The sequence below is a fragment of the Oncorhynchus masou genome, chromosome 12 (genome assembly GCF_036934945.1).
Source record: "Oncorhynchus masou masou isolate Uvic2021 chromosome 12, UVic_Omas_1.1, whole genome shotgun sequence".
Classification (NCBI taxonomy): Eukaryota; Metazoa; Chordata; class Actinopteri; order Salmoniformes; family Salmonidae; genus Oncorhynchus; species Oncorhynchus masou.
In genome coordinates, this window is record NC_088223.1 from 82,332,544 (window position 1) to 82,401,975 (window position 69,432).

Here is a 69,432-nt window from a genome sequence, read left to right on the forward strand (position 1 = left end):
TGTAGCGAGGCAGCCCACAGGCCAACAGAGGACCTCAGTGTGCTACTCTACGGCAGCCAGACCCACCTGCAGGCAAGACCCCATTAGGTCCTCCTCGGGCCATTCTTGTGTTCAACAAATCAACTGGAGTCAAAATATAATTGATGTCTAGACATCTATGGGCGTATCTCAATAATCATATGGTTTCCTCTACTTGCTTTTCCTACATTTTCTTAGTAGGCAAAGTCCAATAGAAATATAAAGCTGTGCTGGCAGCCTCCAGTGTCATCTGTCTATGGATATATAGGTCAGCCTCAGCTGAGGGGCAGCACAAGCGAGAATATTACTTTGTTGCTTGGGTTGGGTGTTCCTTATGCGTGCTGCTAAATTGGGTTGGGGGACCGAGTGAAGCAGCGGTCTAAGGCACTGCATCGCGGTGCTCGAGGCATCACTACAGACCTGGGTTTGATCCCAAGCTGTATCACAACCGGCCGTGATCGGGAGTCCCATAGGGCGGCGCACAATTGGCCTAGTGTCATGAGGGTTTGGTCAGGGTAGGCCGTCATTGTAAATAAGAATTTGTTCTTAACTGACTTGCCTAGTTAAATAAAGGTTAAAATCACTCCTGAATCACTTGTGATAACACTTCATTTGGGAATTTCATTTTACCACAGTATTGACGAGAACATGATTTCAGTACGGTGCTAAAACAAAGTCATGAATGTGACATATAACTTGGCTATCCTTTAACAAATATGCCATTCATTTTAGACTCAGAAGGTATTGAATCAGACATTCAGCTCTTTATTGAATCCTCCCCCATAAAAAGTCCAAGGCACAGAGGCTATGGAGAGTGAAGGGAGGGACGGGTGGAGAGAGAGCCTTAGGGATTGCCTCTGTGCCACTTCCATTTGGCAGTGGACACAATTGAGAAAGAGTAGCAATCTGAGAGTAACAGTCTTTCCTTGTTGCGATGGGAAATCTCAGGCCAAACAGGATGCATCTCTTAGAAGGGGAGAGGTAGTCCCATATTTCTCCCTCCCTACTTGGTGCTGTCCAGCAGGGATACATGCACCTGGGACCTCTGGAGCAGAAGCTGTGTGTGGTGGGCCCTTCCCCATCCAAGACCCCGGCTCCGAAAGCTCCTTCTCAGCCCCAGGGATGCTCCAGGCTCCTGAGAACTAGCCCCCAACTGCCCACATCATTTTATTTATTTATTAACCTTTAACTAGGCAAGTCAGTTAAGAACAAATTCTTATTTACAATGACAGCCTAGGAACAGTGGGTTAAATGCCTTGTTCAGGGGCAGAACAACAGATTTGACCTTGTCAGCTCAGGGATTCAATCTAGCAAACTTTCAGTTACTGGCCCAATGCTCTAACCACTAGGCTACATTCCGCTACCGGCTACCTGCCAGCTACCTATCATCCACAAGAGGTTCAAGTAGCCAGGCCAAAGCATGGATACACACACACACACTTTTGTAAATCTAGCATTGGCCTCATGTTGGCATCAGAGACATGTATTCCCATTAAACATGCAATGAAACTACAAAGCAAGGATCCGGGAATGTTTTCTTAAACAAATATGCCACATGATACTTCCCCGGGTTAAATCAGCCCTGGTTATAACCTGGGGGGAATTAGAGCAATGTATTAGTCTCCCTCATATAAAACCAATCTTCCTCATTTGGCCACTCGTGTCATGACCTGTATGTAATACAGTGGATTACAATTAATTTATCATCATCCTTTCACATACACCCACACAAACTCAAGAAACTGGGGCAAAATACTATGTGAAGATGTTTTACATTTTTTTTAAATAAAACCCACTGGAAACTGCACTTTATTGGAAAAATCAACCAAAAGTCTGCATACATCAATTTATTTATATTTAATATAAACAAAAATATACTCTGCAAGGACAATGCAGTAAATATTTGATGAATAGAATAACCTTCAGGTTCTGACCATCCTGCACATATCCTTTCCATCATGGGATAGGCTCCCTTCTATATACACACACACAAAGCACCGATCAACAGTGTTCCATTTCTCCCTGCTTAACTGGACCCTTCTGCCCACTTACCAGACATGGGATCAAATACTAATTTCACACTTTCTGTGCTTGATTGAGCTCGTCTGGCTTAATGGACCAATTGAATCATCCCAAAACTGCTAACACAGCATATCTGGCACTCTAGACAGGCTAAAGCAAACAAAGTATTTAAAAGATGTCCAATAGTAGTTGAACCCAGGTCTGCCACTTACACAGAGCTGACCTCCCAGTGACACAATCACAGCTTTTCCCCCTGCCTCCTGTGAAGATCACCTCCCTCTTTCCCCCTATCCCAGTGCTGGTCTATGTAAAGATGGCCCCGAGCCTGAAGGAAACACTGCACATTCAGGTTGGAAAGGCAGCCTTGTAAAATAAACGACATGCCAAGCGTAAAGCATAAATGCGGATCCACCTCAATGCAATGCCGCCGAATCACAAATGTAGTGCTTTGCTAGTGCGTGAAAATGTTCCCTTGCAAAAAAAGAAAAAAGACCCTAGCTCACAGAATTGACTGTATTGAATGAATACCCTTGTTTGACGTCCATATCACCCCTTACACATGGAGGGTTGTAACTTTGAGCCACAAAGAACTGTGCTTGACATTATGCCAGTTCAGTGATTAGAGCTAAACTGTCTGTTGACAGTCAGTTACATTTTTTTCATCTTTATATTAACTATTTTTTACTCTGTCACTCTCAAACTCCAATCATACAATCAATCATAACCATGTATAAACCTGAATACCTCCCACAAGGAAGAGTTCAATGACATTATTATCATCCCCCCACCCACCCACCCCATTTCCTCCATGGGTAATTATAAATAAATACTAACAATACACAAGGAATGTCTACTGCAAATGTAATATAACTTTTTTTAAAGAAAGAATATTGAAATCATGGTATAAAACAGGTTAGCGTTACTAATCAGTGATGGTTAAATTAGATAATGCACGATTGATGATCAGATCAAGCAATTTTTCCACTCGTCCCACTTGAATCCACATCCTCACCCCAATAACATCAAGCTGTGTGTGATAACCCACTATTTTTTATACATAACAGCAAAGTCAAATTATCTCCCTTTCCACACCCATGTTTATCTTTTACAGAAGACAAATGGGATGAGTGATCCCTGTAGAGGGGTCACACACTTTTTCTCATAAGACAAATTACAAAATGGGATCCTTGTCCTACGTATACTTGACACGTCTTGGACATGGCTTCCTCCCCTTGATTCCTTCAAGTCCTTTCTTATTTGGGCTGATATTCTCAACGATGAGTAAAAACAGAATTTTACTTGAAAGTGAAAGTTTAGCTGCTTCTTGGTTTGCCTTCAGAGGACAAAAGCCTCCCTTTCAGGTTACATGAACTGCATCTGCAGAGAGAAAGAAAGGCCATGCTGAATAGTCACTAAGACGCGTTATCATTCAAAGCATTTGTTTTAGAAATTGATTATGCCAAACATTCATACTCCTTGCTTTCCTTGATAACAAATCAAACTTTCACAAACATAGGCCAGAATACAATAAAAAAATGATTTGATTGTTTTTTTTTTGTTGTTTTTTTACACAGGTGTTCTCAGCTGTGTGTTTGATTTGCACAGCAGTGTCCATAATGGAGGGAATTGACACTGATTCAGGAATCCCCAGTCCCGTATCATGACCTGTTGAGCGATCCCCCGGCATACAACAGGATTGACTATTCTTTAATCCAAAACACCCTCCATCCAGGACATACTGCTGGCCAAATCCAACACACCTGAAATTGCAGTGCAGAACAATCTATTGAATTCCGGCCTCATTTAGATTTAATTTGATGCAAATGTGATGTATGCAAACAAAAAATGTAAATTGCAGCATGATAAACAAACATATAGGGCTCCAGTCCACTCTGGAGAAAATAATCAACATATTTAGCAGTCTACATTTGACTTAACTGTGTAAAAAAATGTAAAAAAAACAGTGGCATTTAACAGTCAACTTCCACAACATAATTTATGCAAATGTCGATTTGATATTTGATGCAAACCAAATGGGGCTGTGTTTTAAAATAAATGTCTCAAAGGTTAGTCAAGTGATAGATATGGTTTAATAACAGTACTACTTTCATTACACTGTCAAAATATCACATGGACCAATGTACTTTTTGAAAAGTGTTGTTTCGCAGTCTCGGTCAGACTTCTGTGCAGACATGCAAGGCATCTTACAGGTGGTTGAGTGACTATAAAGGGAATGACTAAGCCAGTGTTAGTTGTTGAAGCACAAATAAATCAACAAACTCACTGTGTACACGGCAAGCGGAGCAAAAGTTTGCCGATATGAGCATGCAGCACACACGCCAAGACGCACACAGGACATGTACCTAAAGATGTACTACAAGAAATCCTTGAGAGAGAGCTGTGCAAAAGGGTCCTTTCCTGGCGCTCTGAGAGGACTCTGACTGGAGGGACTAGAAGCTGCCGAGGACTAGTTCAGAGAGAATGACAGGGTCAGGGGAATGGAGGAACAGCTAAAGAGGGAAAAAGAAACGGGAGGAGGGGAAAACCTAGCTACAGATATGAAGGGAGTAGAATGGAGAGAACAAGGTCAGGTCCAGAGTGTAGTTGCCTAACATGTTCAGTGTGGAGGTAAAACCTTACAACTCTTGACATGAGGACAGCAGATCAGAGTATCGTGTCAGAAAAGATACCCTGCTTCCCCAAAATATATTCTCCTAAGGTTGCTACCATTCTGATTTAGAGCCTACTGACGGGATGAAACAGGCATGAGGGTGTACATATCCATAGAGACTTACAGTAGTGAGTGCATGCATATATTTTCACATCATCACTGAAATGGCATGAGGGTGAATGTGGAAGCGCATTCTGAATAGAAGTCCCAAAACACAGAATTCCAATTGCCCTCCGGAATAGAATTCTTTATGCCACATTACATCATTTAACAGTGATATATGGAATGCCTATGTGTGTATTCCAATACCACTTTTATGGAGAATGGGTTGTGGTGCTGGATGCTTCCTGCTGACAGATTTGTCCATACATACAACAGGCAGACCACCTCAGTGGGAGTTAATTTGGCCACAGAATCATACTTAGATTTTATTTTATTTATTTAACCTTTATTTTACAAGGCAAGTCAGTTAAGAACAAATTCTTATTTTCAATGACGGTAGCAGAGATCAAATCCAATTTTGGAATTTAAATAAACTTGCCGAATTTAAATGGAATTGACCCCATTCTGATAGATACTAGTTCAAGGACGTGGACAATTTAGCCAGGCACCTCTCCTCAGAAAGCAAGAAGAGTTGGGATCTGCTCCAGGGTGAAATTTCTCCTATGTACAGATCTATGATCAGCTTCCCCTCACCCATTCCTAGCCATAGCCATTAGTTGGGTAAATTCTAAACTGAACCAAGATCAGTGTCTAGAGGGCCACTTCACCCTACTCCTTGGCATCCGTTCAGATGAAAGCTCCTGGGGAAGGGAGTAGAATGGAGAGCACCTGTACCTGTGCTCCTGGGGCCGGGCCAAAGGGGTTGGCCGGCCTCACAACCGGTTGGCTGTACATCATGGTGGGTTGGTTTATCATGGCCATGGAACCCATCTGGGGAGGCTGAAGAAAGAGAAACAAACAAACAAAATTAAAATTGTGAAAATCAAAACGACATCCTGCTGAAGAAATGGAAATCCTTCTGACATAACTGCTTGTGTTATTCCAGTGAGACATGACGGGTTATGTAGTAGTACGATGTCTCAGTCTCAAGTGCAGTGGAATTTGAACAGAACAAAATCATTGCTTAAGTTCCTCGGCTGATTTGACTCTGGTGACTAATTAACTGTAGTTCAAATATACAGTAGCTCCTTAATGAGACAAGCATTGGGCAGTAAAAGTTAACCACTACAGCTGAATCAGACCATCTTGTGATGCATGGCATTGTCAATCATTACAAGACATCTGTCACTTTTCCATTTGATTCGTCATGAACCCTTTGGCTCATCTATGGATGTAGAAATTAACGAGACCATAGTTTACACTATACTGTGCAATACACTGCCACAAATTGGTCCGGGTGTTACATGCTTCAAAAGCCAAACAAACACCGATTAAAAACATAAAAAGGTATTCCCCATAGAAATAAAATGAAAAAAAAAATGGCTTAGGAACCTCTATCCCTGGCAATTTGACTGGTAAATCATGGGTACACTCACAATGGCTACCTGGTATTGAAATGCAATTATTTCCATGGTAATGTAGGAATGTTCATTCAAATGATGTGGCTCATGCAATGGAATATTTTTTGCAATATCAGTTGAGTTGAATCAACAAATCACAACACATTTTGATGGGTACACTTCCTGTTTTACTTCCTGATTTGCACCTACGGCCGTTATTCCAGAATTGCCTTGAATGGGGACGCCCGTTCTATTTATTCTATGGTATACATGCGGTGAAGAAGTCAATCAAACCCGACCAAAACAATGGAACTGCAATGGAAACGGTGGGGGAAAGATCCCAAATCTCCTCGTTGCCCCCCCCAGCAAAATTGGCTTAGTTAGTGTAAAATACACACATAAAAAATAACCTGTTGAGGTAAAAATCTAAGTATAATGCTTGTAAGGATGTCAACCCCAATATATGCTCATGTGATCTTAGTCATTTTTAACTGTAATGCAGTTAATTGGTTGATTACCACCACCAATTTCCAAGTGCTAGCTTTGCCACCAGCATATACAAATGGGAGTTAGCATTGAGCAGTCACTTCTTCTAAACCCGAAAAAGGGACAACTTATAAATGTTTTGCAGCGTAAACAGCCAAATGTATATCCAAATCAGACTGTAGTAACCACATTGTGGGCCTGTTACAATACATCAATCATAACAGACACCACCCACAACATCACCGCCACTGACAAGAACACCAGCTCTCTCACCACCAACTCATCAACACATCACTAGAGTAGGGCTCTGATGGTCATGGAATTTTGTCAGTTGTTTGTTCCACAAAAATATATATTTTTTAAACAAAACGTTTTGACAGTTTTATTTTCATGATGGTCTTCATCCATAATCGTCGGTTACATGATTATATATTAATTGTGCCAGCCCTACACTGGAAGTCAACTAAATCTGTGCTACTGCAGTATTATGCTGGTGAAATAGTACATTTTAATTATTGTAAGGACTTGGCCTTTCAGCTTCTTTAAAAGCACAGGAATGGTCACCTTTGCATTGGAAAGGCCTGTATTCATAAAGTGTCTATAAGAAGGAGTGCTGATACAGGTTCAGGCCCCCTCGGTCCATTCATTATAATCTAAAAAGGCTAAACTGATCCTACTATGATACGCTTTATGAACCCTGAACCTGGAGTGAACCAGTGTTAAAGGATTTCTTTTTTTTGCAGAAGTCAACCTAGCAAACAACAATTGTCATTGGTTCAAAGAAAGGGGAATGATAATTTCTTTCTGACAAACAGAAGGCTTAGAGATGTAAACAACATCAATTAATGTACTGAATGGTATGGTGCAACATTCTCAGAACGTGTAAAAAATAATGTTAGATATATAGTACCAGTCAAAAGTTGATACACCTACTCATTCCAGGGTTTTCTTTATTTGTACTATTTTCTACATTGTTGTATAATAGTGAAGACATCAAAACTATGAAATAACACATGTGGAATCATGTAGTAACCAAAAAAAGTGTTAAACAAATAAAAATATATTTCATATTTGAGATTCTTCAAAGTAGCCACCTTTTTCCTTGATGACAGCTTTGCACACTCTTGGCATTCTCTTAACCAGCTTCATAAGGTAATCACCTGGAATACATTTCAATTAACAGGTGTGCCTTTTTGTGGAATTTCTTTCCTTCTTAATGCATTTGAGCCAATCAGTTAGGGGTGGTATGTATACAGAAGACATCCCTATTTGGTAAAACACCAAGTCCATATTATGGCAAGAACAGCTCAAATAAGCAAAGAGAAACAGCAGTCTATCATTACTTTAAGACATGAAGGTCAGTCAATCCAGAACATTTCAAGAACTTTTAGTTCCTTCAAGTGCAGTCTCAAAAACCATCAAACGCTATGATGAAACTGCCTCTCATAAGGACCGCCACAGGAATGGAAGACCCAGAGTTACATTTGCTGCAGAGGATAAGTTCATTAGAGTTAACTGTAACTCAGAAATTGCAGCCCAAATATATGCTTCAGAGTTCAAGTAACAGACACAGCTCAACATCAACTGTTCAGAGGAGACTGCGTGAATCAGGCCTTCATGGTCGAATTGCGGCAAAGAAACCACTTCTAAAGGACATCAATAATAAGAAGAGACTTGCTTGGGCCAAGAAACACGAGCAATGGACATAAGACCGGTGGAAATCTGTCCTTTGGTCTAATGAGTCCAAATTTGAGATTTTTGGTTCCAACCGCTGTCTTTGTGAGACGCAGAGTAGGTGAACGGATGATCTCCGCATGTGTGTTTCCCATCATGAAGCATGGATGAGGATGTGTGATGGTGCTTTTCTGGTGACACTGTCTTGACTTATTTAGAATTCAAGGCACACTTAACTAGTATGGCTACCACAGCATTATGCAGCGATAAGCTCAAACCAAATGGAATGGCGTAGTGGGACTGTCATTTGTTTTTCACCTCCAGGCTGTGTAAGGGTTATTTGACCAAGAAGGAGTGCTGCATCAGATGACCAGGCCTCCACAATCAACTGACCTCAACCCAATTGAGATGGTTTGGGATGGGTTGAAGGCAGAGTGAAGGAAAAGCAGCCAACAAGTTCTCAGCATATGTGGGAACTCCTTCAAGACTGTTGGAAAAGCATTCCAGGTGAAGCTGGTTGAGAGAATGCCAAAGGTTTGCAAAGTTGTCATCAAGTCAATGGGTGGCTACTTTGAAGAATCTCAAATATAAAATACATTTGGATTTGTTGAACACTTTTTTGGTTACTGCATGATTTCATGTGATATTTCATAGTGTTGATGTTGTCACTATTCTTCTACAATGCAGACAAAAGTAAAAAAATAAATAATTTTAAATCCTTGAATGAGTAGGTGTCCAAACTTTTGACTGGTACTGTATATATAAAAAGGGTTCCGAGGCATGGCTTCATGAGATTGAAAAGATAAACCCCCCCAAACTACTTACCATTCCATATGCCATCATTCCCGTCGGCGTCGTTGCAGGGAAGGCCATGACAGATGGTGCCTGAAATGACACAAGCAAAGATGATCACTCAATGAACCAGGACACTTTAACAGAAAGTTAGTCATCTTATATGCTAAGTCTCTTTGGATAAAAGCGTCTCCTAAGTGGCAGTGCCTATATAAAGTCTAGGCCCCCTCCATAAAAATGTATTAACTAAAATGGTTGTCGCACAAGATTATCCCCTTGGTTTACGCAAGCCTAAATTAGTTCCAAAGTCTAATTTGGCTTAACGAAGTTAAGTTAAATTATATGGAATCACTCTGTATGTAATAATAGGTGTTGACATGACTTTTTGAATGACTAAGACAGACAGAACATTTTCTGTAGTTGCGGATCAGACCTGCACAACAATCAGGAGGAATTTTGGACCATTACCCTTTACAAAACTGTTTCAGTTCAACAATATTCTTGGGATGTCTGGTGTGAACTGCTCTCGAGGTCATGCCACAGCATCTCAAATCGGGTTGAGGTCAGAACTGACTGGGCCACTCCAGAAGGCGTATTTTCATCTGTTGAAGCCATTCCGTTGTTGATTTACTTCAGTGTTTTGGGTCGTTGTCCTGTTGCATCACCCAACTTCTGTTGAGCTTCAATTGGCGGACAGATCGCCTAACATTCTCCTGCAAAATGTGATAATCTTGAGAATTCATTTTTTCCGTTGATGATAGCAAGCAGTCCAGGCCCTGAGGCAGCAAAGCAGCCCCAAACCATGATGCTCCCTCCACCATACTTTACAGTAGGGATGAGGTTGTTGGTGTACTGTGCCTTTTTTCTCTCCACGTAGTGTTGTGTGTTCCTTTCAAACAACTCAACTGTAGTTTCAACTGTCCACATTATATTTTTGCCAGTAGCGCTGTGGAACCTTTGCAAACTTCAGACGTGCAGCAAGGCTTTTTTTGGACAGCAGTGGCTTCTTCCATGGTGTCTTCCCATTAATACCATTCTTGTTTAGTGTTCTACGTATCATAGACTCGTCAAAATAGATGTTAGCATGTTGCAGAGATTTCTGTAAGTCTTTAGCTGACATTCTAGGATTCTTCTTAACCTCATTGAGCATTCTGCGCTATGGTCTTGCAGTCATCTTTGCAGGATGGCCACTCCTAGGGAGAGTAGCAACAGTGCTGAACTTTCTCCATTTATGGACAATTTGTCTTACCGTGGACTGGTGAACATCAAGGCTTTTAGAGATACTTTTGTAACCTTTTCCAGCTTTATGCATGTCAACAATTCTTAATCTTAGGTCTTCTGAGATCTCTTTTGTTTGAGGCATGGTTCACATCAGGCAATGCTCTTGTGAATTGCAAACTCACATTTTGTGAGTTTTTTTTGTTTTTTTTAATAGGGCAAGGCAGCTCTAACCAACATCTCCAATATCGTCACATTGATTTTGAATCCAGGTTAGCTGACTCCTGACTCCAATTAGCTTTGGAGAAGTCATTAGCTTAGGGGTTCACATACTTTTTCCAACCTAAACTGTGAATGTTTAAATTATGTATTCGGGCAAGAAAAATACAATCATTTGTGTGTTATTATGTTTGTCTATTGTTGTGACTTACATGAAGATCAGATCAAATTTGCTAACACATTTATGCAGAAATCCAGGTAATTCCAAAGGGTTCACATACTTTTTCTTGCCACTGTGCACACACATGAATGGTCCCTCAGTCAAGTATTGAATTTCAAGCACAGATTAAATGACAAAAACCAGGGAAAGCATAAATGACAAAAACCTTTTTGAAACCATAAAGAAGGGCAATGGTTGGTAGATGAGTAACAATAACAAATCAGACATGGAATATATCTTTAAGCATGGTCAAGTTAATAATTATGCTGTGGATTATGTATTAAACCACCCAGTCACAAAGATACAGTTGTCCTTCTGAACTGAGCTGCGGGACAGGAATGAAACTGCTCAGTGATGTCACCATGAGGCCATTGGTGATTTTAAAACAGCTACAGAGTTCAATGGCTGTGATGGAAGAAAACAGAGGCTGGATCAACAACACTTTAGTAACTCCACAATAACAACCTAAATGACAGAGCGAATATAAATAAATATACAGAATACAAATATTCCAAAATATGCATACGTTCGCAACAAGGCACCAAAGTAATGCTGAAAAAAAAACAAAAGCAAAGGAATAACATTTTTAGCCTAAATGCAAAGCCTTATATTTGGGACAAATCCAACACAACATCAGAGTAACTGCCTCCTTATTTTCAAGCATGGTGGTGGCTGCATCACAGGGAGAGGATTTCACCTTTCAGCAGGACAGTAACCTACAACACAAAGCCAAATTTACACTGGAGCTGCTTACCAAGACAGTAAATGTTCCTGCTTGAAAATCTATGTCAAGACTTGAAAAATCTTTTAAAAGAATAATGGGCAAATATTGCACAATACTGGTGTGCAAAGTTCTTATGAGACTCACCCTAGGAGATTTACAGCTGTAATCACTGCCAAATGTGTTTCTAACACCTAATGAAGGTATATTAGTCATTTATTTTTCATTCACCTTCTTATATTAAGAGTTGTGTATGTTGTGTAGATCGTGGACAAAAACATGGCAATTACATCCATTTTAATCTCACTTTGTAACACAAAATGTGAAGAAATCCAGGCGGAGTGTCAACTTTCTACAGGCACTGTAACTTAGCGTAAATAAATCATTTCATATTCATGTTTAGTTCATGAATCACTTTTACAGAATAACAGGTGCAAACTTAGTAAATTTGGTCCTCTCCAGAAACAACCCACCTGAACAATGTTGTCTTTGTTCAGCTCTCTGACAAGCTACAATTGTCCAATTCACATGCAACACGTCATACTCAATGCCTGCCTGCTTCCACTTTGGCAAGACTAATGGAACATCTGGGAACCATTTGTTGCATGCTTGTCCTTATTTCCCCTCGTTTACCCTTACAGTGTATGTTAGGGCTAACCAGAAGAGCTGTGTGGGAATCTTAAGCACAGAGAGAGCGAGAGAGCCCTGAAGCAAGAAGCTGTTACTTGCAGGTGCAGAGCTGCTCTGCTGAAAAAGACAGAGGGGGGCTTTTATAGAGGAACTGCAAGACTATCACACAGCCCCCACAGTAGTAAGTAACAAACCCGGATTTGTTTCAACATCACAGGCATTCAGTTGCGTGAAGAAGGCACACTTGTGAAGGAAATATTTAAATCAGCAATCAAGCCATTGAAAAGGGTCAGAATTATGGATGTACAAAGAATAAATGTTGGGGTAATTACAGTCGGCACTTGTTTCGAACACCCAAAAGTCATTTTTCAACTACTCCCTTTGATCACAAATGCTTTGCATAAAAGCATACTCAGCAGGCAATATTTCGGTCATTGCAGAAATTTGCTTGAATAGTAAAATATGGGAGGATCACCAGATACTATTTAGAACAATCAAATGGAAAGCAGTCATTTTCAACAAAAGGAGGTGATGTGCGGAACATTGACTGTTGGTGATGCTATCAGAGTTAAGCAAGGTAGAACCTTATACAAATCAGGGGGTGATAACCAAATCGGGATAGGGTATGTCTCGCTAGCCAGCTTTGACATTGTGGTAGATAGGCTTCCAGTCACCATGCTGTTTTGCACCCTGTTCAGAAGAAACAACCACGAGGGGAGAATGAGGAAAAGCCTTACGGCAAAGTAATATCTGGTGAAAACGTTTTAAAAAAGAAAGGAAAAAAAAGTGTGAGTTATCAGCCATGCAGTTACCTAAGATCATACCCCAGTTTCTCTTTTCAAACCAGACTTGTCCGTATCAATAGACAAATATACCATGGTCTTTCAGTATATTTCCATAAGTGTTCACTTGATAATAGCTGAAACGTTCTTTTGAATGTTAACCACTCACAAAACATCATTTTTTGGGGAAACCCTTCACTTGAGTCATTAGGCTTAGATGACCAAGTCTTAATAATGATGTTTGAAAGTGTCGTGAACAGGTGAGATCAGCTTACAGAAACTGAGTTTAATAACGAACTGAGTTGGGGTGGTCTAGTGGTTAACACCATTGCCCTCAACACATAGGAGAAGGGCACACAGTGGCTAAAAATGTGTTCTTATTGTAGAAATTCAGATATATCCTAAATATTTTCTCACGGCTCACATGTCATGTTATAACTGTCATGATGTCACAACAGTCATGTAATTATTATACAGACAGTACGTGACCCTCGTGACGCAGGCACTGAGCAAGGTGTGACCAGAAATTCAATAACTAAATACGACAAAGGATTGTTTTTTTTCTACAGTAGGTCTAAGACTGTCCATGGACACTTGTACCATTCTAATGGTCTACAGACATGTTGTCAGACCTAGTATAAACCAGCCTCTGGAGAACAAAGGGCTGCAATAAGGAGGAGAGAAAAGCCAGGACAGGTCATGCTGTGGGTTCTGTGCTAGACTGAGGTCAACAGGTCAGAAGAAGCCCATAGTGCAGACCACAGCGGTCAGAGAGAACACGTGGCTGGGTGAATGTGTGGGGTTAATACCAGGCATGCCAGCTTTGGTCAAAGAGCAGGAAATAGTACAACCATTGAGACTTACGTATTGTGGGAAATGAATGCCGTTCTGCATTTTATCCCCAGGAGAACATTTATACAATGCAAAAGACATTTGAGACACAGATTAGAAAATACTTTTCCCACATTGTTACATTACAGCCATATTCTAAAATTGATTACATTATCACCCCCTCCCCACCCACCCACCCACACAATACCCCATTATGACAAAGCAAAAACAGGTTTAGAATTTTTGGCAAATTTGGAGCAGGTTTTCATCAAGGATCTCTCTGTACTTTGTTCAATTAATCTTTCCCTCGATCCTGACTAGTCTCCCAGTCCCAGCCGTTGAAAAACATCCAAAGCATGATGCTACCGCCACCATGCTTCACCGTAGGGATGGTGCCAGGTTTCATCCAGACATGACGCTTCGAAATTCAGGCCAAAGAGTTCAATCTTGGTTTCATCAGTCAAGAGAAGCTTGTTGCTCATGGTCTGAGAGTGCCTTTTACTGAAGAGTGGTTTCCGCCTGGCCACTCTACCATAAGGCCTTATTGGTGGAGTGCTGCAGAAATGGTTGTCCTTCTGGAAGTTCCTCCCATCTTCACAGAGGAACTCTGAAGCACTGTAATAGTGACCATTGGGTTATTGGTCACCTCCCTGATTAAGGCCCTTCTCCCCTGATTGCTCAGTTTGGCCGGGCGGCCAGCTCTGGGACGAGTCTTGGTGGTTCCAAACTTCTTCCATTTAATAGTGGAGGCCACAGAGTTCTTGGGGACCTTTAAAGCTGCAGAAATGTTTTGGTACCCTTCCCCAGATCTGTGCCTCGACACAATCCTGTCTGTCTCAGAGATCTACGGACAATTCCTTCGACCTCAAGTCTTCGCTTTGTCATTTTGGGGTATTGTGTGCAGATTGATTAAATATTAATTTAATACATTTTAGAACAAGGCTTTAGCGTAATAAAATGCAGAAAAAGTCAAGGGGTCTGAATACTTTCGAATGCACTATATTTAAAAACATGTAGTGTGCATCTATCTATCAGTTACACATACAGTGGGGCAAAAAAGTATTTAGTCAGCCACCAATTGTGCAAATTCTCCCACTTAAAAAGATGAGGCCTGTAATTTTCATCATAGGTACACTTCAACGATGACAGACAAAATGAGAGAAAAAAAATCCAGAAAATCACATTTTAGGATTTTTAATGAATTTATTTTAAAATTTTGGTGGAAAATAAGTATTTGGTCACCTACAAACAAGCAAGATTTCTGGCTCTCACAGACCTGTAACTTCTTCTTTAAGAGGCTTCTCTGTCCTCCACTCGTTACCTGTATTAATGGCACCTGTTTGAACTTGTTATCAGTATAAAAGACACCTGTCCACAACCTCAAACAGTCACACTCCAAACTCCACTATGGCCAAGACCAAAGAGCTGTCAAAGGACACCAGAAACAAAATTGTAGACCTGCACCAGGCTGAGAAGACTGAATCTGCAATAGGTAAGCAGCTTGGTTTGAAGAAATCAACTGTGGGAGCAATTATTAGGAAATGGAAGACATACAAGACCACTGATAATCTCCCTCGATCTGGGGATCCACGCAAGATCTCACCCCGTGGGGTCAAAATTATCACAAGAACGGTGAGCAAAAATCCCAGAACCACACGGGGGGACCTAGTGAATGACCTGCAGAGAGCTGGGACCAAAGTAACACACTACGCCGCCAGGGACTCAAATCCTGCAGTGCCAGACGTACTGGCTTAAGCAGGGTGACACATGTCCAGGCCCGTCTGAAGTTTGCTAGAGAGCATTTGGATGATCCAGAAGAATATTGGGAGAATGTCATATGGTCAGATGAAACCAAAATATAATCTTTTGGTAAAAACTCAACTCGTCGTGTTTGGAGGACAAAGAATGCTGAGTTGTATACAAAGAACACCATACCTACTGTGAAGCATGGGTGTGGAAACGTACTTTGGGGCTGTTTTTCTGCAAAGGGACCAGGACGACTGATCCGTGTAAAGGAAAGAATGAATGGGGCCATGTATTGTGAGATTCTGAGTGAAAACCTCATTCCATCAGCAAGGGCATTGAAGATGAAACATGGCTGGGTCTTTCAGCATGACAATGATCCCAAACACACCGCCCGGGCAATGAAGGAGTGGTTTCGTTAAGAAGCATTTCAAGGTCCTGGAGTGGCCTAGCCAGTCTCCAGATCTCAAACCCATAGACAATCTTTGGAGGGAGTTGAAAGTCTGTGTTGCCCAGCAACAGCCCCAAAACATCACTGCTCTAGAGGAGATCTGCATGGAGGAATGGGCCAAAATATCAGCAACAGTGTGTGAAAACCTTGTGAAGACTTACAGAAAATGTTTGACCTCTGTCATTGCCAACAAAGGGTATATAACTTTTGTTATTGACCAAATACTTATTTTCCACCATGATTTGCAAATAAATTCATTAAAAATCCTACAATGTGATTTTCTGGATTTTTGATGAAAATTACAGGCCTCTCATCTTTTTAAGTGGGAGAACTTGCACAATTGGTGGCTGACTAAATACATTTGCCCCACTGTACATGTCAGTACATACATACAAGTAGCAGTACGATTAATATTGATCCATGCATTACAATTTTGTGATCAGAACTTTGGATACTATAGTAAAGAAAGACTTATTCCAAGCAAACTTACCATGGTGGCAGGGTTCCATGTGGTAGAGGGAGCACTCTTTGGTTGCCAATTGTATCCACCTGTCAACTTTTTCTCACCAGGCTGACTCCAATGAATATCACTACATAGGAAATGGAAATGGTAATTATTTTCATTCAACCGCAATATATCAGTATGGTAAAAAAATATAATTAGTCATTCCAGTTCAGTTATCATTGCATTCTTACTTTTTTGCCACACCATTGCAAATTCCCAAATCTAAAAAGGAGAAAGAATACATTGTTAGTTGAGCGAATAGTGCCGCTGACTTGACCATCTTAGAGCCAAGTCTAAGTGAAAGAGGCTTCTAAACAGCTTTTACCCCCAAGATAAGACTCCTGAACATCTAATCAAATGGCTACCCAGACTACTTGCATTGCCCCCCTTTTACACTGCTGCTACTCTCTGTTATTATCTAAGCATAAGTCACTTTAATAATTCTACCCACATGTATATATTACCTCAATTACCTCAACTGACTGGTGCCCCCGCACATCGACTCTGTACCGTTACCCCCGTATATAGCCTCACTATTTCACTGCTGCTCTTTAATTATTTGATACTTTATTTCATTTATTTATTTATTTAAGTATTTCACTGTAAGGTGAAACAGGTGTAACCTGTTGTATTTGGTGCATGTGACAAATAAAATGTGATCATTACAGTATGGTGGGTGTAAGACCTAAGGAGCATGTTGATGATACATACTGCCCACAAGGTTGGCCAAGGACGAGTCCAGGTCATCCGACACCAGTTTCCCAAGCTGCTGCCCGTTTGGGATTAGCCCCTGGCTGGGCGAGGAGGCCACTGTGGGTTTGAGGACACCACCTAAAACATTATTCATAAAAAAGGAAGAAGGGTGGGAGAGGGAGGGGGTAAAAGACAAATCCACAGACGAAACAGGAAATATGATGTGGTTCATGTGAGTGGTGGGAAGCAGATGTCGCACGTGAAAATGACAATAAGTTTGCTGGCGCAGTCCACGGCTGAGGAGTGTGTCATCAACTCACCCAGTCATGTGCCATGAAACAGCCAAGGCCCAAAGTGTGTGTTCACCCAATGGACAAGTGAGAGAAACAAAACAATGGTGAGATTGTGAGTGAAGCACTGCAAAACCCACACATTAGATGCATGTACACCACTGGTCAAAAGTTTTAGAACACCTACTCATTCAACGTTTTTTCCTTTATTTTTTACTATTTTCTACCTTATAGAGTAATAGTGAAGACATCAAAACAATGAAATAACACACATGGAATCATTTAGTAACCAAAAAAAAGTGTATCTAAAATGTATTTTAGATTCTTCAAATAGCCACTCTTTGCCTTGATGGCAGCTTTGCAAATTCTTGGCATTCTCTCAACCAGCTTCATGAGGTAGTCACCTGGAATGCATTTCAATTAACAGGTGTGCCTTGTTAAAAGTTCATTTGTGGAATTTCTTTCCTTCATAATGCGTTTGAGCCAATCAGTTGTGTTGTGACAAGTGAAAGACAAAGGTCAGTCAATACAAAACATTTCAAGAACTTTGAAAGCTTCTTCAAGTGCAGTCTCAAAAACCATCAAGCGCTATGATGAAACTGGCTCTCATGAGGACCGCCAAAGGAATGGAAGACCCAGAGTTACCTCTGCTGCAGGGGATAAGTTCATTAGAGTTTCCAGCCTCAGAAATGGCAGCCCACATAAATACTTCAGAGTTCAAGTAACAGACACATCTCAACATAAACTGTTCTGAGGAGTCTGTGTGAATCAGGCCTTCATGGTCAAATTTCTGCAAAGAAACCACTACTAAAGTACTAAAAGTTCCAACTGCTGTGTGTCTTTGTGAGACGCAGTGTGGGTGAATGGATGATCTCCACATGTGTATTTCCCACCGTAAAGCATGGAGGAGGAGGTGTTATTGTGTGGGGGTGCTTTGCTGGTGACACTGTCTGATTTTAGAATTCAAATTCTAAATAATATTTTAGAATTTGTAGCGATAAGCCATCCCATCTGGTTTGGGCTTAGTGCGCCTGTCATTTGTTTTTCAGCAGGACAATGACCCAACACACCTCCAGGCTGTTTAAGGACTATTTTACCAAGAAGGAGAGTGATGGAGTGCTGCATCAGATGAACTGGCCTCCACAATCCCCCAACCTCAACCCAATTGAGATGGTTTGGGATGATTGGACCGCAGAGTGAAGGAAAAGCAGCCAACAAGTGCTCAGCATGTGGGAACTCCTTCAAGACGGTTGGAAAAGCATTCCAGGTGAATCTGGTTGAGAGAATGTCAAGAGTTTGCAAAGCTGTCAAGGCAAATGGTGGCCATTTGAAGAATCTCAAATATAAGATACTTTGATTTATTTAACACTTTTGGTTACTACATGATTCCATATGTTGTATTTCATAGTTTTGATGTCTTCACTATTATTCTACAATGTAGAAAATAGTACAAATAAAGAAAAACCTTTGAATGAGTAGGTGTTCTAAAACTTTTCACCGGTAGTGTATGTGTACATTCTCCACTATACGCTTTATTGAGCACCAAAAGGCACTTTGCTGACAAATGCACCTTTCTGTGATGTACTTACGACTTCGTAGGCATAACTACTCAGGGGCAGAAGGCTTTGTTGAGAGAAGTTGAAATAGTGCCAATACTCATTTCCTAAGCTCTTCCATTTCATGCAAGATTAGACAATGTGATGGAGAAGTGTTACATTGCAGTGAGAAGATGAGGACAGCACTACCCTGACTCTTTGGGTTCTGTTCATGACAAACTGTATGGCTAAAGGAGCTCGGAGGCACCGGAGCAGACCTTGCCAGTTATGAAACCCGCCATGTGTCGAATGACAGACAGGTAATTGAAAACAGTGCATGTGAATCCCTGAGGGAAGGCTGCACTTTCCCATGCAAAATAGCAACAAAAAAAATAAACATGAATGCTACTTTTGGAACATTTCAAAGCAAATCATTCATGACCATATCTCATGGAGGTACATTTTCTCAATCATTGATCAAGCACTCACTGCAAGTATTTTGAATTCCTTTCCAAAACATCCAAGCCCAGCAATGGCCCATGAGGTGAGATGCCCCCAGTCACGAGGAGAGTTGGGCCCAGTGGGCAGCAGTGTGGAAGTGATCTAATTGCTGATCCTAGATCTGTGCCGAAGGGTAACTTCTATGTGGCGCTTGTGCATGTGAAGAGAGGGATGGGGAATTGGGAGAGATCGGGGAATGTATGATCCTTACCAGCAGAGTCAACATTGTTGGCGGAGGCTGAGTTATTGCCAAACACAGAGTCAAAGTTGACGTTAAGGCCTCTGGCGGTCTGGGGCTGCGTGGTGGAAGACACTGAGAATCCTGGTTAAGAGGAAGCAAGAGTGTTGATATTAGCTGAGGCATTAATCGAGCTATAAAGCTTTCTGATGCAAAACGGAAGCCTTTATTTCGCTTGTTAACTTAAGTATGATGGTGCCGTCATCTTTGCAGACAGCCTTCTTGTCAATTTAAATATATTCTGTACACCCAATAAGTTTTTTTCAGGCCAGAGAGTAGACAGGGGGCAGTAGGAATGGCAAGCCACAGGTACCTACCTCCAAATAGACCAGCAACAGCAGAGGGCTCAGACTGGAAGAGAGGAGTGGTAGGGTATGATGCTGGCCCACAGAAAGAGTCTGACACAACCAGTGGCAAGCAGGAGGGGAGAAAGACAAAGAGATGGGATTTTAGAAACAAGATTAGAAATAATGAAAAACACAACAAATGAAATGTAGTATAGCTCCAGAAAAGTAAGCAAGAAGATCAAGTCAAATAATATATATCTAGCTCAGCAGTTTGAGAAAAAGGAAGAGAAATATATATTTTTTAAAGCCACCTCAAACAAAACGCAAAATACTAAAATGTTAGCACTAAAGGCAAACAGCAATCAGGGAAGCAACTAGACTAGAGCAAACATGAACCCGGTGTAAGTTCAGGGTCCTATGCTTCCAGGATTGTTCAGAAAACAGGTCAGTCAGGTTCCCGGTCATAGTACCTGAGATAAACTGCTCTATCCGCACTGTGTGCTCATGATCAGATGCAATGGAAGAGCTCGAAACAATAAAGGGATTGTAATGATCTGGAAAATGAAAAATAAAATTCAAATTCAAATCAACAATGTGGATTGTTAACACTTAAAAAAAAAAGGAGACAGTAGTTGTGAAGTGACATGCGATGAACACACATAGGTAAGGAAACGTGGCGAATGTAAATATTTTAAGGCCCATGCTATAAATAACCTAAATCAGTCAGTGGCATGCCACGGCACACAGTCAAACAAAAACAAATATACAGCAACATCAAGGTTTTGCGTCAGCTTAAAAAGAAAAGCATCATAAACTTAAAACCTTGTAGCTGTGGTCATTAATGGGAGATGCTATCACCGTTCCTTGTTTTTTTTAATACCAAGGATCTACAACGACCAAGATAAGCACCCGATTCCTGAAAAACCTTTAGTAGCATCAGTACATCTAAATACCACATCATATACCGCATGTAAACACAAATTGTACCCACACACACACACACAATGTGAACAGCCCCAGACATTCACTGTTGAATTCTATATTCCCCTTCAGAATACTGGAGTTCTGAAGCAAGCACTTTTGACTCTGCATCAACTCAAGGGGCAATCTGCAGTGCTACATCCATTGTTGGCCTTCAAACATGATATGTACCCACTGAGTCTTGAAGAATATACCTTAGAAATACCTCATGAGCTTAGTTTAATTTCATACCGCATCAGAACACAAAATAAGCGTGTTTTATTTACTCCAATGTTTGTAAACAAAGTAAATGTAAACACCCACTGTATAGCCTCAAAACATGGTTAAAACAATAATGTTGATATCATGGATGGTCAGTCCTTGCATCCATAGCTCTGTCTATTAATTTGAGAGTGGTTTAATTTCTCCAGCCACATCTCTCAGCTTTTTACGAAAAAAAAGGGGGTGGGGATTAAGCTTTTGTGTTATTGTTTCAATTGCTGATTGCCGCTTTAGTATCACTCTCGAGGCGCACACACACACGACAAGTAATGGTGCAAAGTCCGGTCTGGAGCATTAATTCACGAGTTCTGCTGGCAACTTCAAACTAGCAGTGCCAAAAGCCCTGGTCTGCACTAGAAAGCCCCAAAAATTGACGGACGTATTGGGCTATAGAATTTGTTTATTATGATTAAGTTCGATCCCCACAGTGAATGATTTATAAGTTCGCTACAAATGGAGATATTTAATTAAATAGTGATCCATTCTGATCACTGCGTTTGTTGTCACACAGACCACGTGCCGAAACAGACCAATCACAGGCCGGTAGGCTATGAGGAGGCTCGCGCCCTCATGCCATAGACCAGGGGTGTCAAAGTCAAATGGACGGAGGGCCAAATAAAAAATTTAGCTACAAGCCGAGGGCCGGACTGTTCGAATGTTCATTGAAAAATTTTTAAATGACGCATATAGTCTAGTGAACCTAATTGAACCTACTGAAAACCTAACAAATATATTCCAATATGATCAGATAAATAAAGCAATATTTTCTTATGGCTCTGTCAGTAATCTTTAATTTTCAACAGACACAAAAGACAAATTTCCTTTATATAAAAATCCCCATAACATGAACATTAAATGAAAGAAACCGGTATTCAAGGCACCATCAGTAGCCTATATTTTCTATTTTTGGGCTAAATTTACTTCAAAGAAAAAAACAATAATAGCAATATCATCCACTCAACTGAAATATTTTTAAAATATAATTGGATTGAAATACAATAAAATAAAGTGCAAAAATCTATTAATCAAAAACAACACTTTGTTTAAGGAGAAGTAACATGCAGTGAAAACAAATATTAAACTTTAACTTTTAAACTTGAACTGAGTAAAAACTCTAAATATGTGATTGCACAGTAATGTTCACTTGTTTGAGGTTGAGGGTGATACTTGGTGGTGTCCCATCTTTTCCACAAGTTCATCAATGTTCGGGGTAAGGCTCTGAGCTGAGGAAATCCTCAGAATTGAGTGGAGGTGTTCAGCAGTAAGTCGACTTCTGTGTGATGTTTTGTTCAGGTTCATCAAAGAAAAAAGTTGTTCACACAGGTATGTGCTGCCAAACATAGACAACGTTTGAGCAGCCTGGATGCGCAGCTTTCCTCTTGCATCTTTCCCGTATCTTCGCCACCAGTCCGCTCCTGTGTCCACACATCGCAGGTGCTCCGTCGGTTGTCAAACCCACGAGTTTTTCCCAAGGCAGCTCCATCTCATTTACACATCTTGACACCTCTTCATACAAATCATGCCCCGTAGTTGTGCCATGCATAGGACGTAAAGCCAAAAACTCCTCTGTCACGCTTAGGCTGGAGTCCACTCCGCGGATGAAAATTGACAACTGGGCAATGTCAGAAATGTCGGTGCTCTCATCCACAGCCAAGGAATATGCAATGAAATCTTTTCCCTTTTTCACAAGCTGCTCTTTTAGATTGATGGACAACTGGTCTACTCTCTCGGCAATGGTGTTTCTGCTCAGACTCACATTTAAAAAGAGTTGCCTTTTTTCTGGGCAAACTTCGTCACAAACTTTAATCATGCAGTTTTTGATGAAATCCCCTCCGTAAATGGCCGGGCTGATTTAGCGATCTCTTCTGCCAAAATAAAACTGGCCTTGACAGCAGCCTGGCCTTGTGATTTGGCTTTTTTGAACAGAGCCTGTCGAGATTTGAGGCCTCGTTTTAATTCCTCTGCCTTTTGTAGCCTTTGTTCCATGTCCATATTCTTGTTTTTGTCCGCGTGTTTCGTTTCATAATGTCGTCTCAGATTATACTCTTTCAGTACCGCCACACTTTCTCCACACAGAAGACACACAGGTTTTCCAGCTACCTCCGTGAACATATACTCCGACTCCCACCTTGTTTGAAACCCCGGTTCTCAGTGTCCACCTTCCGTTTTGCCATTTTTGATGGGTATCTGAAAGTTAATTTTACTGTGATGCTGACGACCAGCCAATAAATATTGAAATGAAGCAGCCACTGCTCGGTGCGTCACCGTTGCATTGTGGGAAATGTAGTATTGGTGCGTGTAAAAGATCTGCGGGCTGCCGGCTTGCTGCGGTCTGCGGGCCGGTTCTAATAATAAATCAAGATCATCCCAGGGGCCGTAAAAAACCTTTCATGGGCCGGATGTGGCCCGCGGGCCTTGACTCTGACATATGTGCCATAGACACTAAGGTTAACCCGCTCAGGCACGATGAAAACGACTACATCGACCATGATCCTTTGCTAGTTACAGGCACTTTCACCATGATTTTAACTTTTTTTTTTGGTGCCATTCAGTAATATGGCGCGCTTCAAATGTAAATAGTTTCCGGCTTCATGCGCCATCGGGAGTTTTCCATAGGAGTACGTGGCTGATGTCAGAGCTATCACCATCTAATGGTTTTATGTCTATGGAATGGTGCATTCAGGCTGAATATGACAATGGGAGACATTTCTGACAACACCATAACAGACAAAGAAAACTTAACACTAAAAAAATGTAAATGTTGTCTACCAGCAAACATTTCATGAGTGGATGTCCTAGAACTAACACCATCGAAAGACACAACAGGCAGATGAACCACATCGACAACAGGATGTGTAAGGAAAGGGTTAAAGTTTGGAATGGAGTCTTCGACAGCTTCTGTATAAGTGAAAGGATCTACACAGGCAAAGGGGACAGAACAAAAAGCAGTTAGAAGAGGACGGCGAGTCAAGGGAAAGCATGCAGAAACACAACAGCGGGTGTGGCTGAACATAAACCCCATGCCCCAGACAAAACTCTCCATAAACTGTGATAGTATCACAAATACTCCAAGTAGCATTGCAAGGAACAAATATTGAAGTAGACTTGGAAACAAGCAGCCTTATGTTGTCATCTAGAGTTACAATAATCTTTGCCAAGCTATAACAAACAATATTTTACGTAAAGCAGGTTATTTCATCACATGCATCTAGTGGTTATACCAAAGGCCATACTGAATTTTAACATGACATTTAAGTAATTTAGCAGAAAAACAGCGACTTAGTTAGGGAATTCATCTGAAAATAGCCATGGGGAAAACCACATCTCAGGCATAATAAGTACATTTGTCCTCAATAAAATAGCTATCAGCAAAGTCAATGCTAGTGGAAAAGAAGAAGAAACATGGACACCATTTGATAATGTTCACTTCTAGACATGACACAAACCAAGACAGCCTTAATCCATGTACCCTACACTTTACCGTCCTTGTTGGAAATATTCAATTGGAACAAATGCAGCACATTTGCTTTAAAAACGTTTTTGAAAAGTATACTTTTATCAAGTCAAAAGTTGTGTACAATTATAAATAACAAGAATACAAAAATAAATAATTCTCGCTTCAAGTTGATTAACCTGAAACTTTGCAGGACTGACAAAAGTAACAGTGGATTCATACAGTGACTACAATTCATACAGTGACTACAAGAACCCGAACAGTATATTTGTAAGTGAAAAGGAAAACACAGTTCAGTAGGTTTATCTAATAATTTCAACCTTATCATTATTTACTTTCCATTGACACATGACCCTGAATTCCAAAGCACACACAACATTACAAGGCACTCCAGATAAAGGTGCCTCTTAATTTGGCACCTGCATCACGAGGTTTAAATACAAATGCCATGAATGGTGAACAACAGGTGTCATAGCAAATCAGAAAAGGTCAGTTACTAACTTTAATGATATGAATAAATAAGGTTACAGTCATGATACAGATCGTTATTTTAGAGTTGCTGACAAACTGGCAAACTACTAAACTGATAATAAGATTTCAGGAGCTGTTTCATTAGACTTCAGTGCAGCTTTTGACTTGCCAGACAAACACTACACCAGACCCACTGATGTTAGTTTCTTCTCCGAAATGAGTCTCGATCTGAGTACCTCCCATACGATTTCTAGAATGGAAATACGTTCTAGACCATCTGATTGGTCCTAGAAACCGATGGATTGAGTCAGACAGCACACACGTGGGTAATACAACGTTTTGAAAATTTGTCATTGGCTTTGATACGCTGATTGGTTAGAGATGATCCAATCGCTGATTACTTTGTCTTATACAACACCCCTCATTTTGACATCACCACAACCAACTTCAAAGATGGCAGTCTCAGACTGAGGTATGTCTTTTTAAAAGAATGTAACTAGGAAGTTAGTTAAGAACAAATTCTTATTTACAATGAAGGCATACCCCAGCCAAACCCTAACGAAGCTGGGCCAATTGTGCACTGCCCTATGGGACTCCCAATTACAGCCGGTTATGATACAGCCTGGAATTAAACCAGGGTCTGTAGTGACGCTTCACACACTGAGATGCAGTGGCTTAGACTGCTGTGCCACTCGGGAGCCCTAAAAGCAAATGATTTAGTGGAATAATTCAGTTGAGTCATCAGGCAAGCTTATGACATTATTGATCATAGTCTGCTGCTGAAAAAACCCTGTGTTATGGCTTTACATCCTCTGACATATCATGGATTGAGTGTTACCTATCCAACAAAACACAGGCTGTTCTTTAATGGAATCCTCTAACGTACACCAGGTAGAGTAAGGCGTACCTCAAGATCTTGGCCCCTTACTTTTTTCAATTTTTACTAATGACCTACCATTAGCCTTGAGTAAAGCCAGTGTGTCTATGTACACTGATGACTCAACATTACACGTCAGGTCAGCTACCACAGAAAGTAATAACTGCAACACTTTAAGAGCTGCAGTCAGTTTTAGAATGGCATCCTAAATATATAAAAAAAACTATTGTATTTGGGACAAATCATTCACTAAACCCAAAACCTAAACTAAATCTCGCCATGAATAATGTGGAAATTGAGCAAGTTGAGAAGACTAAACTGATTGGTGTAAACCAGGAATGTAAACAGTCATGGTCAAAACACATTGATGCGACGGTAGCTAATATGGGGAGAGGTCTGTCCATAATAAAGCATTGCTCTGCTTTCTTGACATGACAATTAACAAAGCAAGTCCTACAGGCTCTAGTTTATCACACCTGGACTACTGCCCAGTCACATGGTCAAGTGCCACAAATAAGGACATAGGCAAATTACAGTTGGCCCAGAACAAAGCAGTACGACTGGTCCTTAAATGAAAACAGAGAGCTAATATCAATAACATGCATGTCAATCTCTCCTGGCTCAAAGTAGAGAGATTGATAGCATCACTGCTAGTCTTTGTGAGAGGTATTGACATGTTGAAAGCACCAAACGGTCTGTTAAAACTAACACAGCCAAACATGCCCCGCAGTAAAATCATATTTAAAAAACATATAAAACACCTCACGGAACAACGCAGACTGTGAAGAGACACGTATACCCACACACTAATATTTTAATACTGTACATTTTATGTTGATGTTTTTTTTATATAGGAATTATGTCTTACATTAAGTATTGTTTTATTTATGATGTAGGCTGTTGTTTTGTTATATTCCTTTTTGAATCACAGGAAGTATAGCAGCTAATGGGGATCCTAATGAATACCTAACTGTGATTTGATTGTTGATCAACTTTACCTGATTTTATCAGTGGTCTTAACATCCAATTTCACCGATAGCTTTCAGGAGTTAGGTCAAATACACTAGGTACTGTATATCCACCACCAGCAAGCTTATCGAGTTAATAAGCTGTTTGAGAATGCTACGGGTTGTATCCACTATGACCTGTGCCCATCCCAGTTTACCCAGAGGAATCTGAATGAAAAAGAGTGTGTGTGAGAGAATCAGGCGTGTAAAACAGGCAACCGGCGGTGTGACGGGAGCTCTCACCTCCCCATGTGTTGGCTGTTGGTAGGCCAGTGGAGAGTAGCAGTGCCTGCTGCTGAAATGCAGGCTGCAAGTCCAGAAGGTCACTCGCCGCCTTGGAAGTGCTTGAGGGGGGAGGAGGAAGGGAAGTTAAAGTCTCCCAAAAGCAAAACCCAACTCTCCCATAGCCTACTCAAAATGTTTTCATAACGCTCCAGGTAGAAGTTTCACCTAGCAAAGGGTAAGGGGGGAACATTCTACCTACTCCTTACTCCCACCCTTTACCTACAAAAAAATAAATAAGTCAAAAGCACTTCATGCACACTGAAGGCAAACTTGGCAGGCTTGATTAAGCAGCCAAGAGGGAGAAACAGTGGAGTCTCTGAAAGTCACATGCAATCAATACCCTCTGTACAGCCATGGAGGTAAACAGCTACCCCTGAGCTTCATGCCTTCAAACGGGGGAATGCACCCTTGCCATCCACCTTTAAATTAGCACTACGATTTATTCATTATTCTTCTTATTTTGTAATGCTCACATTTATGTACAATATTATTTTTAGAAGGACATTGTAGAGCTGGTGTCACGTTCTGACCTTTATTTCTTTTGTTTTGTCTTTATTTAGTATGGTCAGGGCGTGAGTTGGGTGGGCAGTCTATGTTTGTTTGTTCTATATTTTGGGTATTTCTATGTTTCGGCCTAGTATGGTTCTCAATCAGAGGCAGGTGTCATTAGTTGTCTCTGATTGAGAATCATACTTAGGGAGCCTGGGTTTGACTGTGTGTTTGTGGGTGATTGTTCCTGTCTCTGTACCAGATAGGACTGTTTGGGGTTTTCACATTTCTTGTTTTTGTAAGTTTGTTCATGTTAAGTGAATTATTAAAACATGAATCAAAATAACCACGCTGCGCTTTGGTCCGCCTCTCCGTCAATGGAAGAAATCCCTTACAGCTGGGTGATATGGACAGAAAATCATACCCGATAAATGTCGTGAATTGATGCGATAATGATAAATAAAAAGTCTATAACATTAATGTGCACCAGTTGTTGTTTTATTATTATCCTGTAAACTACTACTATGGTTGTAGCCATCAATTGTCCCATTAACAATCACCCATATTAGCAAACTTATTTCATTTCAAACTTCACATTTCTCTATTTTATGCTATTTATCGCAATGAACAATTTCAGCATAATGTCTGCGATGTGATCGATACGGTCGGTGTCCATTGATCATCTTTAGTACACTGACATGTGTGCAGCTAGGGCACTACAGAATAGTTCCACCAGCATCAAATTCATCAGGTGGGCAAAGGCATAGGGAAGAGTGGGTAAGAATAGATGGGTAGGCTGATTAATAGCAATGGAGTCTTTGGCTCTATGGATACATGGCATTGACGGTCTCGTCTGGCTTCAACAACCCCAACGCTATTATTAATACTCCCTCAAATATCTGAAACAACTGGATGGGTAAGCAAATGTAAACATAGTTTGCATCTCAAATGGCACCCTATTCCCCATTTAGTGCACTACTTTTCACCAAGGTTCATAGGGCTCTGGTCCAAGGTAGTGCACTATAAAGGGCACAACCCTAAACTCAACAAGGAGCTATGAACCGTGCCTGGGCACTATACATGTAACCTAGCATTTTGGCAAAGTCAGTGGGGGAGTGATAAGGGTAAGGCCTCGGAGAGAATGGGTGCTCTAACCAGTTTGTGGAGCTGGGTGTGGAGAAAAGGTCGATGGCCGGTGCTGTGTTGATGGTCCGCCCGTCAGTGGACACAGGGGAGGCAGCCGTGGTGGCATAGGAAGAATGACCGTTCTGGAGTTCCTTCAGACGCTGCTCCTAGGTGGAACGGTCAAAAGTCAACAAAAACAAGCACCCGGGCCTACCTACAGTACACTGGCCAGATAACATTTTCTGAGAGCATGTATTTTGACTTAATTTTTAACCAAGGTGGTGGGGACTCCGTGGCCTGATGACCTCAGGAGAGCAACTTATTAGCTAAAAAAAGATCCCTTCTTTGGATGACTTTAGGCTTGATGCTTGGTTGGATACCATAGCATTAATTTAGATTAAAACGAGAACAAAAACCTCATTGAAGACTTGATCGCTGTGGTGTGAATACTGCTCAATAAAATGTTAGACCAACTTAACGGCAGCTTATCCACTCCAAAACAAAATAAAGAAACTCCCTCGACATTGCCTTTCCCCCCCAAAGGCACAAAATCGTTTAATTTTTGTTCATTATCACTGAATGTTCTACAGATGCTGCTGACCAGTCAGCACAGATTAAACCCAGTAGGGCAATAAGCCGAGAGGATAGTTGAAGAGGGAGAGCGAGAGAGATCAGACAATCAGAGATAGAGAGAGGAGCACAATGGAAGGAAAATGTACCTTCAGCGCTTTTAGGCGAGCCTGCTCTTCCTCCAGTGCTGCCTGCTTTTCCCTCTCGTCCACTTTGGTGAAAGATATGCCCGTGTTGGCTAGAGAAGAGACAGCGTTGGAGAGAGTGCTAGCCCTGGATAGACAGAGACATAGGAAGAGAGAGACAGTGGTCAGTTAGTGGGGGCTATGGTAAAACTGTTTACTGATCATTGTCAAAAATGCTGTGTTCTACAAGCTCAGAGAAAGAAAGTGGCACATATTTTTACAACTGCACTTTGATAGATACAGGCTACAATAGTAATAGGAGGTTGGAATAAAATAGAAAGGATTCTGCTTGACAGGGATAGTTTATAACACACCTTTCCCACTAAACAGAGAACCTGAATGAGCACTGATGGTACGTGCATACTATTATAGTACATTGAAAGACACAAAAAGGAAACTAAATCAAATGCGCCTGGCATTAGCCACAGACAAGTAGGTCTTTATTAACAATATAGGACTTTCATAAATTGAGGGTATAAACACTGCAACTGTGGCATTCGTCAATATTTTCTCAGAAACAACTGGCAAAACACACAGAAAATAATACTTCGGACTGCAGTACAAAAACATATTTTTGAGATTGCTGCCCACCAACAAACACTTCAGCTCCAGCTCACACCCACTTGCTAAATTTGGTACCTGAGCAAAACAGGCTTTGTCTGACTGGACTGTATTGAATAGGCAGTGAGTAAATGGAAGGGAAAATAACAGTACCTGCTGGCTGCTGTGGAATCTTTCACCTTCTTCCCTTCTAAAGAAGCCAAATGCTGCTCTAAGGCATCCAAGAGGCTACTGGGGGCCTATTAAAATGGAAATAAATAGTGAGTTCAAAGGTTGGGGGGAAAAATGCAATCACAAAGGTGGAATAGCAGACGGAACACAAACAGTAAGCATGCCTAGTTATTTCACAATGCACACAAAGAAAACAAACTACCCTTGCAAAACACTTAAAAAGAGTGGGATACAGATACTTACACAAACTGTAATCTGAAGATGGAATGTTAAGGAAAAATACAGAATACAAAGGTGGCAATTATCAGCGATGATAAAGATCAGCGATGATAAAGATTTGGGAGAAAGGTACTATCGAAAGGCATTATTTAAAATCCAAAACAGTCCTAATGAAATACAAATCACAAAATGAATGCCCTTGCAAAATACCGTTTGTCTTGCTAAAGCACCATCTGAACATGGTGATAAGAAAAGTAAAAACATAATACCATTTTATTTTAAAACTGGATACGCAAGCGAGAGATGTAGCTAACCCCATACAACATGTGGCCCTTCTTGAAAGGTGACATGGAACAGTATAATAGCATACAGTGTTTATAATTTGCCATTTTCAATGTATACAAAGTGGAAGTATATTTTTCCTTTTATTCCTTTCATCTCGGGTCTAGCCTACTCTGTATATGCCTTGACAATGTTAACACCTTTATGTACTGTATGCCGTACAAGGTCAGGTGAGAGGGAGTCCCTGTTTGAATGCAAATAAAGTGCACCCTTCCTTCCTCGATCACAGATCTAGAAGTGATTGGAAAGATGAGGGCAAGGTTATCAACCTACTGCTTCCATCAATCCAACCAAATCAGATCTGTGATTTGATTACTTGAAGGAAAGAAGCATTTTGAAAGTATTTGGGCAGGGCCTGAGTCTGGCATTTCCTTTAGTAAGGGGCCACATGCAGTGTGCGCCCAAGAAAGCAATGTATGATAGCTAGGGCTGTGCAGAGGTAACCATTTGGAAGGTCTGAAACTGCAAGAGGTGGCAGGGTGGTGAGAGAGGCCGGCAGCCAGCACACTGAGGAGCGTTGAAATAAAGTCAAGCTGAGGGGTTCAGCAGGACTCCATCTCAGACCCGCTGCACTTTCGGGCCACAGAGATACGAAAGCGATAGATAGCATCAGGTCTTACCTGGGAGAGGTCTGGGATGTCCCCTCGATCTATCCCTACTTGCTGCAAGGAAGGGGGGAGGAGGGTCAAGATAACATAGAGGTAAAAGTGAATATAGGGGTAAAAACATCTGATCACACAGAAGTTAGCAAGGTTGGATCTTACCGCCGCTACTTTAAGGAATTCAGAGATTCTTGTCATTCTAGTGAGGAACTTCTTGTAGATGTCAAGGCCCTCTTTGCATTGAGTTTTCTTCATGTCAAAGTACTTCTCTGTGAAGTGAAAAGAGTAACATGACAATGAAGCACTGGAACTTAAATGTCATCAAATAAGGATAAACTATCAAACTGTATCAAATTAATCAAACTGCCTTTGCAAATTAATGGGGGAGGTGTTGAATATTCATATTACACTTTTCTCCAATCAGAAAATCATCCCTTAAAATGTAGATGTCTGCAGGAAGTATACAAACTCTCCAGAGGGGTGCATGAATCCTAAACATGTCTCACTAGCTGGTAAACGTTCCACTGATGTTTGCACATATCCAATTTGCCCCCCCCCCCCCCCCAGGCCTGCTCAGTCCCCCAAAAAGGAACAAGGCTCTCAACTGAGTGAGAGAGGCATCCATCCTCATAGCAGAGAATACAGCCTTGACCTGTATGTAATGACCAGCAATTTATCATAGTCTAGGAACCAAGTGCAATTCTCTAACTCCAGTCTAATGTCCAACTTTTTGGAGAAATAGAATGTTAGTGTTCTGGAATTTCTATTTCCAACGTTATTGACATAATTTTAATTTACAACTTGTGCACTGAACTACATGTGCACTGAACTACATGTGCACACAGATATGCAGAGTAGTCGAATAGACTGTGTGCAAGACCAGTCTCCCCACCAGCATTGGGGCGCAATTTCATTTTAACACAGTCCCTTCAGGAAACTAATTTAGAATTAATTGGAAACTAGATTTCTTCCCCAAAGTGTTTCAGACATTGTCGGAATTTCAAAAGGCAATTCAACCAACCCACAGACCTTGTGATCTTGCAAACCCAGTTCACTAAAACAAAGCAGAGCAGTAGTAGAACACTGTTGTTTATTGGCCCTCGTTAAGTCAACCTGATAACATGGGGCAGGCTGATAGTGAGTTGTGTAAAATAATTTGAGGCCAGAGATACAGTATCAACCCAGAACGACAGGGTGCAAAGGTGTCTCTGCATCAGCGCTGCTCCATGGTTACGATGATATGGCAATAATGACTGGCAGGCCAGAGCCTCTTGAGAGCCAGAAGGCAGAAGTACTTACCCAACAGGTTAATAATGCCTTCGTTGTAGGCCGCAAACAGTCGAATGGCATCTTTGAACAGAAGCATGAAGGCCGCGTTTATCACTCCGTTGGTGAGCTCATTTGCATTGACCTGGAGACAGAGGGGGGGGATCCAAAGCAGACCAATTGAATTGACAGACGACCCATCAAACATTCTCATTGGTCTGACTCAGCGGTAACTCCTAACCACACGACAGAGCTACTCATTCACCGGCAGTTACTGTTATATTCGAGAGCTGGAGCGTTTATTCAGGCCATAGCAGTACAACAAGTTACAAGGAACTTACATTGAAATCAAGTAGTGCATCCATCTGGTTTTGGATAATGGGTAGGGTCTTCAGTAACTTCTCTGTGTTCATGGTTCTCATAACGCCATCCGCCCTTGGGGAAAGAAAATATTCCAATCATTAGGAGCCCAATACTATTGATGTTGGACTGTCATCAATGTCATGAAGCATGCAACCTAAAATAATGAATTTGAATTAGGCTTAGTGAACGACACTTCACTTACTCAGATGCCCAATCCCAAATCAACCCCTACACCATATGCACTTCATGCAGGAGTAAGCAATATACACAAAAATATATCCAAAACACACTTCCCAGGAGTCGACTGTACATTGTATATACAATATATAGACTAGGTAGATCTGGGCCGGATGCTATAAGAAAACATTTGAACAGAGAATTAAAGTCCTTACCCTCGTTTTACTTTGGTGAAGTCAAAAGCGACCTGTCGATACGATACAGCCTTCTCGTTCAGGTAGCGACTATACCTCCTTATGAACGTCGACATGTCATAGCCTGAAAAAGACAATAGGGGAATAAATGTTTTAGCATCAGCTGCATCTTGATGGTGATACACATCTCACTGTCGAACTGCCACATAATAACCTTTTCAAACAACTAGCCTATACTCTTAACTGTTTATTTGGGGAACGAAGCGATACAGAGGCAAATTCTTTCCATTTATTTTGGAAATGAAGACGACTTCAGAATTTATTGGTGGATATACGGGTAACTGATAAAATAAAATAAATACTAACAAAGTGTCTTAATAGGACATTGGGCCACCACGAGCCGCCAGAACAGCTTCAATGCACCTTGGTACAGGTTCTATAAGTGTCGAACTCTACCGGAGGGATGCAATACCATTCTTCACGAGAAATTCCATCATTTGGTGTTTTGTTGGTGGAAAACGCCGTCTCAGGCGCCACTCCAGAATCTCCCATCAATGTTCAATTGGGTTGAGATCCGGTGACTGAGACGGTCATGGCATATAGTTTATCGTTTTTATGCTCATCAAACCATTCAGTGACCACTCGTGCCCTGTGGATGGGGGCATTGTCATCCATTGTAGCAAAAAGGAAAGTAAAACTGCTTTTTTTTTTTATATGGTCTGTCCCGTATTTTCTTCTACTGTCAAAGACAGCCCAATAGGCTGTCCTTGACAGCTCACCATCTTGTAGATTTCTGTCATGAGTGCTATACTCCCCAACCAAGTCATCATCCTTAAACAAACTGACAGCTCCCTATTACCATAATTTATCAGTAACACAATCTGACAAAAGGAATGTGGGTTATTATGATTAGGGACGCTTACTCTTCCATTATACTCCCACTGGTCTGGGCTGCCAGGCATCTTGTTAACATTTATTTTTATTTAAACTTTATTTAACTAGGCAAGTCAGTTAAGAACAAACTCTTATTTACAATGTCGGCCTACCGGGGAACAGTGGGTTAAATGCCTTGTTCAGGGGCAGAAGAGCAGATTTTTACGCTCTAACCACTAGGCTACCTGCCACCCCATGGGACATATTTACATTGAGTAAATCAATTCTGCTGTGCTTGATGTGAGCGGAGAGTCTGCCATGACACCTTAACCATTCCATTGGGAATAGAGTGGAGGGGAAAAGGGCAGGACCGTCTAAAAGAACATTTCTCCTCTCAGTCTTGCTAGTCTCAATATTACATACACGTGTAGTAGGCAAAAGTTACGGAACGTTGCAGTTCTAGAATAGAGCTGACGTGATTCCTTATTCTATTTCAAATGTATTTTCTAGAAGAAGCATTCCTATCTGAATGTTCAATGACATTGTTCCCTGCTGAACGCAGCCCTGTTGATTGACCTGAGAGAATAGACCTTAGGATACTGTATGAGCTCAAATGCTCCAGTGAAGGTGATACTAAACCTGTGATGCAGAGTGCTGCAGAGCTGACTTCACTCACCTTGTAGGCCACTTTTGTCCAAAAAGTTACTGAGGTTAAAAAGTGTATTCCTTGAAGCCAGGTACTGTATAAATCTCTGCAACACAGAAACATGTGTAAAAACTCTCTGCAATACAAAAGGAACTCCTAGATTGCCAATAATTGCATTCACCAACAGCAATTGAAAATGCATAGCAATGTTACATACAGTTGAAGTTGGAAGATTTACATACACCTTAGCCAAATACATTTAAACTCAGTTTTTCACAATTCCTGACCTTTAATCCTAGTAAAATTCCCTGTCTTAGGTCAGTTAGGATCACCACTTTATTTTAAGAATGTAAAATGTCATAATAATAGGAGTGTGTGATTTATTCCAGCTTTTATTTCTTTCATCACATTCCCAGTGGGTCAGAAATTTACATACACTCAATTAGTATTTGGTAGCATTGCCTTAAAATGGTTTAACTTGGGTCAAACGTTTTGAGTAGCCTTCCACAAGCTTCCCACAATAAGTTGGGTGAATTTTGGCCCATTCCTCCTGACAGAGCTGGTGTAACGGAGTAGGGTTTGTAGGCCTCCTTGCTCGGCACACGCTTTTTCAGTTCTGCCCACAAATTTTCTATGGGATTGAGGTCAGGGCTTTGTGATGGCCACTCCAATACCTTGACTTTGTTGTCCTTAAGCCATTTTGCCACAACTTTGGAAGTATGCTTGGGGTCATTGTCCATTTAGAAGACCAATTTGCGACCAAGCTTTTACTTCCTGACTGATGTCTTGATATGTTGTTTCAATATATCTACATAATTTTCCCTTCCTCTTGATGCCTTCTATTTTGTGAAGTGCACCAGTCCCTCCTGCAGCAAAGCACCCCCACAACATGATGCTGCCACCCCCGTGCTTCATGGTTGGGATGGTGTTCTTCGGCTTGCAAGAATCCCCCTTTTCCCTCCAAACATAACAATGGTCATTATGACCATACAGTTCTATTTTTGTTTCATCAGACCAGAGGACATTTCTCCAAAAAGTACGATCTTTGTCCCCATGTGCAGTTGAAAACCGTAGTCTGGCTTTATGGCGGTTTTGGAGCAGTGGATTCTTTCTTGCTGAGCGGCCTTTCAGGTCGATATAGGACTCGTTTTACTGTGGATATAGGTACTTTTGTACCTGTTTCCTCCAGCATCTTCACAAGGTCCTTTGCTGTTGTTCTGGGATTGATTTGCACTTTTCGCACCAAAGTACATTCATCTCTAGGAGACAGAATGCGTCTACTTCTTGAGTGTTATGGCGGCTGAGTGGTCCCATGGTGTTTATACTTGCGTACTACTGTTTGTACAGATGAACGTGGTATCTTCAGACGTTTGGAAATTGCTCCCAAGGATGAACCAGACTTTTGGAGGTCTACAACTATTTAATTCCAGCATTTAATTTTTTTTTACTATTTTCTACATTGCAGAATCATAGTGAATACATCAAAACTATGAAATAAAACATATAGAATCATGTAGTAACCAAGAGTGTTAAACAACTCAAAATGTATCTTATATTTGATATTCTTCAATTGCAAAGTTTAACCATTATAGTGTGAAATACAGTTTTACTGGCGATGGTTACTTTTTAAAGTAATAATTCCCTAAATCTTAGTGAAAAGATAGACAAGACAGATGTGTGCTGTGTTTTATTCTGAAGCCTGAAGGTTGATTTGATTTTTTTTAAAGCAGCTGTGTGTACTGTTCACGTGAACAGGGCATGTGAAATCCCAACAAATCAATCCTGGATGCTCACGTTGACAAAAAGGCAGTGACAGCCATGGCTAGTGGGAGGAGCTGAAGAACTGGAAAAGCCTCCAGCTTCATTTAAGTCCCATGTTTGGGAGCATTTTGGCTTCCCTGTCAAATATGATGGAGGAAGAAAGGTGGTGGACAACACCATTACGGTGTGTAGGTATTGTGCCACAAGAAAGCTGTATGATCATTGAGCATGGCCACACATTTAAAGCATCATCACCTTGGTGTGTCAGTGACAGGAGCCATCTCAGACAAGAGACAACTTCTCACCGCGACATTTAAGCAGCCCTTTGCTGCAGAATCAGACTGGACTAAAGCCATCACCAAATCTATTGGGATGTTTATCGCTGCAGACATGAGGCCATACTCTGTTGTGGAAAACAAGGGTTTAAAAATATGGTGAAAGTGCTTGAGCCACCCACTTCAGTATGAAGATCGTGTCAGATATTTATGAACAGGAAAATATCAAAATTGTCTACAATTTATCCAAGGAATCCTCTGTTGCCCAGACGGGTGGACCTCCAGGGCAACGGAAAGCTATGTGACTGTGACTGTTCACTACACCACAGAGGAGTGGACCTCTAGGGTAACAGAAAGCTACGTGACTGACTGCTCACTACACCACAGAGGAGTGGACCTCCAGGGTAACAGAAAGCTACGTGACTGTGACTACACCACAGAGGAGTGGATCTCCAGGGTAACAGAAAGCTACGTGACTGTGACTGCTCACTACACCACAGAGGAGTGGACCTCCAGGGTAACAGAAAGCTACGTGACTGTGACTGCTCACTACACCACAGAGGAGTGGGGGATGCGAAGTCCAGTGCTACAGACACGTCCCTATGAGAGTCACACAGGCACAAATCGGATGCAGGTACTGCTAGGAGCAGTAGCAGAGTGGAAGCTAGAGAGGCCCAAAAGCAATATCCCAATCACCACAGATAATGCCAAAAACTAAGTAAATGCAGTGATAGAAGCTGGACTGGGGCCACAGATAGCTAGCTTTGCACATGTGATCAATTTAGCATCCCAAAGGGGAATGTATGTTGGTCTGTTCTTGTCTAATGATGTTCTGTATTATGTTTCATGTGGACCCCAGGAAGAGTAGCTGCTGCTTTTACAACAGCTAATGGGGAGCCTAATAAAAAAATACCAAATCTCAGTGAACCAGCCTGCCTCCTTGGGAGGATCAGGAAGGTGGTTTCCTTTTTCCACCGAAGCACAACAGACGCTCATGTGCTTAAGATCAAGCAAGAAATGTTACAGCTACCGACCCACAAGCTCATACACGATGTTACAACAAGGTGGATCTCCACTTATGACATGTTGGAGCGCCATCTTGAACGGCAAGCAGCTGTATACTCTGCACTGACAGACAAGACCCTGAAAAAATATAAAGACATCAGTCACCTTATCTGATGATGACGTGAAACTGGCAGAGGAGATTCTCCAGGTGCTCAAACCCCTCAAAACGGTTACAACCTTATTGAGCACAGAATCTGCACCGTCTGTGTCCATGATCCTACCTCTGAAAACAAGGATTCTACAATCCAGGGCCCCAAGTGAGGAAGACAGCACCATCACTAGAGATGTCAAGGCTGCCATTAGAGAGGACCTGAACCCCAGATACCCCCCTAATGAACAGGACTACCCTCATAGAGCACCTGCACTTGATCCAAGGTTCAAGTCCCTGTCTCACCTAGACCCTGCCCTACACCGGAGGACATACAGTGATGTCACCACTGAGACTGTGGCCACTGAAGAGGTAAAAAAAAATGAATTACTTAAATAATAAATATAGTGCAGTCTAATCTTAGTCTATGCTATTGCTATTAGAATATATTTTTGATTTAGAATAAGAATGGATTTTATTAAATGTTATTGCAACAATTATAGTTCTATGAAATATGAAAATAAATAATTAGTTAGTTTAATAGATCAAGTAATTTTTTCTGCAGGGTCAAGCCACAGAGACGACAGGAGCAGACTCAGAGGCATCTCCTCCACAAAATAATTTGGCCAAGAAGGAGCTTTTCGGGGAGACCTTTGCGAGCAAGAACAGGCAAGACGTTTGCCAACACCATCAAAGAGGAGGTGGCATCCTACAAGGCAACAAGCAGCATTCCAGTGAATGGTGATCCACTGGCATGGTGGAAATGCAACGAGTGTAAATACCCTCACATTGCCATGATGGCAAGACGCTACCTGGCTGTGTCTGGCACTTCAGTACCTAGAGAGAGGGTGATCTCCACGGCAGGGGACATAGTGACTTCAAAGAGGTCTACCATCTCCTCAGACAATGTAGACATCTATATCTCTTTGAAAAATAATTTCTAGTTAAGCTCAGGTCTGATTTAAAAAAAAAAATAATTATGTGGACACAGGCTATTTTTTCATTCACTGTTGTTCAAAGGAAGAAGCTATCATATCAATACAATGTTTTTCTAAGTAGTGGGAAGGTTCGGGAGCTGGCAATGTTAAAAATACATTTGTAGACATGTACTTTTCTTACATGCAATTCTGTAATTTACAAAAACAAGCACACAACAAGAAAACCATGTTTGAAAAAGGTCAAGTTTTTGCTGTGAGCCAATGGGAAAACCGAGGTAACCACAGGTTGTTTACCCCACCACTGGGACTACAAGTGCCAACAAATCAGAATTGGGCTGCCATTGGTACCATTACAGTATGAAGGGAGGAATGGAGGTTGATTTGGAGTTCGGAGTCCGTGTCTTGGATGGCATGCCTCTCTGATCACCTGGGAGTCAGATTCATTATATAATATGTAGCTCAGCTGGGAGTGTGGAGTTGCAGAGCTCCAGGGTGAAGTTTCCCCATGTACAGATCTAGAGGAATCAGCTTCCTCTCCCAAAACTAACCTTCAACATGAGTGGGGAAAATGCAAAACTGGCCCAAGGTCAGCGTCAAGAAGCAGCTTCACCCTACTCCGTGGAGTTGCAGACAGGTTTTGCTCACCTCGTTGCCGTAGACCATGAGGTGGTGTGTGGCGGTGAGAGACTTGAAGACCACCACCCAGCTGGTGCTGGCAGTCCTTTCAAACAAGGTGTCTGCCAGCTGGGGGATGTTCACGTTCATCTCATTGGTGCAGTGGATCAAGTCTGGGGGAGAGAGTGGGGGAAATGGTGGTTAATGTAGGGTCCTATAGCATATTATTTTAAGTGATTGAGACACAGACAGTCTGCCTTAGAGCAAGAGGAAGTGTGACTGTGTGAGCATAGGCAGATGTTTTGAACAACCAGTTCCACAGAATCAAGCTGTTGATGTGAGAAAATGACAACTTCCTGGTACAGGCTTTCATCATATTGACCGACCGGGTTCGAGAGAGCACAAAGCCCTTAGCACAGCCCAGGATAGGATAGGTTGCACCCAGGGTATATATTTTGCAGCTATGGTCTGTCTGAGGATAGCACATGCATTCTGGGCATTATTTTGGACTTTGGCAGGGCCCCCATGCCATCTGGCCTGTAGTGAAAGCCGATGCCTTCTGGCACCTTTCCATCAGTGCCATGAGAATGTGCTCTCATGCCAGATCTCACAAGGTCGGCCACACACACACACAGCTCAAAAGGAGATCAAATCAAAGTGTACAGATTTGCAGATGCAGCGAAATTCTTGTTTCTAGCTCCAATAGTGCAGTAATAATACCTAGCAATACACACATAATCCAAAAAGTACAAAGAAATAAATATCATAACGAGCAATGGCAGAGTCCGGAATCTAATATACACCGAGTATACAAAACATTAAGAACACCTGCTCTTTCCATGACAAACTGACCAGGTGAAAGCTATGACCACCTTATTCATGTCACTTGTTAAATCCATTTCAATCAGTGTAGATGAAGGGGAGGAGACAGGTTAAAGAAGGATAAGCCTGGAGACAATGAATGGCACACATACACAATCAGAGGGTGAATGGGCAAGACAAAAGATTTAAGTGCCTTTGAACAGGGAATGGTAGTTGGTGCCAGGCACACAAGCTTGTGTCAAGAACTGCAGGGTTCTTGACACTGGGTTTTTCACACTCAGTTTCCAGAGTGTATCAAGAATGGTCCACCACCCAAAGGACATCCAGCCAGCCAACTTGACACAACTGTGGGAAGCAGAGGTCAGCATCCCTGTGGAATGCTTTCGGAGGGGGGGGGGGGGGCTCAATATTAGGAATAGATTTTTCAACTCCGATACCGATTTATTGGAGGGCAAAAAAAAGCAGGTATCGACAATAATAATAACAATAATGACAATAACACTGAAATTAACAATGAACCATTTTAACTTACACATAATCAAATATATTTAGTCTCAAATAATTAATGAAGCATGTTCAATTTGGTTTAAATAATGCAATAATACAGTGTTGAAGAAAGTAAAAGTGCAATGTGCCATGTAAAAAAAGCTAACATTTAAGTTCCTTGCTCAGAACATATGAAATCTGGTAGTTTAATATTCCCAGTTCTTCAATATTCCCAGTTAAGAAGTTTTAGGTTGTAGTTATTATGACGCAGCGACTATTTCTCTCTATACCATTTGAATTTCATAAACCTTTGACTATTGGATATTCTTATAGGCACTTTAGCATTGCCATCCTATGATGATTCAACTGTTCTACTTGTTCCTCTGAAGCGCTGACTGTTGCCATTGCCTGTTAGTGCAACCTGGGTGGTCTACAGAGCACCTTTACTGACTGCAGAAGCTATTCTGACATCCACAAAAGGATGCCCATGTGATAACAAAAGGCCTTTCAGGTCTGACAGAAATGACTGGTGGTGATGCAGGAAGGGACACATGCATCAACAAGTCCCATCAAAGTGATGCATAAGAACCAAATGGTGTTATAACCTGTTTGGAGTCTTCTCCCTTTAACAGGGCATTGGACATTGACACACACCACGTTCAAAACTGGGAACTCGGAAATCTCAGACTTCCGTGCATTCAAGACAACTAACTGAAAAGAGCTCAGACTGGGAAAAACATTTTTTTAAACGGTCATCCAACTCGGAATTCCAAGTCGGGAACTCGGGCCTCTGTCTAGAGCTTCGACTTTCAAACCTGAAGACCAACGATGTCAAGATTTGACCTCGTCCCCCTCACACACACAATCTAGGTGCATTGAATGTGCAAAATACTTATTATACAAGTACCATCCTTCTTCATGTGTAAAACCCATTTCGAGACCCTCATATAGATACACTGTAATCAAGCAACCAATGTGACTTCAAATAACTGTAGGGAGCTGTTCATGCAATACAATATTTAAAACAATCACTTGCCAAATCGTTACTTGGCAAATGACTGCAATAAATGAGTAAAATTCTTTAATTATGAGTACAATTCTTTAATTATTTTCAACAGATCAAACTACACGTGGAATTTATTCATCACAAAGTAGTGAGTAATAACTAGCCTGTATTTCACTGTTACCTAAAGTGCTGCCATGTTTGTTGACCTATATATTTATATGTAAGTCTAAGCAAATTTCTGAGAATTAAACAACATTACCTGCTCGCTGTGGCTTGTGAAAAGGGCGGGATTGTAAATGTAATTCTACTCACCTTTGTTCTTTAATTTCAGTTTGAAAGCAAAAAAGTCTCAGCAGCAGGATGATTTTAACTTCATGAGAGGATACGGAATTGAAATGAATCCCAGCTCCACAAGCACCTTATACAGGCAAAAAGCAGTCATATAGATGCCTCCATAGAAGCCTAAAGAGAAGAGGTTTGTGCTCAAACACCTAGACCTCGAGGTGCCATCGAAAATGAAAGGGATACTGAACATGGTTGAATGTATATCACGCCTCTTCATATAAGAATACTTTATCCCTAGATAATGCAATAAAAACACTTCACCAGGGTAAACCTTCAGAAAATCCTTCTATATCGGACTGGCACATCCCCAAGGGTAGTAGAGAGGAAACTGATCTACTCACAGGGAGTATTGAATGCCTTCAAAATCCATAAGACATTTGTCAACCTAAGCATAGCACCTTGTGGTAGACGGATACAGCTGACGGAAACGGAGTATTGAATAATGGCACACCATCATCTCTCGTTGCTCTGCTTACTGGCATCTGGATACAAAGTTGCTGTAAGTGCAGCAGGGGAAGTGGACGAAAACTAGCTTGACAGAAATTGAATTAGGCAGAGTGCCTGACATCTTGGCTCAAAAGGAGAGCCAGACAGAGCCAAGTCCAGAACATTACCTTAGTTTCACTCTATTAAGAAAACCAAGCCCAATTTGCATGTTCTTTCATCTGACCCATGTATTCCCAGTAACAAGTCAGATTCTGTTAAACTCACAAGTTGTCACGCTGAATTCAGAGATGTGTACAGTAAGCATGTCTATGTGTACATTAAGCACTGCAATCATGTAGGCCTACATACATCACAAATCTTATGCAACAGAGATATAGGGTCTCCTTGTGAGAGCAGTCTCTCTACCCAAAATAATATGGTTGGTCATCTGTCCTTTATTTTAGTTACCCAACCAAGGTTAAACAATCTGTCTGATGTCAGCTGAAATTGTAAAGGACTCGAATCCAAAGCATGAAAAGGAAGTGAGCGCTAAGAGCAAACTGGTGGGAATCAGACAAAGCTGGATTTTGAATACTTTGTGGTTTGGGAGGGTTGTGTGGAAAGTAAAAAAATGAAAACCATGACAAAGGATTCCAGTGATGAACAACCAAGTTATTTCGGGGAGATGTCCGCAAAAGAAAAGCTTGCATCAGCAACTGTAACCACATGGCAAGTCATAATCACACATGGGAAAGAAAGTAAAAAAAAAACTAAACCTTCCTATAAAATAAAAGCTAGGTCACATTCATAAGCTACTGTGTAGAATTTATTTGTAATCCATTTATTAATAATTATAATACACTTTACCATTAATACATGTAAGTCATGAGTCCAGATTTAGTTTGATGACACTAAGTGCTATGTAATGCTCATGCAGTAGTTGACCTGGACTTCCTGTTGAAAACTTTTTTCCCACCATCATTTTCTCAACCGTCTGTCATCAAGTCTACGCACATTTATTCCAATTGTAAGGGTCAAGGCCAAGGGCTTGTACATAGGTCATATTGGGTGGCTCAGTTTGCACTTGCAACACCAGAGTTGTGGGCAAGTCATTCTGGATAAGAGCATCTGCTAAATGACTAAAAATGTTGGGTGGTGTGGTATTCACTTGATTTTCCTGTGTTTTGTGGACCAATGCTAACGTTCCCTTAACGTACATTAGGGCATTTAATAGCCATTACAGGCTACTAGTGATGACATGGCCAGTGCAGCTGACATGAACTAAAAGCATTCAAATTAACTAAACATGAACTCTGGAGCAACGATCGGAATGCAATGGTTGAAGCATTTCCGTAGCTCGCATTCCTTTGAGAGTTCCTTCTTAATAAACACACCAGATTTCAAGGCCCAAAACATGCAAGGAACACATTGATGGCTTTGGCAAACAGTTCCAATAGGTTCAGCATAACAAAACGGTTTAAAAGATTATAATAATTCAAGTTTGGAAATATATGGGTAGCATGAATTAATCAAAACAATTCCAAAAAGAACACCGACATGAGAATGCTGTTCAACGACTACAGCTCAGCGTTCAACACCATAGTGCCCTCAAAACTCATCACTAAGCTAAAGACCCTGGGACTAAACACAGACCCTCTGCAACTGGATCCTGGACTTCTGACACCACCATGGGGCGGCTTAAGGGTGGGCAACAACACATCAACACGGGGGCCCCTCAGGGGTGCGTGCTCAGTCCCCTCTTGTACTTCCTGTTCACCCACGACTGCGTGGCCAAGCACGACTCCAACACCATCATTAAGTTTGCTGATGACACAACAGTGGAAGGCCTGATCACCAACAATGATGAGACGGGAGGTCAGAGACCTGGTAGTGTGGTGTCAGGACAACAACTTCTCCCTCAGGAGGAGGCTCAAAAGATTTGGCATGGGTCCTCAGATCCTCAAAAAGTTCTAAAGCTGCACCATCAAGAGCATCCTAACTGGTTGCATCACCGCCTGGTATGGCAACTGCTTGGCATCCAACTGCTAAACGCTAAAGAGGGTAGTGTGTATGGCCCAGTATAGAGGTCGACCGATTAAATCGTAATGGCAGATTAATTAGGGCCGATTTCAAGTTTTCATAACAATTGGAATTTGGCCAAATGTTTTTTTTTTACACCTTTATTTAACTAGGCAAGTCAGTTAAGAACACATTCTTATTTTCAATGACGGCCTAGAAACGGTGGGTTAACTGCCTTGTTCAGGGGCAGAACAACAGATTTTTACCTTGTCAGCTCGGGAATCAATCTTGCAACCTTACAGTTAACTAGTCCAACGCTCTAACCACCTGCCTCTCATTGCACTCCGAGGAGCCTGCCTGTTACGCGAATGCAGTAAGCCAAGGTAAGTTGCTAGCTAGCATTAAACTTCCCTTATAAAACAATCAATCATAATCACTAGTTAAACTACATATGGTTGATGATATTACTAGTTTATCTAGCGTGTCCTGCATTGCATATAATGGATGCGGTGCGTATTCCCGAAAAAGTACTGTCCTTGCTCCAATGTGTAGCTAACTCTGTCACTTCTCTTTCGTTCATTGCACGCAGAGTCAGGGTATATGCAACAGTTTGGGCCCCCTAATTTGCCAGAATTTTACGTAATTATGACATGACATTGAAGGTTGTGCAATGTAACAGGAATATTTAGACTTATGGATGCCACCAGTTAGATAAAATACGGAACGGTTCCGTATTTCACTGAAAGAATAAACGGCTTGTTTTCGAGACGATAGTTTCCGGATTCGACCATATTAATGACCGAAGGCTCGTATTTCTGTGTGTTATTATGTTATAACTAAGTCTATGATTTGATAGAGCAGTCTGACAGCGGTGGTAGGCAGCAGCAGGCTCGTAAGCATTCATTCAAACAGCACTTTCGTGCATTTTGCCAGCAGCTCTTTGCTGTGCTTCAAGCATTGTGCAGTTTATGACTTCAAGCCCATCAACTCCCGAGATTAGGATGGTGTAACCGATGTGAAATGGCTAGCTAGTTAGTGGGGTGCGCGCTAATAACGTTTCAAACATCACTCGCTCTGAGACTTGGAGTGGTTGTTCCCCTTGCTCTGCATGGGTAACGCTGCTTCGAGGGTGGCTGTTGTCGATGTGTTCCTTGTTCGAGCCCAGGTAGGGGCAAGTTGAGTGACGGAAGCTATACTGTTACACTGGCAATACTAAAGTGCCTAGAAGAACATCCACTAGGCCAAGGTATATGAAATACAAATGGTTTAGAGAGAAATAGTCCTATAATTCCTATAATAACTACAACCTAAAACTTCTTACCTGGGAATATTGAATACTCATGTATTACCAATCTTTCATATTTTCAAGCATGGTGGTGGCTGCATGTTATGGGTATGCGTGTCAATGGCAAGGACAAGGGAATTTTTCAGGATAAAAATAAATGGAAAGGAGCTAAGCACAGGCAAGATCCTAGAGGAAATCCTGGTTCAGTCTACATTCCAACAGACACTGGGAGAAGAACTCACCTTTCAGCAGGACAATAGCCTAAAACACTAGGCCAAATATACACTTTAGTTGCTTACCAAGACGACATTCAATGTTCCTGAGTGGCCTCGTTACAGTTTTGATTTAAATCTGCTTGAAAATCTATGGAAAGACTTAAATGGTTGTCTATAGCAACAGCCAACTTGACAGAGATTGAAGAATACATTTTTTTTAATATATTAAAAAAATGGGACAATCCAGGTGTGCAAAGCTTACACAGAAAGACACAGCTGTAATTGCTGCCAAATGTAATTCTAACATGTATTGACTCACGGGTGTGAATACTTATGTAAATTAGATCTTTCTGTATTTCATTATCAATAAATTTGCAAAAAAAAGTTTTCACTGTCATTATGGGGTATTGTGTGTAGATGGGTGAGAAAAAACAAACATTTAATACATTTTGAATTCAGGCTGTAACAATAAAATGTGGAATAAGTCAAGGGGTATGAATACTTTGAAGGCACTGTAGCGTACAGCTTTGAATGAAGGCTCTGCCTCCTCCAGCAAATCTAGATAAAGCAGAACAGTAACACCAGTAACGGTTGGAGTCAATTCAGTTCATTTATTTTCAGAGAGGATTTTTCCCATTTTAGAATTTATTTAAATTAATTTTTTAAATTCTAAAGGGAACTGTTCCAGGTGAATACACTTAGTTTAGTTCATTATTTGATCTAGCAGTGGACAGATGAGGAAGCAAGTGTAAATGTCATTTCTTGTCAATCTACACAAAATACTCTGTCAAAGTGGAAATTAAAAATAAAATAAAAATAGAATTCTTAACAAAAATAGTCACATAAGTATTCAGCCCCATGGTTTAGTTCAGGAGTAACATTTGGCTTAACAAATCCCTCTGTGTGAAGTAGTAGGGATTGACATTTTTTAATGAATAACCCTTCCTCTGTCCCCCATAGAACATCTCTAAAGCTGCATAAAGAAGGGCAGTGGTTGGTAGATGGGTAACAATAACAAATCTAGACATTGAATATATCTTTAAGCATGGTCAAGTTTTTTTTTTGTAACAGTATTTTTATTGAAATTTCACAAATACAGAGACAAGGCACACATAACAAAAAGAAAAACAGCACCCACTTACACATATATACACATACATACGCGCACGCACACACACACACCCATACATACGTACATCATTTCTCTTCCCGCTCGGTGCTTCTCTCACCCCATCCCCATCATTGCCTCTCTCAATACATACATTTTAAAATAACTTTCAAACAGAAATTAAACAAAAAAGATCAGTTTAAACCAAGAGGTTAGGTTCCACACATGGAACGTACAGTGTAGTTCTGAAATACATAGATCCCCGCCATTCTAAGTGAATCCTTGCAGCATAATAGCTGATACATCAGGTTCTAGGTAATTTAGATAAGGTTCCCATACTTTGTAGAACTGGTCTGTTTTAGAATGCAATGTACATGTCAGATATTCCAGAGGCACCCATTCAAATAGTATCTTATGCCAATCTTTAATAGAAGGAACCTTATCACTAATCCACTGTAAAAGGATGTTTTTCCTCGCTGCAAAGGTAAGGATGTTGTAAAGCCTACTAGGGAGACCTAACAATAAAGAAACTGGGTCTAGTTCTAGATCAACCCCTAGGATCTTTTCAATTTCTTGCAGAACACCAGACCAGTATCTTTGTATTTTGGTACATGACCATAAACAATGTGTTAGGGTGCCTGTATCAGTTTTGCATTTAAGACACTGAGGGGAAGAGGAAGTGGGGCTAAAAGCATGTCTGCGATTTGGAGATGTATGCAATCTGTGTATTATTCTTAATTGGATTGCTCTAGTACGGTTACATATAGATATTGTTTTTGCATATCTCCAAATGTCCTCCCACGTCTCTTCGTCAATAGTAACAGACAATTCTTTCTCCCACACTTGTTTCACCCTCTGTGTGTTGACAGAAGAAAAGGACCTTAAAGTATCATAAAACAGACTTACAGACATTTTCCTTTGAGGGAAAAAAAGCATTTTTTCAATGACAGACACATCAGGGTTACCAATTAAGGTGGTGCTCTTCAGAATATAATGTCTTACTTGTAGGAAGCGGAAAAAGTCCAAGCATGGTCAAGTTAATAATTATGCTGTGGATTATGTATTAAACCACCCAGTCAAAGATAGTTGTCCTTCTGAACTGAGCTGCGGGACAGGAATGAAACTGCTCAGTGATGTCACCATGAGGCCATTGGTGATTTTAAAACAGCTACAGAGTTCAATGGCTGTGATGGGAGAAAACAGAGGCTGGATCAACAACATTGTAGTGACTCCACAAGAATGACCCAAAAAATGGCAGAGTGAAAAGAACACAACTTTAGACAGACTGCCCACTTCACCTCATTGCAGACGAGTGGCTGCTGATGTTTATCTATGAAAGGTCAATTCTAGCTCTGAATAGTGGCACTGGAGCTTTTTGAGGCTCGAGAATAATGGTTTGATGGTAGTGCCCGGTTTGCAGCCTTTGAATCGTGATATTGATTCTGAAAGGCTTTTTGAGAGTTACAGTGGGCTCTATTCAGTTCAGTGGTGTGTCAGCACTCTTTGATGGACAGTCATTCGATGCCACTGCGGTCACATGCGTTCCATGGGGGGGGGGGGAAATCAGGGTGAACCTGTGGGCAGAGCCTCTCATGCACAAAGACTGCAGACATGTGTTAGTGTGTCCTCTGGCCTGACTCGCATGACCCACCAACATACTGCTGCCTCAGTGGTTACAGTGGACCCATGTGCTCTACATTTTAGCTACACCAGGGAGAGACTCTCAGCTTGTCATGCACCCTTGTTTACTTCAATGATCAACTTCAGTCACTAATTAGCTAAATTGCACCAAGGAAGATTGTGCACACTGCTGAAACTGTTCTCAAATGTGGATATTAGAACTAGAATTGATTAAAATTACCATAACTAACACATCCAGAAAAATCTTTTAACCCAAAGTCATTTTTTTGCTAGTTCCTATTTATGAGTGAACCAGGTTAAACACAAAACCACAGGTGATGATGAGAAAGAACATTCACAGGTGTATCATTACATGTCAATGAGCTTGCAGGCCTTGGGTGTGAGTGGCTGAGGCCTTATTTCATAACTTCATGTAGGCTATACAGGTTAGTTTATAGATTGGCATACAACCTACTGAATATAAGCCTCAGAGAAACAGCAGTATCGTTTCATTATTTTACTTTGAAATCATTCAAGCTGTAGGCAACCTAATGGGATCTAAAAACAAGGCCCACTAACGTGCCACATTGTGCAATACACAAATGATAAGAAAGAGAAAAAACAAGCAAAGAAGAGCAGGTTTAACATTTAGTGGTTCAGAGTTGAATTCATACACACTATCTATGAAAAACACTAAATGGCGTCTTCATGGCACATGAACGTGGACGTTTACACTTATCATTACCACAGCTAAAAAGAGAGGGCCCAATTCAACCAATCCCAGCTGTAACAATTATCCTTGTGGATCACTTTTATCAATCACCTTTTGGTTTCATGGAGGCTTGCTCAACATGCAAATGATAAAACTCAAATGCACATAATTCAAACCTGCTCAGCAAGGAGAATATTATTTCTCACTTTATTATCACAGAAACATGGTCACCAGTTTGATTGAATATGGTTGTCTCCATTTCAAATCCTGATGGCAAACAAGAAAAGAGCTCTGGAAAACTAAAGAGATTTAGAAGGTTCCTCTCCAAACACTGCAGTGGTTTGAAACCTGCGTGAATCATGCCCTTTACTCTCTGCTGATTGTAGGGCGCATCATGTTGAAGTGTTGACTCATGAGTTGAGCTTCCAGAACAAGCTTGGATCCAATAGAACATGTTTGCTCAGTATTACCACATGCACAGAGAGGAGAAGTCCTCACAACTTAACATTGTACTAAAAATTATCTTTTGCCTATTTTGTTAATAATCACATTTATTTTATTTTACCTTTATTTATACAGGTTTTTCTCATTGACATAACATCTCTTTTCCAAGAGAGACCTGGTCCAATAGCAGCAGGGGGAACAACGTTTCAGACAAAACTTACATACACTAACACAACTATAAAAACACACATACAGTACAACTAAAACATTTTACATTAAAAACACTGGCCTAAAAACAATTACACTCTTCTATGATATATACATCGATCAAGTGTTTAAACTCCAAACAAAACTAGATCGAATTTTAAAATTCCAGGACCACGGAGCTAAGTAACTAAAACTATTACTACCATGACCTGTTCAAATTTTTTGTACTGTTAGAAGCAAATGAGAATGGGACCGTAATTGATATTTATTTACCGACCTGACAACAAAAAAAAGAACAGAAATAAAATGGCATTTTACCCAATATGGCCTTATAAATCAGTGTATACCAGTGTTTAGGCCTATGCAAGGTCAATGGCAACCAGCCAACAGCGCTGTAGAGATCACAATGATGTGTTAGACGTTTTTGATTTGTAATGATCCGGAGGGCTGCATGATATACTGAATCAAGTGTTCTCCGGGTAGTGGTTGAGGCATATATATAAATAAAATATAAAACCGCCAGTTAATGTACATCGTACAAGCTCCTTCCTGGCCTCAAAAGAAAAACAAGCCTTATGCCGGTAATAAAAACCTATTTTCAGCTTGAGCTTCCTTCTCAAGTTCCCTACATGCTCAGTGAAGCTCAGCTTATCATCAACCCACACACCCAAATATTTGTACACTTTAACTTGCCCTATAGTATGTCCAGTCAATGTAGCAATGACATGATTATTAACATGCCTGGCATTTGAAAATACCATGCATTTTGTTTTACCGGAATTTAGAACCAGCTTTAAATCATACAGATTCTGTTGTATGACGTTAAATGCTCTTCGGGCATTTTCAAACGCTAAAGATAAACTACTACCACTTGAATAAAGAACAGTATCATCTGCATAAAAATGAACATCCGCTGTTTCAATAAGATCCCCAATGTTGTTGATATACAAAATGAACAACAGTGGGCCCAAAACAGAACCTTGCAGAACACCTGAGCACACCTCTATGGACTCATTTGCAACCATCCGCCATTACACATTGTGTACAATTGACCTATCTAAAGCATGACCAGTAATTCCACAACATTTTAACCTTTGCACTGACACAGCATTGTCCACGGTGTAAAAAACCTTTGACAAATCAATAGACAGACACACAATGTAACTTCTTATCAACAGCACAGTGGATGCCATTTAAAACCTTCAATATTGCTGAAACAATGCTGTGGCCAGACCTAAAACCTGATTGCATTCCATTTAAGATGTTGTTTTCTTGGAAGTAGGCCTTTAGCTGCCTACTAACAAAGGACTCCAGTACCTTTGACAGTACAGACAATTTTGATATAGGTCGATAGTTGTCAAGTAGCGAAGGATCTCCACCTTTCAGGAGAGGCAGTACAAAAGCAGATTTCAATAACTTAGGGATTTCCTTTACATCAAGTGTAAGGTAAAAAAATACATGTTAAGGGGGAGCAATGATGTCTGCAGCTAGGTGTAGAAAGCGATGGTCTAGTTCAGCAGGGCCAGGGGATTGTTTTCCATCAATTTCTTTCAGGGCTTTACACACACTTCTGAAACAGAGAAGGATGAAAAGGAGAACCTGGTAAAGGACTGCACAGGGGTGTCAGGTAAATTCATAGGGGGCTGAAATATACTTTTGACCTTTTCAAATAAACTGCCTGCATCTAAAAGATGCTGATTCAAGGCTTTCAGAATGGAGGTTCTCTCAGTTACAATCTGTCTGTCTACCAAATGTTTTTTTTTTTTTTGGGGGGGGGGGAGCTGTGTATCTTTTTTTGCACTCCAAACCCTTCACTACTTGCCAAAATGTAGATGGATTATTTAAATTATGTGAAGTAGATTTCAGGTAGTGGTCCGCTTTCAATTTGCGGATCATAGCCACACCCATATTTCAAAGACGTTTAAAAGCCATTCAATCATCTGCCAAACCAGTCCCTCTTGCTTTAGCCTACATAGCATTTTGCTCCCTTATGTTTGTAAGTTCCTTAGTAACCAAGGATTCTCTCTGCCCTTAATGCCTTCTCTTTTTAAAGGGGCATTGAAACCACTCTGGGCCTTGTGTAGGAGGTGGTTGAATTCAACTGAAACCACTCATAACAAACATATTGTCAAAATAGGTTCAGGAATCAAAACAAGTAAGGCTTGTACAAAACAATACAGATATTGTAGGCCTACATATCAAAGTAAGACTATCAGGTAAACTAACACTTCCTAGTTTCAGTCTGACTAATACACCCAGTATTCTGACAACCTTGTTTCAGTACGGTAGCAACAATATAACTGAGACCTGTATTGGCATTGTCATAAAAGGAAACTATAGGAACGCCAGTGTTGAGGTTTCCTCCCCAAAAGTAGTTAACTGATTCTAGCTGTGTGTCCAGATCATTAGGACCACTGAGGTACTATGAGTTGATTACCATCACCGCGGGATCTACTTCCTCCAGTTCATTTTGGTTTAGAGCGTGTGGAGTATGGTCTCAAGTTTTATGCTTGAGGTCAAATAATAAATCAATATTTCAGAATACTGCATCTCAAAGTAAATTCCTTCTGGAAATAAACAAAGTTTAACTTTCATCGTGTTTGCCAAATGATAAAGAACTTGACATAAATACAAAAATACACAGGTAATTGTTTTACTTTATTGTTCACCAAAATGTCACCAGGTGTCAGGTGATGTGGGAAGTTGGGAACCATAGTTTCATTACCTCATTATGATCACACATCCTGTTTTGTGATGCCAAACAAGTCAAGTCAAATGACACAGCAGTGTAGCCGAGTGGTTAGAGCATTGGACTAGTAACCGAAAGGTTGCAAGTTCAAATCCCCGAGCTGACAAGGTACAAAATCTGTCGTTCTGCCCCTGAACAGGAAGTTAACCCACTGTTCCTAGGCCGTCATTGAAAATAAGAATTTGTTCTTAACTGACTTGCCTAGTAAAATAAAGGTAAAAAAATAAAATAAACTTCCCATTTACAGTGGCTGAAAAGTACCTAAATCATCAAATAGGCTACACTTGCGATTGAACCTTGCACTTTGGGACTGACAAATGGGTTTACATAAAAGCAATTTATGGTCTAACATGCAATAAAAGTGCAGTCTTTTTCCTCTCTCTATACATCAATATTGAGTGGATAAGTTACACCGATTACAACAAACTAAAGTGTTAGCTTGTCTATATTTTTAAAATGTCAGGAGCAGTCGTCTCGGAGCTCATTTCTCTCCAAAGCAGACCAGCGTTCAAAGCAGGCTCATAGCTGGGAAAAAGACAATTGTTTGACCTTTCCCTATTTTCTTTCTCTCTGGTAACAAATTATTTGTTGGAGTTTCTTTAACAGGCCTGTGCTAAAGAATGTGCACACTGGCCGGAAACCCAACCTAAATCAAAGGAGCTAAGAGGGAGCCATATCTTGGGTACAAATCAGACAGGAGGGGAGCTAGACACGACACTACTATTTCAGTCTGAGAGGAAACTCCAACACAAGTGCTACCAGCCCTCCTGAAATACCTATGACCTTTGTCACATTCCTGCTCTGCTCCTGCAAGCCCCAGACTACAAAAGAGGTCTTAAGAGGTCCTCTCTTGCAGCCTTCTCATGAAGGAGAAGCCAATCAAGAAGCCTTCTATGCACAGGAGTCAGTGAGGTATGGCCTCTCCACTCACTCAGAGTTTCATACATGCCCTTCAAGACCCTCCAACAAACATCACAAATGGCATTTTTTATTCTGGAACCAATGCTAAAAATAGTGCCCAATAGGAAATTGGTTTCACCATCTCTCCCCACCAAAACATTGTATGGGGGGGGGGGGATAAGCAGCGGGGTGTGAACAGCTTGATGTGGTGATGCCTGCAGTCGAACTGCATCAGCACTGATGCTAGGGCACTGAGGTCAGCGCAGAAATAAAACCCATTGAACGGGAGTAACCCAACACAGAGGAGGAATGGAGAAGGAAAACTGTGAATCAACAATGGTAAAATGTCAGGAAGCGCAGAGGGTGTCTTTAACATCCGTAGTCAGACCATCTTGCGGACAACGACAGTAAAAGTTGTTTCTCTTGAAGTTCCCCATTGAATGCCTGTGAAGAACTGAGTCAGCCAAAAACACTGAGGGGAGAAAACATCTACGCATGCTTAGCATAAGATCATGTAGGGACACTCACTGGACGGTTAATTGCCTGTAGGCATGTACAGTCGCTATTGAAAGACAAATAGGTAGACATCTCAATAGAAGACTGCATAAACAAATCACGGAGCAGTTAAGCGATTTATTTTATTAAATCATTGCATAAATAGCACTTTAATAACCATCATTCTTGGTAGAATAATGGTTATCATTCATAGGTCTAAGATGGCACCGACAGATAAGGCAGCTCTGCTTCCAGCACCTGAGCAACTTTCCAGTATTTTGTTTTTTTGTGTTATTTCTTACATTATTAGCCCAGAAAATGGTTTGTTTTATTACATACAGCCGGAAATAACTTTTGGATATCAAAGTGGTGGTAACTCCGGCATTATGACCAGGAATGAGACTTTCCCAAATTGGATCCTTGTTCGTACCCCCCAGAGCAATTGAACTTATTCCAGATGGTGCTCCAAAATACCGCCGGCGGAGAAGAGGTATCAGGAGGAGTGCACACCATCCACCGCTTCAAAGTATATTACTCGCTACTGTTCAGTCTCAGGATAATAAAGTAGACGAGCTCAGGGCGAGGATCTCCTTCCAGAGACATCAGGGATTGTAACATACTATATACTGATATACTGCGACAGTGATATGTTCTGGGTAGCCTCTAAGAATAACATTGACGAATAGACAGATACGGTGACTGAGTTTATCAGGAAGTGTATAGGAGATGTTGTACCCACATTCTCGCAAAACTGAAAGCACGAACCACCGCATTTAACCATGGCAAGATGACTGGGAATATGGCCAAAAACAAACATAGTTATTCTCTCAGTATTGCAGTCAAACAGGCAAAACATCAGTACACAGAGACAAAGCGGAGTCGCAATTCAATGGCTCAAACAAGAGACGTTTGCAGCAGGATCTACAGACTATCACAGACTACAAGGTGTCATCAAGGCAAAGGGTGGCTACTTTGAAGAATCTTAAATATGTTTTGATTTGTTAAACACTTTTTTGTTTACTACATGATTCCATGTGTTATTTCATAGTTTTGATGTCTTCCCTATTATTATACAATGTAGAAAATAGTACAAATCAAGAAACCCTGGAATGAGTAGGTGTGTCCAAACTTGACTGGTACAATATATACTGTATTCTATTCTACTGTATTTTAGTCAATCTAATATTTATATATTTCTTAATTCCATTCTTTTACTTTTAGATGTGTGCATTGTTGTGAAGAGTAAAAAAAAATTCAAATAGATACTGCTGCACTGTTGGAGCTAGGAACACAAGCATTTCGCTACACCCGCAATAACATCTGCTAAATATGTGTATGTGATCAATACAATTTGATTTGAAGTCAGACCATTTCTTGAAGTTCAAAGTCTAAGCTACAACCTGATCATCATCCAGTTAATCACATGATTTGCATGCCAAGCACAGCGCTAATTTCCATCGTAAAGATGATAGCATTTTACTACAATTACCCTACACCATGCTATGAAATCTCACATTGTTTCAGAGATAAGCAGTTATTTTCTGATGTTTGCCTGATTATAGCCTACCCACATGTAAAAAAATAAATAATAATACAGTGTACTATAGAATTATGTAATAAGCTGTAGTATCCCTTGACCTCCACACTGTAGTATACCCCTCGATCATGTAGTGCTCGTAGAATTTTGTAGTATAGTGACAAATACTATAGTAAATACTACAGTATTGTCCACAAAAACACTCGTTTTTTTAATTATAGTAATACCACAGTATTACATTTGCATAATCCACCCATTCCCCAATTTGTGCCACCCATGGGTGAGAAACCTTCATGCCAAGTATATACATCATTATATTATGTTCCCTACAGGTTACAGAAAAGAGCAAACTCTGAACGATCTGTTCAGACTCCAGTCCTACCTACGTACAGGTTATGAAAAAGGTATACATTTAGTATTTATTCAGGTTTCCTACTGGAAAAAGCCCACACTTATGTCAAAGATAATAAAGCAAAAACACTACAGTATACTAGTCATGTCTGCAAAAAGACTGCAGTAAATACACCTGTATTCACTGTAGTATAAATATTGTAATACTACAACATTTATACCATAGTACTATATTTATATACTATAGTGTGCACTATAGTATTTTTTCATGTGGGTTTGTAGGCCTCAGCCAGTTCAATACCAAAGGAAGACTACACACACACACACACACACACACACACACACACACTTGAACAGACGCAGCAATGTAGCAACTCGCCGACATATTAATACTTACAATCTAAATGTTTCTTTTTTGGTCCCATAATTTCATGTGTGGTCGCCTTGCACACAGTTTTGGACACCGCGGAGCCGGTTACACTGTGTTGAGCTGCAGTTATCCTATCGGTAATGCTTTGTCCAGACATCTTCGTACTTTTGTATAAAGTATAGAACAAATGTTTCAAATCCTGTGGAATCGATATTGTCCTCTGTAGCTTCCACAGTTCAGCCACCAGACACAAAATAAAGAGAGGAGAGAAATTTTGACGGCAGGAACGTTTCTCGTGTAGCTAAATCCCAGGGTGAAATATACACCCCACATCCACGACTTGATTTGAGGCTGTAATTGAAGTTTGGGTGTATCGTCTACGTCGGAAAACCACGAAGATACAAACCCAGAGTGTTTTACTTCCGTTCAATTTCCGAATGTCATCTCACTCCTCTCCCTAAAATTACTTTGTTCGCACTGACGCCCCCTCTCGTTTCGTTCTCACTGAAGAAGTCTATGCTCTTTTCTACTTCGCCTCCCCCTGCTGGGTTTAAATGGACTGGAGGTTTTCAGGAAAATGGCGGGTCTCATTCCTCCATAGAGATAGATAAGGACTTATCTTTGTATCTGTGCCACTGACATGCCTGTGACAGCATGGGCAGCTCCTTTTAGGCAGCTCCTTTTATCTCCATTTTAAAGTAGTACATTTTCTTATTTTTCTTCATTGGCTAATTGGCGCCCGACTTCTAGGAATCCCCACCCAGTTGACTACTTTAAACTAATGGAATCCCTCAATAGCAATGTCCACTCTAAAACACATCATATCCACGATGAGTTTTCTATCTATCTCTATGGGAGCCTCCCAAATTTTATGTGGGTGTTGCTGAGTTTACAGCAGGGCCACCATTGTGGCTCTTAAGCTTCAATTGATCGATTGTTTCGGTCATCTACTTGAGCCAATATGGATGGGCAGGCGACAGTTTCGCAGCCATTATAATTTCCCTGCCACTTGCTTTCCATTCTTTTCACACAGGGACACTGTTTTTTGCAATAACTTTTTTCTTATATTTTTTATATTAATCTTTATGTAGGCCTATAGTTAATCAACATGGTCATGCCTCATATCGCCCTAATCCTTCCATTTTCTCATGGCATTGCCCCTGATTCTCCTTTAATATCCATGGTTTCCACATTGAATATCTTTTAGATTTTTTAAAGTTTTATTTTAACATGTCATTATCTTTGTTGTTGAAAAGGAAAAGTCGGAACTCTCGCTCACCTGAAACGCAATGTTTAATTTAAGCAAAGTAAAAATAATATTTTAACATTGCTTAAATTAAACATTGAGTTTTTAATGGCAAGCCAGTGTTGCGCCTTTTTCAATTCTGATCACATTTTTTGGTTGCACCTCGACTCATTTTAGTTGAGCGTCCACCACTTCTTTTCAATATAGCCTGGATACAAACTGGTTGAATCAACGTTGTTTCAAGGAAATTTGTCAACGTTTTGTGACTTGGAATTTATGTGGAAAATACATTGGATTTCAATCACAGGATTATGTAGTCATTGAAACCCATTTTCAACATAAACAAACCTTGAATTTGGAACTTGGTAGCACCTCCCACTGAAGAGTTGATCTATCTACAGCTGGGGTGTCAAACTCACACCACGGAGGCCCTAGTGTCTGTAGCTTTTTCCTTTCAATTAAGACCTAGACAACCAGATGAGGGGAGTTCCTTACTAATTAGTTAACTTAATAAATCAATCAAATACAAGGGAGGTGCAAAAACCTGCAGACACTTGGCCTTCCATGGAATGACTTTGACATATGCGATCTACAGCTATTAATTTGGTGTCCCATCCAGGATTTTAACCAAGCCCTGCTTTGCTTAGCTTTAATATTTGACACTGACTATTACCAATGTGCTATCATGAGAATGATTTTTGATAGATCTCTTAATAACTAAATATATTCACTGTTCCTATCAAACTCATTCCAAAGAGTTGGTTTAACAGAGCAAATTAAATGTAACCATACTTTATAAGTCATATCATCAATGATACTATTTAGGCCTATTTTGCATTTGCAAAGTCATCAACAGCTATTGTTTCAATTCAACCCAGGGCTAAATTAAAAATACACAATACGTATAGGCGTAGAGTTTCAAGAAAATAATAATTGATATGTTGGATTCACGTCTCCATCTCAACCTAAAATATAAGTGAAAGAATAGGACCATTCTTTAACTTTGATTCTTTGTTGGAGACGTGTATCCAACATAACAATTATTAACTTGTAGACTAACTGGAATTAAAGGCAGACCAAGTCATTGGCACACAAGATACATATCCTTCAAATGTTGAAATTTGGTTGCATTGACAACCGAAACCAATTCAATGTCATTTTTGCGATACAGTAAATAGCTTATTAACTGAAAATCCAGCCTTATGAAAGTACAGTAACATTCAAAAGTTTGGACACACCTACTCATTCAAGGGTTTTTCTTTATTTTTTACTATTTTCTACATTGTAGCATAGTAGTGAAGACATCAAAACTATGAAATGACACATGGAATCATGTGGTAACCAAAAAACTGTTAAATAAATCAAAACACATTTTATATTTGAGATTCTTCAAAGGAGCCACCCTTTGCCTTGATGACAGCTTTGTACACTCTTGGCATTCTCTCAACCAGTTTCAGCTGGAATGCTTTTCCAACAGTCTCGAAGGAGTTCCCACATATGCTGAGCACTTGTTGGCTGTTTTTCCTTCACTCTGTGGTCCAACTCATCCCAAACATTCTGAACTGGGTTGAGGTCAGGTGATTGTGGAGGCCAGGCCATCTAATATAACACTCCATCACTCTCCTTGGTAAAATAGCCCTTCACAGCCTGGATGTGTGATGGGTCATTGTCCTGTTGAAAAACAAATGATAGTCCCACTAAGTGCCAACCAGATGGGATGGTGTATCGCTGCAGAATACTGTGGTAGCCATGTTGGTTAAGTGTACCTTGAATTCTAAATAAATCACAGACAGTGTCACCAGCAAAGCACCCCCAAACCATCACACCTCCTCCTACATGCTTCATGGTGGGAACCACACATGCAGAGATCATCCGTTCACCTACTCTGCGTTTCACAAAGACACGGCGGTTGGAACCAAAAATCTCAAATTTGGACTCATCAGACCAAAGGACAGATTTCCACCAGTCTAATGTCCATTGCTTGCGTTTCTTGGCCCAAGCATGTCTCTTCGTATTACTGATGTCCTTTAGTAGTGGTTTCTTTGCAGCAATTCAACCATGAAGGCCTGATTCACGCAGTCTCCTCTGAACAGTTGATGTTGAGCTGTGTCTGTTACTTGAACTCTGTGAACTCTATTTGGGCTGAAATTTCCGAAGCTTTTAACTAATGAACTTGTCCTCTGCAGCAGAGGTAACTCTGGGTCTTCCTTTCCTTTGGCGGTCCTCATTTCACGACTGCACTTGACGACACTTTCAAAGTTCTTGACATTTTCTGGATTGACTGACCATCATGTCTTAAAGTAATGATGGACTGTCATTTCTCTTTACTTATATGAGTTGTTCTTGCCATAATAAGGACTTGGTTTTTTACCAAATAGGACTATCTTCTGTATACCACCCATACCTTGTCACAACACAACTGATTGGCTCAAATGCAATAAGAAGGAAAGAAATTCCACAAATAAACTTTTAACTTTTAACAAAGCAATGCATTCCAGGTGACTACCTCATGAAGCTGGTTGAGAGAATGCCAAGAGTGTGCAAAGCTGTCATCAAGGCAAAGGGTGGCTTCTTTGAAGAATCTCATATATCAAATATATTTTGATTTGTTTAACACTTAATAATAAAGAAAATGAAACTATCCAAGCATTGAATATACTTTAAATGTTGATATTTGGTTGCGTTGTCTACCACAAAATTAAATATTACTTTTTTAATACAGTAAATAGCCTAAAGTTAAGGCGTTCTTATGTAATTATAGAAAGTGTGCATGTTGAAGATAACATGCTACGTTTGGGACAGTCCATTTAGTATAATATGTTAGGCTTCGTATGGTATATCTGAATTTATGGATGCCCATTACTCATTTTGTATGATAGGTTCCGAATAACAATTTGTTTTGTATGTTACAAATTTGCTAAACTTATATGTTATGAATTTTAGCTTGGTGGCTAGGTGGCTAACGTTAGCTAGCTGGTCAATGTTAGCTAGGCTAGGGTGAAGTTTAGGTTACAGGGTTAGGGTTAGGGAAAGTTTAGCTAAAGGGGTTAAGGTTGGGGGAAGGGTTCGCTAATATGCTAAGCAATTGCAAAGTAGCTAAAAAGTAGTAAGTAGTTGAAAAGTTGCTAATTAGCTAAAATGCTAAAGTTGTCCATGGTGAGACAGAGATATGGAAACAGAGATATCCATTACAAACTCATGGACAACATGAACACAGACATAATGAATCAGAATTACATACTTTTCTATTTTTTCTAAAGTGCAAGTATAAATTCATAAAGTTTTCATAGATGTTTTTATTTAACTAGGAAAGTTAGTTAAGAACAAATTCTTATTTACAATGACAGCCTACCGGGGAACAGTGGGTTAACTGCCTCGTTCAGGAGCAGAACAACAGATTTTTACCTTGTCAGCTCAGGGATTTGATCCAGCAACCTTTTGGTTACTGAGCCAACACTCTAAACACTAGGCTACCTGCCACCCAAAAATTAACTACCATGGTTTCTGAAAATTAATGGAATATTGCCACATTAACAAGAATTTTGCAACCTTAATAAAATTAATTGCTGACAAATTTAGAATAGATTTTTTTTTTTACAGTATCTCTTAGGACAGATGCTGGGAGACGAGACGCAAGTACATGGAGTAAAGATTTAATGGAATAACAGACATAAAACAAAACAAGAACAGCATCTGGACAGGGGGAAGAAAATGACATTACGACACCAATGCTGACACGTGGAACAAACTGAGGAACAGACATAAAATCAAATTTATTTATAAAGCCCTTCTTACATCAGCTGATATATCAAAGTGCTGTACAGAAACCCAGCCTAAAACCCCAAACAGCAACAATGCAGGTGTAGAAGCACGGTGGCTAGGAAAAAAATCCATAGAAATACCAGAGCCTAGGAAGAAACCAAGAGAGGAACCAGGCAATGAGGGGTGGCCAGTCCTCTTTTGGCTGTGCCGTGTATACAGTGCCTTGCAAAAGTATTCGGCCCCCTTGAACTTTGCGACCTTTTGCCACATGTCAGGCTTCAAACATAAAGATATAAAACTGTATTTTTTTGTGAAGAATCAACAACAAGTGGGACACAATCATGAAGTGGAACGACATTTATTGGATATTTCAAACTTTTTTAACAAATCAAAAACTGAAAAATTGGGCGTGCAAAATTATTCAGCCCCCTTAAGTTAATACTTTGTAGCGCCACCTTTTGCTGCGATTACAGCTGTAAGTTGTTTGGGGATGTCTCTATCAGTTTTGCACATCGAGAGACTGAAGCTTTAGCTTTTAGCTTTATCATTTAGAATCACTGACTGCACATAGGCTATATCAACTCTTAAACAAAATAATTCAGATGAGCCTTTCTTTTCACTCCCATGCAGCCAACTGACTAGACTAAACTGTTAACAGTGACCACCTACATTTAAAACAAATACTGTTTCCTACACAGGAACTATAAAACATTCACATCTGTAAATCAAGTCCACCTATGTATTTGAAAAAAAAAACAATACAATTTAAACCAAGGTGTTATTTACATACACATTAATTGTATGCAACCCTGAATAACGTTTCAAAACCAATTTGTCATTACAAACAATATATTCACTTTGGCGGACACCTAGTGGCCAATATCTGCAATTACCTTAGGTGATTTCTCCACTTAATATGGCTGTTATTATGTAGTCGATTCCTCAAGACAGTTTTAGGATAATGCATTTCGTTTATATTTTTAAAAGTCACACAGCATTATTCTTGCTCTAACCCACAAAATAACACACACAAACTGTTGATGCTAAGAATTATTAGTTTTTTTTTAAAGAAGTTAGTAAAATACGGTATGGGTTCATAGCTCACTTTCTTCTCTCCGTGACTATCATCTTAAATTAATTGGGTTCTCTTTCAATACATGTAAAGGGCTAACAGTGACCAATAAATGTTTGACGTTGAATGGCTAGGCGACAGACCATAATGCCCCGTGTACACTAGCATGCGGTACCGCGCAGTGAAACACCGCTTCCCATTCATTTTCAATGGAAGGAAAGCGGTGAGAAGCGGAGAGAGCAGGGACCATTGGAACGTGGCATAGGAAGTGGTGAAAAAGTTCTAAATTCCCCAACTTTATGCAAATCACTAGCAGCGACCAGCGGGCGATGACCAATCATATGGAGTGGTTCCCATGACGATTTGGACTCTCTGCGACCCAATGTAAGGAACCCTCGGCAAAAATATATCGCTCCACAAAAGCCACCAGTACTTCAAGGTCTCAGAGCCAGTGACGTCACCGATTGAAACGCTATTTGCGCGCCCCACCGCAAACTAGCTAGCCATTTCACATCGGTTACACCAAGGCTGGAGACTTTCTTCAGCAAAGATGGCTGACAAAAATACTTGGATGGAAGCAAATTTAAGTAATTATAATGTCATAACGAATCATGCAAAAATGGTACAGTTGAGAGGAATATGTTAGTTAATGTAGAGACAAATGATTATGCATATTTATTTGTCATTGTTTATTTGTTAATTTACGAAAATCGCTATTTAGCAAGCTAGCTGACGAGCTAACATTATCCGGCTAGCTTTAACAGAGGAGTAGTAGGATGAGGCTATGGCTAAAGGCTCTCAAAACTGGTCGCCTGGAGCGTTGTGGACAAAGAGTGAAAGGAGCAGATTTCTGGGCGTGGTAGAATAGATTCAGGGCATAATGTGCAGACAGGGGTATGGTGGGGTGCACACAGAGCCTGAGTTTGTGGCTGTGGCCGACAGATAAAAAAAAAATATATATATATATATATATATTTTTTTTTTAAATAAATAAATAAACAAACAGAATGGAAAAAAAGGATGAAGCGAACTTGACCTCTCTTTTTATAGATAAGAGGTAAGTCCCACCTATAGGTTATAGGGCATGGATTTTTTTAAATATATGGTCTCAATGATTGGCTGATGCAAGGCATCATTCACGGTAAGGTCCGTAACCCTTATCAGTGATTGTTTGAGTTTGAGTTTATTTTATTTTTACAGGGACAGTGCACATCAATCAACATTTCAGTAAAAGCGCCGGTTTTAGCCAGCCGGCTAATTTTCAACCGCAGTCCCTGGGCAGGTTATTAAAAACAATTACAATATAGACAATCATTGAGCAGTGAGCACATGCAGAGCAACATAGGACAAGCAAGATGTAGCATACAGACAGAGCAACATAGGACAAGCAAGACGTAGCATACAGACAGAGCAACATAGAACAAAAAGCAGCAAGGCAAAATTCATAAAAGCAACAAAGTGTTTCCACAAAGTGTTTCCAAACGTGGAAATGTGAGCAGAATTTTGTTTTCCCAGTAGAATTAGTTAAGGAGCATAAACAAAGTCCAAACTTTTTTACATTAGAATTTCATTAGTTCCTTGGTCATGTGACCTACTTGACTCAAATAAGGTTCAGAATCTCCACTGTCTTTCCTTCTATATTGCACACCCTTTAGTTTGTCCATTTTTATCTCACACAATTTTACATACATTTTTCAAAATGTTAGATTTCAATAGCTCCTTGGTCATGTCACCCACAGACTTCAAACAAGTATGAGAATATTTTGAAGATAAATACACAATGCAGAGTTTGAGAGTTTGAGAGGATGAGAGGACGAGAGTACTGAAAACAGAGCCCCCAATGGTCAATAAGGAATTGTCAATAGGAGTTGGATTTCAGTTCAACAGCTGTTTAGAATCTGTGGAATGTCACTCCTGAACTCAGAGCGACCTGCGACCTTACGTGTGCTACGTTTTGTACATTGAGTCGGGAGCAGGATACTTTTGCCAGTGGTACTGCAAGGACTTCTGATTGGTCAACCCCAGGTTAGGGTGGGGTGTTATAAATGGCATCCTGTTCCTTTGTTCGGTGGAGAAAAGCTGAGGACAGGGGAGACTGAACATCGACCTCCTAGCATAAACATCTTGATTTATCCTTCTCAAATAAACCTATTTTCCTCCCCCTGATTTGCTTTGGAGTTTGAGTTATTGAAGAATAACATCAATTGCCAACACGTGGTGCCGTGTTCCGGATTAATTGGTCTGAACAATAACAAGAAAACAGAGGAAAGAGAGGCTGCGCACAAGCCACTTTGGAGAGTCAACTCTTTATCTCCTGATTGATGGCAGAATTGCTGGGTGAGTCTAGACCAATATCATAAAAAAATTGTGCATGCAATGAGTGATATGCATCTGTGATGTATCAGCGTTCAAATCCTTTGTTTCATTACAGAGTTTAGTCCTTTGTTACTCTATTAAAATGTTGGAGTCCTTACTCTGTTAAAAAGTTTGAGGCCTCTGTTTTTGTGAAACCTTCTTGTTGTATAGAAGTGAGTTGTTAGTTGAGTAGCAACTTCTTTGGGATGAAACCTTGTTGCATAGAAGTGAGTGGTTAGTTGAGTAGCAATTTTTACACGTGGGGTTAATGTAAGCCTTCAACAAGCTTTTTGAGGTGAACATATGTTTTATGGGTAGTCAGGCCCTACAGAGACAATTTGTGTTCTAGAAGAGGTTTGAGTCCTGAAAAGGGGTGTTATATATATATATATTATACAGTTGAAGTCGGACGTTTACATACACCTTAGACAATTACATTTAAACTCAGTTCTTCACAATTCCTGACATTTAATCCAAGTAAAAATTAGTTAGGATCACCACTTTATTTTAAGAATGTGAAATGTCAGAATAATAGTAGAAAGAATGATTTATTTCAGCTTTTATTTCTTTCATCACATTCCCAGTGGGTCAGAAATTTACATGCACTCAATTAGTATTTGGTAGCATTGCCTTTAAATTGTTTAACTTTGGTCAAATGTTTCGGGTAACCTTCCACAAGCTCCCCAAAATAAGTTGGGTGAATTTTGGCCCATTCCTCCTGACAGAGCTGGTGTAACTGAGTAGGGTTTGTAGGCCTCCTTGCTCGCACACGCTTTTTCAGTTTTGCCCTCAAATTTTCTATTGGATTGAGGTCAGGGCTTTGTGATGGCCACACCAATACCTTGACTTTGTTGTCCTTAAGCCATTTTGCCACAATTTTGGAAGTATGCTTGGGGGTCATTGTCCATTTGGAAGACCCATTTGCGACCAAGCTTTAACTTCCTGACTGATGTCTTGAGATGTTGTTTCAATAAATCCACATAATTTTCCCTCCCTGATGATGCCATCTATTTTTATGAAGTGCACCAGTCGCTCCTGCAGCAAAACACCCCCACAACATGATGCTGCCACCCCCGTGCTTCACGGTTGGGATGGTGTTCTTCGGCTTGCAAGCCTCCCCCTTTTTCTTCCAAACATAATATTATGGCCAAACAGTTCTATTTTTGTTTCATCAGACCAGATGACATTTCTCCAAAAAGTACGATCTTTGTCCCCATGTGCAGTTGCAAACCGTAGTATGGCTTTATGGCGGTTTTGGAGCAGTGGATTCTTTCTTGCTGAGCGGCCTTTCAGGTTATGTCGATATAGGACTCGTTTTACTGTGGATATAGATACCTGTTTCCTCCAGCATCTTCACAAGGTCCTCCTGTTGTTCTGGGATTGATTTGCACTTTTTGCACCAAAGTACGTTCATCTCTAGGAGACAGAACACGTCTCCTTCCTGAGCAGTATGATGACTGCGTGGTCTCTTGGTGTTTTTAATTGTGTACTATTGTTTGTACAGATGAACGTGGTACCTTCAGGTGTTTGGAAATTGCTCCCAATGATGAACCAGACTTGTGAAGGTCTATAATTTGTTGGCTGATTTCTTTTGATTTTCCCATGATGTCAAGCAAAGAGGCACTGAGTTTGAAGGAAGGCCTTGAAATACCTCCACGGGTACATCTCCAATTGACTCAAATGATGTCAATTAGCCTATCAGAAGCTTCTAAAGCCATGACGTCATTTTCAGGAATTTACTAAGCTGTTTAAAGGCACAGTCAACTTAGTGTATGTAAACTTCTGACCCACTGGGATTGTGATACAGTGAATTATAAGCAAAATAATCTGTCTGTAATCAATTGTTGGAAAAATGACTTGTGTCATGTACAAAGTAGATATCCTAACCAACTTGCCAAAACTATAGTTTGTTAACAAGAAATTTGTGGAGTGGTTGAAACACTTATGTTGGAGTCAGTAAAACTTGTTTATGTAAACTTCTGACTTTAGCTGTATGTATATTCAGTATTTTGGGGGTAAATAAATATATAAACATAGAGATATATATTATACAACTTTTTAAATTAATGTAATGTCAAAGCTAAGTGAGAAAACCACTCTGGAAAAGGGCGGAACAGCTCTTTCGGATGTGAGCATTAAAGAGATTTTATATTCACTGTCTAGTGATATAAAAAGCCATTTCAAAGTTGAGGAGGAGACACGGGTGAAAAAGTCAGACGTGACCCCCACCTGTGGCCTCTGTTCTTCAATCTTCTATTCTCACATTGAGTTGTGTAAGGCAGATCAGGTTTCAAGCAACTGGTCAGCACTACTTGGCTTTGAGTCAAGAGACTCTGACAACAGTGACGAACGATGTCTTAGGCCAACCAGAACACAGGCTGTAAAAGGAAGTAAAGACAAACTTCTAGTGACAGTGATCACACATAAATCAGCATCTCCAAAACAGTTGGATGAATGTTTAAAAACTTTTAAGCATCCACGAGGCGTGGTTATAAGAGTTATGCAGGTTCCGAGTGAAACCAACAACATTATCCATTCAGTTAAAAAGAAACCTGGTGTATGTCCTTATTGCGGGATTTCTGGTCACCGGCAACGAGAATGTCATAAAATTAAACAGGATTTTCTGAGAAGTGGCCACGAGAAGCAGGGTCTGTCTAAGGGAAAAGTGTGTGTGTGTGTGTGTGTGTGTGTGTGTGGGGGGGGGGGGTCACAGATATGAAACAAACCAAACCATTATCAATTTCTATTGGTCCAATAAAGATTGATGCAGGAATCTACAGTTCAGCACCATGCTATTTGGACTATGAAGAAAAATTTGTATGGAACTTTAGATATGGAATCAGTGAGCTTGACAGGTGTTGCCCCAACTTGCACAAAACAATATCCCATCAGCAAGGAAGCTGTGGACGCTACTAAAGTATTGATTAAAGATCTATGGGACATGGGTATAGTTGAAAAGACACCATGTAATCGAGCTACTCTGATGTATCCTCCAGATACCACATTACTTGAACACGACTGTTATGAGTTGTTTTGGATCAGCTCTCTGATGGGTTTATAGAGTTATTCGTTGGAAAACCTTGAGTTTAACTTATACACAGATGGCAGGCTACACAGGCAGGCTGGACATGGGTAGTTACTACAATGGACAACGTGATAACACAGGCACGTTAGATTTGAGAAAAGCAAACGTTCACTTTGAGTGACACATTGTTTAACTATTGCATACAACTCTCTAATGGGGAATAACTCCCCAAGGGGGACATGATGTAGTGCCAGGACAGTGGGTGATGGTAAAAAAATGTGACAGACACATTAGGGCCAAAATGGGAAGGTCCTTATTAAGTTTTGCTCATGAGGTCAGCAGTAAAAGTTCAGGGTAAATCAGGATGGATACATGTCATTACCTGCAAGGTTGTCCATATTCATTGCAAGTTTGTCCATGTTGATGACAAAGTGGAGCCTGGAGAATTAAGAACTGATTGATTAGCAATCGGAGGGCCAATCTCAGGTGAAGAAGCATAGTAAGATGATCAGAACCTGATAAGCTTCTATGTTGTACACCGAAGTTGTCGTATTAGCGATATCTATAGGTGAAATGTCAATTCTTTTCCAGAAAATTGGGACAAGCTTACTAATGGAAATGTATGTGTAATATCAATTTCTCTTGAAACCAGGACATGTTACTTTCACTTTTTTGTTTCCTTTGTTACAGGTTAAGAGAATCTATAATCTGAGGCTGCAGCAATATCCATGACTGTACTTGAAACAATACAAGACCACCGGTGAAGTGTTCATGAGAGAAGTCCTTATCAACCAGTGGAACGGAAGAATTCCTCAGTCCCGGGAGACTGTCAGAACATCAGTTTTAGTTATGTGGGACTGATACCAGTGTGGAAGAGCTGGTCACTTTTAAAGGACTTTGTGAATGATTACCTTGACAATAGGAATCTTACTGTCTTGAAGACAAGTGAAAGATGTTTTCTTGTGAATTTCCACCTATGTACACT

General features: G+C 40.5%; 1 protein-coding gene across 10 annotated transcripts; it reads right to left on the minus strand.

Moving 5' to 3' along the window:
• Positions 1 to 1,771: 1,771 nt before the first annotated feature.
• Positions 1,772 to 57,499, minus strand: LOC135550939 (phosphatidylinositol-binding clathrin assembly protein-like). 10 transcript variants are annotated; one of them, XM_064982214.1, is made up of 23 exons: positions 57,015 to 57,499; positions 39,921 to 40,063; positions 35,179 to 35,254; positions 33,651 to 33,753; positions 33,237 to 33,330; positions 32,929 to 33,040; positions 31,792 to 31,898; positions 31,648 to 31,689; positions 30,449 to 30,534; positions 29,699 to 29,822; positions 29,010 to 29,140; positions 27,324 to 27,424; positions 20,500 to 20,583; positions 20,060 to 20,140; positions 19,716 to 19,826; positions 17,197 to 17,316; positions 16,677 to 16,707; positions 16,471 to 16,570; positions 13,820 to 13,843; positions 9,199 to 9,258; positions 5,549 to 5,653; positions 4,404 to 4,507; positions 1,772 to 3,417 (listed from the first exon to the last, which is right to left on the minus strand). In XM_064982214.1, exons 1-22 carry the CDS (start codon positions 57,142 to 57,144, stop codon positions 4,415 to 4,417), a joined length of 2,058 nt encoding a protein of 685 aa, XP_064838286.1. In that variant the 5' UTR covers positions 57,145 to 57,499; the 3' UTR covers positions 1,772 to 3,417; positions 4,404 to 4,414. The 10 variants fall into 10 exon arrangements, with proteins under 10 accessions (XP_064838286.1, XP_064838285.1, XP_064838287.1 ...); XM_064982213.1 differs by having other exon boundaries at positions 29,010 to 29,146; XM_064982215.1 differs by having other exon boundaries at positions 17,197 to 17,295; positions 29,010 to 29,146; positions 57,015 to 57,497.
• Positions 57,500 to 69,432: the final 11,933 nt, after the last annotated feature.

What these genes read in the sequence shown, in the direction of transcription:
- LOC135550939 (XM_064982213.1), bottom strand. Translation starts at nt 57,144, where the DNA reads ATGTCTGGACAAAGCATTACCGATAGGATAACTGCAGCTCAACACAGT. An exon ending in CAACAATGTTGACTCTGCTG is followed by an intron (nt 17,317 to 19,715) that starts GTAAGGATCATA and finishes ATAATGTTTTAG; the next exon opens with GTGGTGTCCTCAAACCCACA. An exon ending in TGCAATGGTGTGGCAAAAAA is followed by an intron (nt 16,571 to 16,676) that starts GTAAGAATGCAA and finishes TTTCCTATGTAG; the next exon opens with TGATATTCATTGGAGTCAGC.